Source organism: Chelonia mydas, chromosome 3 (assembly GCF_015237465.2).
Source record: "Chelonia mydas isolate rCheMyd1 chromosome 3, rCheMyd1.pri.v2, whole genome shotgun sequence".
Classification (NCBI taxonomy): domain Eukaryota; kingdom Metazoa; phylum Chordata; order Testudines; family Cheloniidae; genus Chelonia; species Chelonia mydas.
In genome coordinates this window covers 83,648,700-83,720,788 of record NC_057851.1, presented here as the reverse complement: position 1 = coordinate 83,720,788, position 72,089 = coordinate 83,648,700, and the positions used below count along the sequence as shown (strand labels likewise).

Below are 72,089 nucleotides of genomic sequence, written 5' to 3'. Positions count from 1 at the left end.
TCTTCATACTACTCTATGGAAAGCCACCATATTCTTTCTTGCTTCCCTGTTTTTTTTTAATATGAGCCAATCTCAGGGTCCTTCGTTAAGGTCACTCCCGGCCTCTCATAACATCCGGCATGTGTGGACTTCATGACCCCAGGCCAAGCCCCACAATCTAACTTTTCTTTGTCCATCAAACAAATTACATATAATTTGCCACGGCTGGCCATCTCTCTTGTTGTAACGGATGAAGCACCAATTCACTTAGGACGCAGTTCCTCTGCATAAAGCTACTTCTCTACACAATATCTGGAGTGTTCTGCTGTAAAACTACAGTAAACACTACACAGTACCAACTTGTCAGTCAACTGAGATAATCAATATAGCTGTTGTTGTCTGAGTACCATTAAAGATGGTGGCTCAATTATAAATGAAAGGACCACTATATAAGAATGCAAAGGGTTTCTTCTTTACTAATGGACTGCTAGAGCCCCCCAATCTCCCACTGAATAACGCTGTATGTTGGTATGAGGTCAGAGGAGGGCAAAGGTATCTGATCACTTTTATTTTATTTCCTCACAAATCTGTAACTGACTCCTGGGCTAGAGTGGAATCATCACAGGCAATCAGAATTTTTTGTTAAAATTGGTTAAAATGAACAAAAATTGTAGTCGAGGTCAAATAGTTCTTTTGGGCCTGTAAGCAGAAAAGATTCCAAAGCCATGGAGTCTCCATGGCCAGTAATAATAAGGAGACTGGTTCCAAATTATCTATGTTGTAGGGAGTAAGTTAGCTAAGAATTTTTATCCAAGGAAAAGAGGCAAGAGGGATGTTGATCTGTTCTGTATTAAATGTCAGACCAAACCCACATTTTCCTTAACACAGTCAAAGGTGAGTATTTGGAATTGACCCTTCTCTAAAGTGTTACAAGGAGTAGATCCAAGTGGGCAAAGACATTGTGAACTGGCTGTATTGAATCAGCTATTGTTCAAAAGGATAATTAATTGATCACTGCACAGAAATAACTTGAGGAACATTGTTTCATTTCCACAGACTGAGCACCTCCCTGATTATCTAGTTTGGCCAGTACTTTAAACCAAAATATAATGCATGAAATAGGTCCAGATTAAGAAAATTAGCATCTTCCCAGCCACAACCAACGAAACATAACACTACCTGTCCTCTGTCCTATCCATATTTGAATGATTCTGTTACCTTAATGAATCCTGTGGCCATGGCCTATGAGATTTGAAATTTGGAATAAAACCTTTCAGACTTCTAAATAGGTGCACTAGATACAGACTCTAGCTATTCTCAATCATTACAGTAATGGCACTGCCAGTTTTACTATATATGAAAGCCAATAGACTTGATTGGTGGTAGTCTAATACCTCAGGAGTCATTATCTGGGTCAAGCTCAGTAACCATCAGTTGCTGTATGATCTCCTTTAACATGCATGCAATGGCAACATACAAGATTCTTCAGAATCAGGCACAAAGCTGAGCCCATGATGTATGAGGAAGGGCTGCTGTTGCCAAATGACTTCCAACCTCATGGCTGTTAACTGTTTGGTGCACTTAATCTGTACTTGTTAAACAGCTGTGGTAAATCCTGTTCTGAAAGAGAGACAAGTATCTAGACAAACTCGAGAGCAGCTTCCATATGGCTGCCTTATCCCGTATGTTTTGTGTGAGTGTCAGGGCTTTTGGTCCCAGTAACATCTGGTTCTGGTTATATGCATCCTGCACGTTCTCACTTAACTGAGACCACATGAGTTCACGGTGTATAAAGCCCTACTGGTGAAATGCTGGCCCAGCTGAAGTCAATGGCAAAACATAAGTGCAAAGGTATTACTTCTAGGTCCCATGAAGCTGATGCAAAATGAGTGTGGGGTTTTAATTAATTTCTGAGCTGACTGGTAAAAGTTAAAGCACAATGGCAATACACTAACAATACTTAAAGGGATAGAGCTTCAATTAGAATAAATCAGAAAATCTTCAATGGATCCATACTGATTCACTCCAGCTGAGTCTCTGGCCCCAGATGTCCAGTACTCTTTGTTACCACTGTCTCATTCATATCTGCAATTTCTAACACTTCAGATACCCTCTAGCCCTCCACAAATCATTCATATATAAGAAAAAATGCCAGGATCAAGAAAGGCATTAGTGGTCGTGGCATTGAGTCCAATAGCTGTAACTACCAATACTGTGTCAGAAATCACATGAGCACAGAGCGGGCTGTTTGATTTCAGCAAACACAGCCCACCAGATGCATATGTCTGCTCTCTTGTTCCACTCCCTCAAGCTGGATCAATCTAAACACTGATATACCTAACACAACCCCTTATTCATATGTGATCTTAAATTAGTGAATTAACTTCAAAATAGCCTTCCTGCTCCAAGTAACAAACTTCTTATTTACAACTAAAAAATAAAGAGGAGGAGGAGTATTCTCAAAATAATTATTGAAATCCAGGCAAAAGACCACATGCTACCCTGACTTAACCCTTGAAAACGTGATTTCAAAGTGATTCTAAGAGGTGAAAGGCAGGGCATAATTTGGCTCAAAAGGTTTTAGGGGAAGGTTTTTTTGTGTATTGTCTTCAGTGTTTACTTTGCATTTGCTTTGGGCCGGATTCTAATCCCTTTAGTATTACGTAGTCTATAAGTGGTCAGATTGAAGTCAATGGACCTGATCCTCAGTTAAACAAAGACTGTTTTGCGCTACTCTGGCAGCGTAAGAGGATTTTCCTTACATTTATGCCCACTTTCAGGCCCCTTTACACTGCCAGAGAAGTACAAAGTAACCTTAAGGTAAATGAAAATCAGGCCCAATAGGACTGCTTGTAGAGTAACGCATGACTCAAATCGGTAAGGTTATCAGAATCTGGTACTTTGTATAAAATCTAAATGTATTTAGGATGGAGCCAATCAATTTCTCTGTCAAAGGAGTTAAGAAACAAAAACTGATTTTGTTACTTGCATTTTTTTTCTTAATGGTTAGGTTAATTAAATAAAAGGTTTTACATCATGTGTGATCATTAAAAATGTAAATCTTCATTCATAAAAAGAAAGCTTAAAGTTTTCACTTAGCCATGGGGTGACATTTAATTAACCCTTAAACCATAGCAGAGCTGGGCACAACCTAGGGGTCCTGAAAGTTAGTCCTGTGCCTTAACTACTTGATCATGCTGGGTACCATGATATGCTTAAGATTTAGCAGTACATAAGCAAGTACACACTGAACTATTTCATTATTACATGGCCATTCAAATACTGCAAAAGGTTGTGGTCTTGGTTCACACCAGCCATTGAAAGATGATGGATTATATTTTAAAATGGTGAATTCTATTCATTTTTATATTTTCAAAACTATTGAATATATTTGAATAGTAATGTAGTCTTTAATAGAGCACAAATTTACTTGTTTATTATGTTATTTTTATTGTTTATTATTGTTTATTTATGTTAATCCCTTGTGTATGTTTCTTGCAAAATAGACAAAACAAATGTTTTGCTGTGTGACTAAAAGACTAAAATGGTGATGAAAATGGGTTTCATTCTTTTCATTCTTGACTACTATACCCAGGCATTGGTCATTCCCAGGCCTGGAATTATGGAGCAGTCTGGGCAAGAAAAGGAGAGATTCCATTCTTATTTGAAGAAAAAGGCAAAGAAGCAACCTCTGAAGAAATCTGCCTAATGAACGAGATCCTAGTGCTGCTCCCCACACAGTGGGCTAGTGGTCTGGTATATGCCATATGCCTTGATTACTGCCTGTGGAACAGCTGCAGGGGTTGGTTGACAGGCTATTCATATGCTGCCTTTCTACTCTGCTCATTTTCTACCAAACCTGCCAACATGGGAAGGACCGTTCCATCCAAGAATAATTTCTGTGCTATGTGAAGGAATGAAGAACAGAAAATGAAATCTGAAAACAAACAATAATAATAATGGGCCAGATCCTCTGGGATAAATCTCTTTAGCTCTGTCAAAGTCAATTGAATGATGCAGATTTACACCTGCTCAGAATCTGGCCCAATATTTTTAATTCGTTTACAGAACTGGATATTTCCTTCCCCTTACATTTTTCTTGTTAAGCAGTTCAAAATAATGTCATCACGTAAGCTATTTATTTATATTTTATCATTATTCTGCATCTACATTTTCCCTGTTATAGTAACAAAAGGGTTTTGTCATCAAAAAGATACTAAGTCCAGGATGCAAACTTTCATATCACCAACCGCCGCCTCTTCAAAATCCACATGGGTACACAGTTTGATGCTCAGTATGACTGTAAAGGATTTCTGTCTGCTAAAATTAGACTTTTTAAAAATACTCTGGTGCATTTCCTACAGTGGAAAATATAATCTACACTACAATCAGCTCTTAAATACAATATTTCAATAAATGTATCCTCAGCAAGATGTTTCACAATCCATATAAAACAATTCAAAACACACAATAAATATACAGGTATATCTGGAGAGAGGGAAAGGATACAAGAAAGATAATTAAACCCAAGGTGAAATGTGGTGGATATGATACTGAGAAAGCAATAACCATAAGACAGAGGCAGATTGGATCCATCTAGGGAAATCAAATATACCCTGTGTCTCTTTATAATGAAATGATAGGCGTCGACGATAGCCAAGTTTAGCACTGTGTCTCATACTTTAATAAAAACCCATATGGCATGATGCTCTGCAGTTTAAGTTACCTGCAATCATGCTTTATAGAGGTGGTTTATGTACTGACTGAAAAGACTTGCATTTACAGCATCTGACAAATCACCTCCAAGTCTAGAGAGTGTTTGCAGCAATTTGCTGTCGGTCAGTGCTTTGGTCTTACACTATTCAGTTCAGTACAGCATAAACAATATAGTTTAACAAGCCATGTTTCTTATTGCTTTTCTTAAACGTGTGCCTGTTTTGCCTGTTAAACATGAAAAAGCCTCGTACTTAAGTATTTTGGAAAACCTGCTGGTTAAACCAAGGTCAGTGCCCTGAGCCAGCGCTCCCAGGTTGTGTGGCAGTGAATATGCATTACCATGAGATTACTTACCTCTCTTTTGTCTAGCAAGCTCATAGCATTCTGAGGATGCAGCCAATCAGAAGTCACAGTTCAGCAACCTGTCAGCCCCAACTTCAAACTGAGATTAAACGCAGATAAAACAAATAGACTTTTTAAGGAAATGGAAATACCAAGTAATGGAATTTTGTGGTTATATACAGCTGGATTCATTTCAAACCCCATACACATGGCTAAAATGAGATCACGTTCCCAATGGGGAAACGCTGGGTGGGGGAGAGAATACAGACTTATATTCCCTGTTGTACAGCCTGTTCATGACCACTCAGGCCCCAATCCCGCAAAAGTTTAGGGACTTGTGTAAGCAGCTCTGGGGAGTTGAATGCAACTACTCACATGCATGGCCCTTACTCATGTTCATAAGGACTTGCAGAATTGAGGCCTTAGACTTAGACTGTCTTTGAACTATATGGATTCTGTGGCCTTCTCACTGTCAATACTCCTCTCACCAGTAATGCTGCATGACTTCTCTTCATTATGAAAACAAATATTGAACATTACTACAGTTATCAAAACAAGATGTACTGCCCTCTGTGGCACTTATTTGAATAGTGTCAAACCCTGCAACTTCAGCTTCAGTTTGGTGCTGCTATTTAATAAAAATGAGCCACAGAACGGATAGCGAAGTTTAAATCCTGGCCAAACTTTAGAACCTCTCTTTTTTTTTTTTTGAGAGTGAGAGAGGTTTTTTCCATTTCTATTTCTATGATGCTGTTGTGCATTCACACAGACAAAAGCCAGGAAAACAAACCCAAAGACTTTAGCAAAGAAAGTAATGGGCCAAGAAGAAAGGAGACAGTCAGTATACCTGGGAATGGAGGGCTAAATCATAGAATCATAGGACTGGAAGGCAGCTTGAGAGGTCATCTAGTCCAGTCCCCTGCACTCATGACAGGACTAAGTATTATCTAGACCATCCCTGACAGGTGTTTGTCTAACCTGCTTTTCAAAATCTTCAACGATGGAGATTCCACAACCTCCCTAGGCACTTTATACCAGTGCTTATCCACCCTGATAGTTAGGAAGGTTTTCCTATGTCCAACCTAAAACTCCCTTGTTTCAAATTAAGCCCATTGCTTCTTGTCCTATCCTTAAAGGTTAATAAGAACAATTTTTCTCCCTCCTCCTTGCAACAACCTTTTATGTACTTGAAAACTGTTCTCATGTCCCCCATCTGTCTTCTTTTTTCCAGACTAAACAAACCCAATTTTTTCAATCTTCCCTCATAGGTCATGTTTTCTAGACCTTTAATCATTTTTGTTGCTCTTCTCTGGACTTTCTCCAATTTATCCACATCTTTCCTGAAATGTGGCGCTCAGGACTGGACACAATACTCCAGCTGAGGCCGTTATCAGAGCGGAGTAGAGCAGAAGAATTACTTCTCATATCTTGCTTACAACACTCCTGCTAATACATCCCAGAATGATGTTTGCTTTTTTTGCAACAGTGTTATATTTGTGGTCCACTATGACCCCCGGGTCCCTTTTGAAATGCTATGGTCAAAATAAGATAATAAACTAGTTACAATCTCTATTCTGTTTACTGGAAGGTCTGTGCTAGCCTAGCAAAAAGTTGCCAGAAACATGTCAAAGATAATAAATAAGAATGATAGATTTAAAGTAATGCAAAGAGATGGTGAATCCCTCATCTGGGGTAAACAACCCTAGTATATAAGTGAAGCATTGGTTTTGAGACAGTTCACCAGACACGCTGATGCCTCCCAAATGGGTTGGTAATGTATTGGCCTTCCTTTCTGCATTATGTTGCATTAATCTTTTAGCAAGAATAATGGATTAATGAAAATGATTAAGGGCTTGTCTACACTACCACTTAAGTTGATGAAAGTTACGTTTCTCAGGCGTGTGAAAAAACCACCCCGCGCAACGTAAGTTACCTTGACTTAAAGCGGTGTCTACACCGTGCTATGTTGACATGAGACAGTCTCCCACTGACATATCTTCCACCTCTCACTGAGATGGAGTAATTACGTCGACAGAAGAGTGCTCTCCTGTCGACATAGCGTGTCTTCACCAGATGTGCTCCAGTGGTGCAGCTGCATCAACGCAGCTGTGCTGATGTAGCATGGTAGTGAAGACAAGCTCTGTGCTTAGCTATTTGACATATCTTGTTACTGAATGTAATTGAACCTGTAACAATTGCTAACACCTAAAGTTAAGGCTCCCCAGTACTTTTCATTATAAAACTCTGTTTTTAATTGCTTATAAGTTTGCTAAGCTTAAACCATTTGGGTTGAATTTTAAATCAATGTGTCTGCCTCAGGCTGAATTCTTTGGGAAGTTTCGGCTAAAATAGTTCAGCTACTTTTGAGAACAAGATAAGGGGAAAATATGTAGTTTTGCCCAAAATGTCTTGCAGCCAGTTCATTGAGAAGCTCTGCTCTATCACCCCTATGCTTTGGAACACAGACTAAATTTTGCAAAGGGGTCACACAGGTGTCAGAGATGTGCTTTTTGCAATTCCTGCGAGAAGTAAGCCGAAAATGGACAAGTAAGAGTCTTCTGAAAAATCTCAGGTGGCCCGTGCTCAGTTGAGACTTTTTAGAGTTTGCCAGCTCGAGCATCTGAAGGTTCCATCATTACTGGACATGCCGCAGTACAGGGCTGCAGTAGCGAAGTGGTACTTTCATGCAATTGCTCCTTCCAGGTGCTGGGGGCCACTGTGGCACCCTGCACAGGAACTGAAAACAGGAAGATTGTCTCCCCTTTGCTCTCACTGCTCCCCTTACTGGTACTCAGACAGTTTGGAGGAGAAGAAAGAAGCTTCCCGGTTGGAATGCAGAGGGGTGTGAAGTGGGAGACAGCGGCAGGGAAGAGACACAGGATGGGGGAAGGGGATCAGAGCTCAGGAGTAAAAGGGGTAGGAGCCTGGGGGAGAGGGAGAAGAGCTGAAGGGAGAAAAGGACAGGAGCCATGGAGGAGGAGGAAGAAAAGGAGAATGGGCTGGAGCTGGGGACAAGGGAAGGAGCCAGACAGTGGGGAGGGGAGCAGACAGGACTGTTGGAAGGACAGGAGCAGAAGAATACAAGGAGAGGCTGACAGTGGAAGTGTGGGCGGGGAACAGGATCTGGGGGTTACAGTGCAACACAAATTGAACTGGCTAATGTCATTTAGGGATGTGTTAATTCTTCAAATTGAAAACGGCTGATATAAATCAGGGGTGTGTTAACAAGAGTGTCATGTACACGGCACAGGAGGCAATTGTCCCGCTCTCCTTCACGCTGGCGAAGCCTCCGATGGAATATTGTGTCTTCTTGCCCCCATCTGTACAGGAGGAAGCAAGATCATCTGGAAAACGAAGAGATCTCCACTGAGACTTTGGGAGGGGCTGGAGCTAACTGGAAGGCATTCCAGTTAGCATGAACTGCTGTGACGTTTTGGGTGAGAGAAATCCTCTTGCTTTTAGAATTATTAGCCTGGTAAAGTTTAGGATTTAGATTCTGGTTTTGCTATTTTATTTCCTTTTGTAACCAATTCTGATCTTCTAGGCCAATACCACTTCATCACTTAAAGTCTATCTTTCCCTAGTTAATAAATTTATTTTGATGTTTAATTTAACCAGTGAGGTTTGTCTGAAGTGCTTGGGCGATCTGCCCAGATTACAGAGGCTGGGGCATGTCCACCACCCTTTGAAGAAATGGCAAACTAATTACTGAGCTTGCATCAATCAAGACGGTCTTGAGTAGTGTAAAACACACATTTCTGGGGTGCAGGGCTGGGGCTGGGGGAATTTGCTGGTATCTCCCTGTATGTAGTTCACAGGTGGCATAGGAGAATATTCATATAACTTTGCTGGGTGTGTCTCTGCATGCTGATGGCTGAGTGAATGGAGCCTGGAGGGGTTTGCTGTTCACTAGCATAGTGTAAGGAGACAGCCTGGGCAGGAGAGTTAAAGGAGCTTCAGGGTTTCCACTGTCCAGATTGCACCCCGGGGCAAGTCACACTGGTTGGACAAACACCTGTCAGGAATCGTCTTGGTTTACTTGGTCCTGCCTCAGCACAGAGGGATGGACTTGATGACTTCTCGAGGTCTCTTTCAGCCCTACATTTCTGTGATTCTGTGATCTCGGCCTTGCTGATTATCCATGCTGGGGTGGGGTGAGGTTGTATGGCTCCACATAGCTGAATTTTTGTTTTTCCAATTAAGTTTTTTAAAATGTCAAAAATCTATATTAAAAAATATTTACCTATCAGTTGGGAAATGCCAGAAATAATGTTGCCAGTGCAATGCTAATTCAGCTGTACTGTGCCTTTGTAGGACTATAATTACATGATCACATACTATATTTTGAGCAGGACCCCTGTCTTATTCAGTGCACAGGGTGATGCATGCTCTGGGTATGAATCAGGGTTGTATAGTGAATAAGGCTGTTGGTCTAGGACCTTCTCCCTCATTTGTGCAGAACGTGGCATGTGTGTAGTGAACGAGACTGTAGCTGCACAATGAGAGAAGATGGTCTTATGATTAAGGCAGTCAAATATCACTCTAGAGAATTGGATTCAATCCCTGCCTCTACCATAGAGTCCCTATGTGATGCTGGGTAGATCATGTAAACCAAAATTTTCAAAGGAGGGCCACTAATTATGTATTTCTCATTTTCTGGGTTTTCAATTTGAGACGCGTAGGCTTTGATTTGCAGAAGTGCTAAGCACCCACACTCTGTAACTAAAGCCAATGCAACCTGTGCCCTGGACATACACAGTGTTATAAAATGCTAAGTGATCTGCAAAATCAGGCCCCAGGCATCTGAAATTGGGTCCCCAAAATTAGTTGACACATGAGAATTTTGGCTTTAATCTTTGTGCCTCAATTCCCTGTGTGTAAAATAGGGATAATAACCCCCACTCACACGCACCCAATAGGGGTGTTGTGAAGATAAATTCATTACTATTTGTAAAGCACTCATCTGCTACAGTGACAGCACCAGAGAAAAACCCATGCAGAAATTAATAATTCTGCATTCTGGATTGGATGGTGCATGTTAAATAGTGCATGGGGCCACACATGGAATGATTAGCTACCCATTCAGTGAGCAGCTTCAGCATTCTTTTACTGCAGCTTTTGGGGGATGTAAGTATTTACATATTTCCTAACTGCATGCTAATCACTTTACAGGTATAAAATAATAAAACTTTTCAGTATGAATGAACAATATGCAAAGGAACAGTAGAAGAAAGCAACACATTCTCCCTCTCTCTCACTCACACACCTACACAGATAACCTATGATATAATAAAAATATAAAAATGCAATATATAAAGTTATTTTGTTGATTTTCATATGCACACATAAGGAAAGCCAATAGAATCAATTACAATATATTAATTTTATGTTGCTTTCTTCTCCCCCTATTTTGTATATTTTCATATTTACATTGTGAATAAAAGGGGGGAAAGTAAGTGCGTGTGTTTGTGTGTGTGTGTGTGTGTTTCTACAGATATATAACCAAAACACAAAGAATAATTTCTATACAAATAGAAGTGAAACAAAAAAAAACTTTGTACGTTCATAATTTGGCAGAGAACATAGTTAACATTTGTGGACCAATCCTAATATATATGTATAAACAAATGTATATATATTATCATTGTCTCCTTTTTCCAATGATAAGGTTGGGTAGGACCAACTTCTATAGGTAACTTGGTTTAAGTGCCACTTACCTTAGTTTAGACGTATTTTAGAGATGGGGAACTAAGCTCAGAAAGGCTAAGTGGAAGTCTGTGACTGAGTAGGGACTTTACCATAGTTTCCCCCCATCTCCTAGGCTAGTTCCCTAACCCCAGCCATCCTTCCTCTCATATATATATATGTGTGTGTGTGTGTGTGTGTGTGTGTGTGTGTGTATATACACACACCCCACCAGTATATATTAACTATTAATACAAACACTAACTACAGCACTATAATATTTACTTTATCATTTTATTATTACTGAATGCATAAGTATTTATACTTTTTAAAGCCCCCTGTTGATTGCCTCCATGTTTCTCTACAGGTCTCAACAATTTTAACCTTTAACTCCCACCTACCAGTATATTCAGTTGCTGCCCACCTGCTAACCAACCTACTCTGAATATTGTGCTTCACTGCTCTATGCCAGCCCCATCATTTTTGTAGTAGAGAGTGAACAATCCTTAGTTTGACAGTCTCCCATCTCATCCAGTACCAGTAGCCACCCATTGACGGAATGGTTTCCTTTCCATTTGTCCTGACAGTCCTTGGTTTCTTGAAGTTGAGCTCAGACACTCCACTCAGAAACCCATTTGGAATTTCAATAGGACTTCAGAGAGGTTCGACGAAAACTGCCTTGACTTTCATAGGCAAGTTAATCCTTGAATACTTCTGACAACAGAAAATGCAGAGAACTTCTAAGACAGAGAAGAATGAGCAGTTATTTATTGAAGAAAAGTGCATTATACATTCCCATTTCAAATACATTTTACTGTAAATTGAAATGTCCAGCTGTGGGGAGATTTGGAAGGAGTGGGGGAAAATCCTCTTTTCACACAGCTTTAAAGAAAATCTGGCCTGTTAGTTTACAAAGCCATAGACTGTAGTTTGATTAATCAGATGGATGCTGTATACATAATATAGGGTATAAGGTCATAGCAAGAAGAGGACATCGGTAATAAAATGCAGTGATTACTTTTTTCATATCACAAAAGGATACTATTTTTGCTGCAATATGTGAATGTGCCAATGAAAAAAGTGGGAAGAAAAATATATTGTCTGGCACTGGTTGCCATGGCAGCAAGCTGAAGTTCAAGGAGAAGTGGAGAATCTGAATTCTGTGGCAGGGTAATGAATTTAGCATCTACAGGAACAGAAATGGATTTTCTGTCACAGCCTGTAAATCAACGACAGGGAACTAACATAGTGCAGATATTTTGGAATGGTTTAGATCCGCTTCTGATGTATGAAAAGTGTATCAAAAATTATCGCTTGGGGCCCTGTCCTCCCTCTCTCCCTCTTCAAGCCAGCACACTTAAAAAGATATTAATGAAGCAGGTACATGCTGCTGATAGGAAAAGTCTTTGCCAAACACAGACCAGAAATCACGAGGCACCACTCTAGTCTGGGGAGAATAGACGAATAATATAACCTTTTGACAGTTCACAATGTGCCACTTTCAAAGTTGAGCGTATGCCATTGCACACATATTTGCAAGCACCTTATTTTTTCATGCAGATACCTGATGTGTGTAAATAAATCAAGTAGCTGTGAATGCATGTGGCCAGTCAGGGACCCAGCCCACCATAAGAGCACGCAAAGATCCAACTGACATCAGCATATTGATTATGTGCACGTGCAACACAGGTGCATGCAAAGGTAAACCCACATTTGCAGGCAATTACTCTTGACTATCTGGGCAGGTAGAGTCTTTTATAGAAAGGGTGTTTCATGGGATCACTTATCTCATCTGTTCCTCAAAAGAATTAAAGTGTTTCTCTGAAACTTCTGATCATGATCATTGGATGCCTGGATATAGTATGGGTGGATGGATTGTGGATTCCATCTCTTCTGGGTGTTTCAAAGACCAATCAGCTGCTAGGAATTGCCTGTTCTGGATTGGTGTCTAGAAAATCCATACAAAATTGCATTGAACAAGTTCAGTATTCATCCCTGTGTGTCTGCAGTCTCTTTCTCCTGGCTATCAACCTCTGGTATTATGTGAGTTTCATAGCTTTGCCACAGTACTATGCCACAGAGTTCCAGACACTACCAATGGAGAGTGAGCAAAGGGAACTCAGATGAATGGGAAATATATTGAAAAAACATCTCAGAACATGTCGATGCTCCCCATACTCTATGTGCTATAAAAATTGCTTCCTCTGTCTCTCAGTTGCTGGAGCAGAAGGGGCACAGTGTGGGTATTCACATGTTAAGAATGACAGAAAAAAAATCTCCATTCACTAAATAAAAAAGAACTATAGTATCTTTATTTGTTACTTATCTGAATATATAGTGCCTGAATCTCCTTTCAGTTACATTCATGTAAAGCAGACACAACTCTATTGAAGTATGTGGAGTTACAACAGTATAAAACCAGTGTGAGTGGAGAATGAGGCCCAATATGTGGCGTAAGACAGTAAAATAAGAAAAGAAATAATTAAGTTATTAGAAAATAGTTGCTTAACAATAGTCATCTTTTTAAAGGGAGGCCCTCTAAAATTCACATGGGATGGCAATATAAGTGTGTGCGTGTGTGTGTGTAATATTTGTAAATAACAGCACTGGCAGTTTGTTATTGCTTGTGCTCTCAGTTGAGTAGATACCTGATTTTGAAACACCAAGATGTCTGTGCCCAGGAGTTCATTAGATTAGGCCATATTTTAACCTCTGCTCCTAGTTTCTTTGCGATAAATAATTACCCATAATTCATCTGATCTGGCAAGCAGATAACATTGCCAGAGCTCCAAGAATTTCTGCATCCTCCTTGTAACATTGTCATTAGGAAACAGGCATTAAATAGAGACCTTGTTATTGTGAGGATGATTTCAGTGAAGTATAATTGTACAGCGTGTCAACAAACAGCCGGGAAACCTCTGCTCAGAATGAAGCATTGGCATTATGCAGCCTCTGAAGGAAACAGAGCAAGTCAAGTAGCAAGTGGATTGTTTACATCTAATTATTAGACCATTAAATTAGGTGAGAAAAAAGGCAGTAGAATGCACTATGTCTCAACTTCACCCCCGACCTGAAAGGCAAAAGAACACAGATGTAAGAGTAGAAATTCATTGAGTCCCTATAGGAGCTCTGCTTGCCTATTGCTTTATAGACTAATGGACTACATATGTTACCATATTTTAGTAGAGTACTGTATGTAGATCAGAGAATATGTATATTCCCAGCAAGACAGATGTTTTGTGCAGTCAGTGGAAAATTCAGTCAAATAAATTGCAATTGCAAAAGTAATTAAAGTTCATTAGTTTCAGTAAATATACCTACCAAAGTTAGAACACTTAAAGGAGAAAGTGACATTTCTCTTTTATTCATGGTGAAGACAAAATAATTTTGGAAGGATTAGATCATTAGAGGACTACCTATGAACTGGGATTAGCAGGAAGAGGAGGAACTAATCATAAAAAATTATTTGAGTTATTTATAGCATCTGTATACGTAAAGGGAGAAAACTAAACACAAGAGACTACGGCTGACCCATGTGAGAAGAGAAGAGAGCAAAGATTGTGTACAAGTAAATGGAACAGACACTGTGCCATGACTTGTACCCCGTGTAACCTCATTACCTTAGATGGCCCTGTGTATGCAGCACTACTTTGAACATTAGAATCTCTTTTACTGAGAGGAGCAGAGCTGAACGGCACACAGGGTAGTCCTCTACTGTTCTCAGGAGGAGATGATGGAAAAGACAAGGCATGTTCTTTGGTTCACATTCAGTACTTTGCAGGTAGATCACTTCTGCTGCTGTGGGTTTTTTTTTTTTTGCACTGGGGGCCAAGGTTGCTTTAACTCCTTCCTCATGCTGAGCTTTTATTTCCCTTTTTCTACACCCACTCTTCTTGAGTCTCCCTTTTCCAATTCCAACACAACTGCTGACTTGAAAGTATGCCACTCCCTCCTCTGCATAACTGTGGGTCAGATTCCCCGCCGTGAGGTAAGAGGGGGGGCCCTTTAGACACTAGCCACCTGGACAGCACAGGCCTCTGTGCCAAAAGTAGCAGCATTTTTGGTAAAGCTTATTCTACTTTGCAGCTATTGCTAAGTAGGGTGTGGCTTCCGGTGCTGCCCAGGCAGGTTCAATTAAAATCAAACCTTGAAAGACAGGAACCCCGCCCCCACCTGTCCCCCCTGCAACTTCACGGATTAAAATATCATTTTGATTCTACTGTATTTACACAGTTGGTACATGGCTGTTAGCAATGCACCATGTGCAATTATAAAAACAGAATAAACTGATGTATATTCTCACTTAGAAAACAACGTTGTGTTTGCTGTAATGAAATTTTGTAAATGGGTTTTATTAACCACAAACAACAAAAGATATACAGCACTGATGCCGATATTGGAAACACTTCTGGACAACCAGCTGCTACAATATTGGAAGCCAGAAAGAGCAAATTTCTATCCACAGTGGCACACGCACAACTCCCATTGAATGGTGGCTGCACGTGTTTAATAGTAGAACTTGGTTCAAACTTTGGATGGGCTATTACCAGCAGGAGAGTGAGTTTGTGTGGGGGGGGGCGGAGGGTGAGAAAACCTGGATTTGTGCTGGAAATGGCCCAACTTGATGATCACTTTAGATAAGCTATTACCAGCAGGAGAGTGGGGTGGGAGGAGGTATTGTTTCATGGTCTCTGTGTATATAATGTCTTCTGCAGTTTCCACAGTATGCATCCGATGAGGTGAGCTGTAGCTCACGAAAGCTCATGCTCAAATAAATTGGTTAGTCTCTAAGGTGCCACAAGTACTCCTTTTCTTTTTGCAAATACAGACTAACACGGCTGTTACTCTGAAACCTATGAGGCAACTGTAGCAACTGTCCCTCTGTAGCGAGAGAAGGACCCTGCCTGTCCTGTAACAGGTATAGTTCCAGAGCACCCGCACAGTGTGGAAGATGTGTACACTCAATCATGCAGGCGTAAAGAGAGAAAATGGGGCAAGTCTGATGGATCTATTGGCCGTTGGATGCTACAGAGCAGAGGTGCAAATGCTGCATATGCAGTTGCTATCCTGGGGCTGCAGTAGAGGCCTCAAAGCAGCTCTATTATGACTCACAGACCCGGTTTATATTGCGCCCCTCTTCTGAAACACATTCTTAAACCAAGCCCAGCTCTTTTCAATTAGTGTAGGAGTTGGGGAGGCTCTTCCGCAAATGAAGAGTCATTGGGGCCAGGGAGAGAGTAAGAGAGAGACAGTACAAGCATGAGAACAACTGTAGCCCTATGGATAGAGCACTCACCTAGGAAGAGGAAAGCCCAGGGTCCAGCCCCTGTCTTCCAGTGACTCTAATTGCTTTCCCAGACCGTATTATCTTCAACAGGAGAGACAGAGAAAGCCTCCATATCACATTATCCCATAGCCCAGGGGTTAGAGTATTTACCTGATACCTGGCAGAGCCCTGTTCAAACCCTTCTCCTCCTCAGGCAAGGTGGGCTTGAACTGGGGTCTTCTACTTCCTGGATGAGTACCTTAACCCTGGGGTTAAAAGTTATGAGGGAAGTCTTCCTCCTTTTCACTAAAACAGAGTAGGCAACATGGGCAGTGGATATAATAGGCCAGGGGAGGCTATGCCTCCCCTAAACCAAGCCTTGGCCCCACCCATACTCTGCACCCCCCCAAGCTGGTGCCCAAGCTGGTGGGACTGGGAGCTCAGCTCTGCTGCCAGCCAGATGCTAGCAGGCCTGGGCAGACAACAGCCCGGTGCTGGGGCTGGTGCTGGGGGCAGCTAGGCAGCCCAGTGCTGGGGCCCAGCAACCCAGTGCTGAGGGCTGGCGGTGGGGCAGGTGCTGAGGCCAGCTGGCAGCCTGACACTGGCAGCCTGGCCCTGGGGCCAGTATTGAGGCCAGTCAGTGGCCCAGCACTGGGGATGGCCCAGCAGCCCAGCTCTGGAGGTGGCCCAGTGCAGTTTGACCAGGGCTCCTCTGGCCATGGGGGGTGGGCGGACTCAGTGCTCTGGTAAACAGGGCGGGGGTGGGTGCTCAGGGCTCCAGTGGACAAGGGGGCGCTCAGGACTCTGGTGGATGAGGGGCGGGGCCTTGGGCAGAAGGGGCGGGGCCTTGTGGCTAGGCTCCCCAAAGTGGGGGCTCACGCACCACCCATGGTAGGTACCTAATGCCAAGAGAGGGTTTCCAGTTGAGAATCCCAAGCAGAAATAGGCACCTATCTCCAAGACTGGGGCAGGTTTAGCACATATCCCTGTCATCAGCATGTCCCATTGGCTAGCTTAGGCAGCTCCCTGCGTAGCATGCTGGCTTTTGTAAATGGCAGTAGGCACCTCTTTCTCCCTATTCATTATAAACGGAGTCTAAATCAGGCTTTGTGAATTACAGTGATTTTCTAAGCACCTAACCGTTAGGCGTTGTGACACTCAGCATCACATACAGGACCAGGTTTTTAAAGGTTTTTGGGTACGTAACTCCCATTGATTGAATACCTTTAAAAACCTGGCCCTAAGAATATTAAAAAAGAAATGCTAAAGACTGATATAAGTCACATGCAATTGTAACATTCCATCTTTGTGACTTAATCTGCGCTGCTGAGCCTGGAATATTGTCACTAGCCTATCTCTGCCACATGTCATAAAAAAACCAAACAAGATGGTTGATTCTAGTATCATGACACTAACTGATCGTATGTTCTTAATCTACTGGTATTATCAAAATATACTTTATTTTACTGACAACAGTGCAAGAGTGTAAAAACAAATATAACTTTTAAAGAGGAAAAAGCCCTAAAATGATCAATATTCTGTAAAATAACATGATTTGGAGACACATTCTGTGCCTGTTCACAATTTATAACTGGAAATGCTAATGTCAGCACTGGAATAGCAGTTGGAATACTGCCCGGATTCTCCACAAGGATCAGAGTCAAGAGTTCAGTGACACTCCTGGATTAACAACAAGCGGATTTGTGCATCAGTCATTAAATTAGCAAAAGAGGGTGTTTATATTTACAGTATTTGTCAGCTCTGTTGCTTGGCAGGCTTAGAGAAAACAATTAAGGATGAGCTAATCGGTCTAGAAGAATCCAAACCAGCCCCAAACCTACAGTAAGGGGAGATCTGTTTCCGTGGATGTCCCTACCTTCCAAACCCTCTCTCTCCAGATCCTGGAGTTCCTTTGAGCCCCAATATCTGCAAGCTCAGGGAATCTTCCACTGTAAAAGAAAAAGGATATTCTTGATGGAGACAAGTGGTTAAAACACTGGACCTCTTGGATGAATGAATAGCCAAGAAAATATTAAATAAAAGCATGAGTCATATATTATCTCTTTGTTTGACAGATATTTCAGGTTTCTATAAAGGCACACACTCCTTATACCTCACTCTGCATTATTTTTGGAACTGATCCCTTTCTGTGTTTAGTAGTGCGGTGACCAATTAGTGGTCTCTTGAGCACAAAGGAAAAGGGAATGATAATACATTCAAGCTGGCTCATCTACAATTTTTCTAAGTAAAGAACTGCTCAGAAGTACATGTTCTAGTAATTGAATCCTGTGTTTCTAATTGTGATAGCTGCATGTTGGAAAATGCTCAGAGTCAATGGAGTAGAGCACCATGGTGACAATGATGGAGGGGTAACGCAAAACCTGTTTGCTCAGCATGGAGAACAGAATGGTGCAGAGGGAGATATTGAAGTTCTGTTTGTATCCAAAGATTGCCAGTGGTTTTGGCTACAAATACACTGTGGTCATAACTCTGTACAGCAATGAAGAATAAGCACTGTGTGAAAACATGTCCATTTGTGATCAATCGGATCATTTCTGGCTCTATGCTCAGGGACATATAGGTACTGTAAAAAGAAAAGGAGGACTTGTGGCACCTTAGAGACTAATAAATTTATTTGAGCATAAGCTTTCGTGAGCTACAGCTCACTTCATCAGATGCACTGAACTGTACTGTAACAACTGTAATACTGTAATACTGTAATAACTCAGTGGAACTGTACATGAGAAGGATGCTGAATGCTAGAAGGAATCATTTACTTTAGTACTGAGTCTGCAGAATAAAATAGAGGGCAGGTTGTAAACACACCATGGCTATGAGAGGGTAGTTCAGTCTCGCTATTTATTTAATCCTAGGTCTCTGTGCTGAGATTGCCGACAGGTGGGTAAATTGTGGTGATGCAGACATTGAGATCAGCGAACTTATTTCACAAAGACTACTAAAGAGCCCCTCGGACACCAATAACATTCAGACACTACCCCCTGGGCTGGATTGGAATCAGCAATGATGAGAGGAAAAGCTCCACACCCTCATCCAATTCCTCTCTCTGTTTTCTCAACACCCACGTAGAAGCCTGAAAATCGAAATGTCGCCCTTTAGTGTTTTGAAAACAAGGAGTTTTCCCCCGTCTTTTGGATGGGGGATGAAAAGAACATACTGAGGCAGATTTTGTTTGACACCAACTTCAGCTCACATAATGCTCCATCCTGACAAAAATTCTTTGTGCACTGGCACACTCAGTAATATGAGCATGTCCTGGAGAATGGTGTCGCACAGTTAAAAGCTGCTCCAGAGTTGGCAAAAGGAGCACAGAGCTGCCAGGGGTGCTGAAACAATTTGTATAGTGGGAGTGCTGAGACCACTGAACCAAACTGTAAACCCTGGATATGATGGAAACTACTTCAAGCCAGGGTGTGCGGCAGAACCCCCGCATCCCTAGTTACCACAGCTATGAGGGCTGCAAAGGAGGCAGTAACACAGATGCTCTGAGGGGAACACAGCACTAAGTGCTGAAGTCACAGAATCTCTGCCCTTTCCTCAGCCCATCTGCACTTTCCTCCTTTCCTCTAACAGTGCCTTTAGGAGTCAGACTCCCACTAGCCAATTCCTTCTGCCGCTTCTGAGAGAGATACTGTTTGCTTGGACTCTCATCTTCATCCGCTCTCTGAATATCCATAGTGAAAGCAGAGGAACACCTCTTACAATGCAGCTGCTCCCCACCTCCACATCTGGCTCCAACCTGAAATGCCCATGGAGAGCCCCATCAGTTGGAGCTGGTATGAAGGGGCTTCCACCAAACCTTAAGGAGAGGGGAACATGCCATGGCTTCAGCAGCTCTCTCTCTTCCATGCTCCAGGAGAACATGCTGAGGGGTCAGCCGCTCTCTCTCTCTTCCATGCTCCGGGAGACTCTTCTGATGGAGGGCACCAAATTCACTGAGCATTGGCTTTGTTTGTTTGTTTGCTTGCTTGCTTGCTACTAATAATGAAAAGGAATCTCAGCTCAGAAAAGCACTTCAAAAAAGTTTTTTAACAACCCCAAAAACTATTGTAGAAAAAGGAGGGAGAGAGATAGCAAAGGTAACACTTTTTAAAATTTTTCTCCACTGATTTTATTAATAACAACAAGGTATAGAATACCTATAGAGCTTTTCATCGATCAATCTCCAAGCACTTTATGAATTAAGCAAATATCAAGATTCCAATCTCCACAGAAAGTGACACTGAGGCACATAAAGTGGATGTGGCTTCCCCAGTTCTCAGTAGTTGGGCTAGGACCCAGGTGATTCCCACTCCAGTGGCCTATCCACTGGGATCATCTCACTTAAGTTAACTGGGCATTAAGTACCGAAAAGACCTCTCCAGGCCCCTTATCAGGCCTTTGGAACTACCATAGTGGAGACTTCCCCCAAATAATCCATCCTAGATTTTATACAAGACCTAATTCATGTTGGCACAAGTCTCAGAGAGTTTTAGTTCCATACAGATTTTCAGCCAGACAGGATGTGATCAAATAGTGTTCAGAGTACTTTACGGTACTGAGTTTTACTGTATTAAAACCAGGCTCTCGGTAATCTGGGACACACAAGGAGCCTGGCAGACTTGGATGCTCTTCTTTATTTAGAAAGAAATTTATCAAGCTGCTTGCCAGATTAATATTTCACAGGTTTGCCCAGCTCAGACAAGAATCAATTAATTGCAAGGAGGTTTTTTGGAAAGCAGAGGTCAGAAACCAGAAAAGAAGCAGTGTGATAGGGGTACTGCCACCTTGTGTAGCTTCTGGCCATAGCAAGTTTGTCATAGGATGCCTTCCTTTTAGGCAACACTATTGAATAACATAAGTTATTAACTGATCACGTACCTCAAATGGCCACATTTTGGCGTGATAGAAAGGAAACTATTATGCTGGTTCTCTTGCAGGGTCTCCTTTCACATGAAATGTCTACAGGATCTGAAATATCTTAAGATCTAAATTATCTCTGGATTTTGATATCATACAGTCACCACTTTCAGCTATAATCATAATCTCTTGTAGAAATTGAGTAGATGATAAACACCATACAGAAAGATGAAGAGAGGAGGCACTTTAAGGAGTGAAGTGTTGCACAGGAGGAAAACAAGTGATTCAGAAAGCAACAGAAAGTTAAGGTGACTGGGCTGGAGTGTTTACCCCACACTTGCCCTGAAATTGTTAATGTGGATTGAGAAGGGGGCTAATTAACCTGACAGGCCACAGCTGAGAGGAATTAGGTAGCTAAGCAATCCCCTGACTCAGGGAGGGAGCCTAGCTGGGAGGAAGGAACTAGGCTGGATGGAAATTGGAGGCAGAGGGGGCTGCTGGTAAAGTCTGCAGTCACTCCCTAGGAGGAGGGAGTGGTGAAACTGGGGGAGTGCCAGATGGTAAGGAAAGGTCCCAGGGAAAGTCAGGAAGGTCCAGGAGGGAACAGACATTGAATGCTGGCTAGAGGGTCCCTGAGTCGGAACCCGGAGTGCAGGGCAGGCCTAGGTTCCCCTGCCAGCCACTGATGAAGTGGTGCAGTCAAAGGGAAGACTTCCTAAGACTGAGGAGGAAAGACTTTGATACCCTGAAAGGGGAAAATGTGAATAGTGACCTGGGTGGAGAGCTGAGTCATGAAGAAGGAGCAGCATCTCATGCAGACAGAGAGAGAAGGACGGAGGGATGGCGTGCAACCACAGGAAGGGGCATTGACCTCGTGAAGTTAATCCCCCAGGAGGAGGTGCCAAGAGTTGAGCACCCTGTTTCAGTGACCAATAAGGATCAAAAGGACAACAACACGAACAGACAGATATTGAATGCAGATAAATGTTAAAAAAGTTCACTACTACCTAAGTACTGATCAAATAAACAGATCACAAAAATTTATAAGATCATGTAAACTTACGTATCTCATATTCCTCCACTTAGGTGTCTACTTTCAAAAATATTTTCTGCAGTTTAGCATTCCCTCTTCACTCTTTCAACATTTAAACTTAGAGATGATGAAAACAGAAAACAGTTGATCTTCCAGACTTATGTTATAAAGAGTTATTATTATTGTTTACATACAGACAGCTGAACTTCCATGTTCATTTCTGTGGAGCAACAGTGACATCTGATGAAGGAAACAATACTTTCTATGCAGAGCTCACTTTCAGAAGTAACCCACAAAAACACAAGTGAACATAGATGTACATTCATAGGGCAAAGTTCAACCCTGCATAAGCAGATATAAATATAGGAATTTACATATTACAATTTACATATTATAACATCCCAGAGGTCCAGCATCCTGTCTCTGACAGCGGCCAATACCAAGAAACCCTGCAGTTGGCAGATGTGGGCTAATCTGCCTCCCATTAAGGTCTCATTCAAATCTCTACTAGTTCGCGATTGATTTAAGACTCGTTGATTAACAGAGTTGTGTCTTCCTAGATAAAGACTGAATCTGGGCCATAAAATTCAAGATAATTCCAATCTTATAGTGAAAAACAGAAAAGTTTGTTTTTTTAGATATTTTTGCTATAATGGCAAATACTGACTTTGAATAGAAATAGTGATATTAGAGCTGTTCTGTTAGTTCAATGAATGAACCAATAGATACCAATTCTACGGAACCCGATTTGGCTCAGAACTCCTCAGTTTTCATGCCAGCTGGGATTGGAACCATCACAAAGGTGCTAGTCTCATCCTCCAGGGAAAGTTACACACCCATAGCTGCCTTTTCCTAGCCCTGTCTCTAGCAGCTGATCAAGGTCACGTGTAGCAGTTTTGGCAGAAGTTGCCTGCTCTCCCACCTGCAAACTAAGTGCAACATTCACAATGACTGTTAGAGAGAAGAAGATATAGAAAGAAAGAATGAGTGAAGATTTGAGGTACACACACACAATTTAATTCTAAATTACTAACCTCCTTGCGTCATGAAAAGATCTATATTACCATGGATGTAACTTTTAAAATCTCATTTAGAGTTACAACTTCAAGCTTCTGAGTTTTCTTCATTGAATTGAACCCTTTCCCATTTCTCATTTGGTATTTTTTCTTTTACTGCATCCAATGTAATAACTGTCCATGTCATTTCAGTTTTGATGGGCTCGTATTTTGAGGTCACAGTTCACAATTTCATTTAGATAAAGTTATCAGTGTAAGTTTGTCAATGTAATGTACACAGACCAGCTAAACTATTGGATAGTATAACACAGTCTTGCAAAAACTTACTTTTTCTGTAGCTTGCTACAGGAAGTATGAGAAATATTTCATCAGATAGTGCTTGGAAAGTAAAGACCTTGGTGGCTAGCAAAGAACTGAGACGTGTTAAACATTGATAAGGAAGAGACTTGGGCAGTACTCAATCTATTTTGTCTGTCCTCTTCCCCTGTTGCCTTATTATATTCCTGGTTTAGTAGAATGATACCATTAAAAAAATGCTCTGTGCAATGTATGTAAACTCACGCTTCAAACATAGGCAGAAGCAAATTTGCTGGGTGTAACATGAAAATAAAATTACACTATAAAGGATCTGGAGTGCCTGAATAATAACTTCTTAATAATTTCCTTATTTATACAGTGTTATTAAACATGTAGATTTATAGTTCATAATTGATTTTTCAGTCTCTTGTCAGTGTGCTCTGCATGTAAATTCTCTACAGAACTCCCACTTACATAAAATGTGGTTGCATCAATGCAGTGGATTAAGCAAAAGAGATTTCCCTGATGCTAATTCCAATTGTCTAAAGAAGTGACTTCAACTTCAAGACATCAACTGAGATTAGGTCTTCAGAGCCAAGCCAAATCACATCACACATCTGGCAGGCTTTTTATTGTTGGCTATAATAGGAAATAGATGAAGATAGTAATGTAATCTCAAAACTGCTGAACTTCTTTCATTTTTGAAAAATTAAAGGAGTTAGCTTATTTTTTTCAGTCCTTTTTATCTTAAAAATCAAGTGTATGGTGAGAAACATCATCATGTGCCTCTAAGCCAAGTACCTTTCCATAAGTTGCTGGGGAGACAGGAAACATTCTGATGTTATCACAATTTCCATATATAAACACTTTTGCTGTTAGAAGAAACGAAACATAAAAATGCAGGGAGCTTTGCAAACACTGAAAGCGGTTCAGTGTATCAGACACAACTGGTAGAACCATCGTAATCATAAGAAACAAGTGGTTAGGTACAAGTCTCCACAGCTGAAGTCAGAGCATCTTTTCTTTGTATTAAAGGGACGCTATCATGTCACCTTTGTACAATGAAGTGCCATATGTAGGCCAGTGTAACTGTCACAATCTTCCTTCCATGCCTCGATGCCATATATTCATCCATGGAACAAAAACTGATTCAGGGAGAAGTAAAATGCATCTGTTAATTTTAGAGTGCAGCATTTGTTTTACTCCTTCATCTATGCAATACCAACAGACATGCACCTTCAGTGCTTCCTAGTTAACTTAAAACCCCATTAAGATGAACACTTGCCATGGCTATATCCTCAGACAATGGCATGGTGGTTTATAACCCTCTACTGAACTTACCTTGTTATCAGCAATCTGAATGCTGTGACATAATGAACTCCTCTGAGGACAGGGTTCTAAAGGATACATTCTCAGTGCAGTTGCCTAGGATTAAGGTCTACAACTTCCATAAAGAATAACTCAAACTCTAGGTCTAATTCCTAGGCAGAGTGTGCTGTAAATATTGTCCTGCAATGGAAGGGTCAGCAGCTGCTATAATGAGTGCTAAATCCAGAGACTGGAGTGGAGAATCTGTGGCGATACAGGCTAAGTAGTGGCAACCGTGGAACTCACTTCTTTGCTGTCTCAGTTCCAACCCAAGCAGCACAGTGATGTGGCGGAACTACCATTAAGTGGATACATAATTGGTTAAACAACTACAAACAAAGAGTAACTATTAATGGAATGATGTCAGAATGGAGGGAGCTCTCAAGTGGGGTTCCACAGTGATCTGTTCTGAGTCTGGTGTTGTTTAACATCTTTATGAATGACCTGGATGTAGGAGGAAAGAGCGTACCAATCAAATTTGCAGATAACACAAAGCTGGGGGTGGGGGGGTTGCAAACACTTTGAAGAATACAGCTAAAATTCGGAGAGATCTTGATAAATTGGAGAACTGAGCTGTAGGCAACAAAATGAAATTCAACAAAGACAAATGTAAGGTGCTACACTTAGGGAAGAAAAACCAAATACACAAATACAGAATGGGGGTGGGGGGGGGAACTGGCTTGGAAGCAGTACTGCTGAGAAGGATCTGGGAGTTGTGAAGGATCACAACCCCAGTATAAGTCAGCAATGTGATGCTGTTGCAAAAAAATCAAATGCAATTTTAGGTTGCATTAACAGAGGCGTAGCATGCAAGTCATGGGAGGTGATAGTACCGCTCTACTCAGTGCTGGTTAGGCCTCAGCTGGAGTGCTGTGTCCAATTTTGGTCACCAGTGTCTAAAAAGGATGTACAGAAACTGGAAAGGATCCAGAGGCAAGCAACAAAATTGATCAAAGGGATGGAATGCAAGCCATATGAGCAAAGGCTGATGGAACTGGGTGTGTTTAGTTTGGAAAAGAAGAGATGAAGGGGGGATATGCTAGCGATCTTCAAATATTTGAAAGGCTGCCATAAAAGAGATGGAGAAAAATTGTTCTCTTGCCACAGAGGGCAGGACAAGAGGCAATGGGTTCAAATTACAGCACAGCAGATTTAGATTAAATCTCAGCAAAAACTTCCCAACTGTAAGAACAGTAGGACAATGAAACAGACTGCCGAGGGAGGTCGTGGAAGCTCCTTCACTGGAGGTTTTCAAAAGGAGGCTGGATAGACATCTGTCTTGGATGGTTTAGACACAACAAATCCTGCATCTTAGCAGGGGGTTAGACTAGATTGACCCTTTCAGTCCCCTCGAACTGTATGGTTCTGTGTAGTATTGGACAAAGGCTGGGTTATCTGTGCAAGTAACTAGGCAATGTTCCTGGGGTTGACCGTAGGGTTTGAACTTGTGACATACAGAACTAAAAGCATGAGCCACTACTGTCTGATCTAAAGAACTTCGTCCTCTTGCTGGCAGCTATAGCAAAAACTCATCAGTCTCAACCACTGACTGCCCGAGAAGGACAACTACTCAGTCTCCTAGTACATGTTACACCTGCACACACTGAGCAGCGTTTTACTGTATGGTGCAAGGTATAATATTAAAAAAGGGCTTCAGTAGGTCATAGGCTTATATAGCAGCTCTACCTGGATTCTATTGTGAATGTTTCCCAGTTTCTCAGCACTGTCATGGAGATTTTAAAGTGGGCCACTTCATATGACACACCATTTCCCACCAATGGTATGTGCATATACATGGGGGGAATTTGCCACAGAGTTATGCCGCATAGGGAGATGCCCACGTTCTCGGTGAGCATAGCATTGTTTTTTCCTCCTGTCTGTAGTTGACACACACACACGACTGGTGGTGTCTGCACACACAGAGGGTAGGACCTACTAATTTGTGCAATTTATGCTCTTGGAAGGGGTGGAAGGATGATGGCACATCTGTACATATGTTACGCCTCTTGTAGCTGAATCATGTAAACGACAGGACAATTAGGCCAGCAATGTATGTCACCTCTAAATTACCCCGGGCACAAGAAAACAGCAGTACCGGATGTGAGAGAGAGGTCTGCAACTGGCATATTAATGTCCTAACAGGCCCACTGTACCCACAACATGGGCATTGTTAATCCCAAATTAGTTCATATTGAAAATCCAACATTCCTTGGTCTGGAAATGAGTATCTATTTTCTTTTGTGGCTGCTATAGTTTAAAACTATGATACAAATTATACAATTAGTTATATGGCCTAAACCTCCTAATGTGTTTGCTATATACGTGCTGTACAATGCAGTACAAGCGAGGGAAAATGACAAATCCAAATTAGAAAATCATCAGGCAGGTGCATTACACACATCTGGAAAGGAGACAGAACGAATTCCCCTTAAGGCAGTGCTAATGAAGTTCAGATTCTGCCATTCACGTTTTGTTGTCTGCTATCATTAGTAGCACAATCTTTCTGCATAGAATTACAATGTTTTAACTTCTTTTGACTTTTTTACCCTGATCTTCACCTTCTTTGCCATCTTACGGCGAACTAGAATTTGGAGTCAGTATAACCCCCCGAGATGAGCGAGAGAGAAAAAAGGAAGACATGAAAGCTGTTTCCAGAACTGTGCTAGCTGTGAGATTGTCAAGCATGGCTTTGGCACAATGGTGACTGCCAATCACTTCTGAACAATGTTTAGAGAACATGGCTTTTTTCAGTTTCAGTGTCCTGAATGGACAGCAAATAAAATATAATAAATCTCCCTAGCAGGTTGTAACACAGTTTCTGAACATGGTTTATGATCATATTCAGGTGGATGCAGGTTCTTATGGCCATTTTTTTAAATTATGGTTCCACAAGCCTCATGTGGTCAGAGTGAGCAAGGGAAAGAAAGAAAGACTGAACTTTGCATGGCTGTGTCACAGTGTGCTTTCTTCCCAATACTTACATGAATTTTTAGTGCAATTCATGGACACAACCTATTTTGGCCACTTTTAAAATATGTTAGATATAAATCTCCCTTATTTCCCACTACATAAGCAGAGTGAAAAATATCCTTCTGAACAGTATAGTTCCTGAAATGTTTATATTGCATTTGTAAAGAACTGTAGCCACAGACACAGAGATGTAAAGTGTCATCAGCTGAGATCAAATGTGGATGTTTATCACCAAAAACACAACCCCCTGCTACTTCAGCTTAAGGAGTAACTGCATTATCTGTATAAATGGCATCTATTCATGGTGGATATATCCAGAAAACCTTCTGCTCAGTGTCTGAATATCAACATTTGAGTGGTTACCCAATAGTGTGTTTAGTTTGAGTAAGTCTTTTCTAGGAGGAATATATACTGACTGTAGCTGTGAACAGATAGGTGCCTGATCTCAGACAAAGTCCACACATATAGTGCAGAATCATAAACTCACTTTCTGCCTGGAGTTTGGCTTTCTTAACTCATGAAGTTTAGCTCAAATATTCTTCCCAGGCATGGTTGCTCCTAGGGTTCCTGCTTTAGGACTCCCCAGCCCACACCCTAGGTCCCCAAACCCCTTTAATGCTATCTTAGCAGGATCAACATCTGCTATTAAAATTTCACCTAATCACTCCTCTCCTGCAGTCAAAACTTCCCAGTGAGACCACAAGATGACTGTCAATGTTTTGGGGGAAAATTTCAATTTGAAATATGGGAGACTTGCTATCACTTTTTTTCCTTAAACTGGGAGAGATTTTTGTATGTCTCTTAATTCTGTTCTTCAGGTCAGGGAGTAATCTTAGCTGCTTTAAAATGGATACCAGGTAGAATTAGGTATTTCTAGACAATATTTTATTAGGCATAAGAGAGCATATATAGCGGTGAGTCAGAGTTTGAGGGTGTTACAGGGGATTTCTCTAGGGTCTAACAATACACAAATAGATATAACAGTTCACATTTTGCATAATCTGAGTACAAAGGAACTCTCTCTAGTTTTGTGATGAATTTCATCCTTATCAGACAGTGCAGAAGTAGTTTGCATTGGAAAAGAAAGTATGGTGGGTATCTTAACTGAAAAAGACTCTTTCTTCAAATCTCTCAGACCTCAAGATTCCATGACCTCTCAGACCTCAAGACCACAAAGTCCATGTCTGTATTTATGCATAATTGCATTGTCCAACCAAGTGCATCATACTGCTTGGTAATTCCCAGTGAGTTTAGTACAACTGACCAAGACTGAGGGCAACTCAGTCAAAAAGAAATTCAGTGCTGTCAAAGAGGGATAGAGATTTTACAATAAAAAAACAAAGACTTTTTTAAACTATATGTTAATGGTATTTCTCAGGTTCTTGTTATGAAGGGAATATATTGTCCATACCTTTCTAAATTACCTTTTCATAGCAGTAATGAGATCAAAGATTAAATGAATTTTGGCTTAATGGCTGTGTATATTAATTGCCAAATGTATTCGACTTTTGGATTTCTCCTGATAATAAAATGCTTTATGGTTGCGTGAGTATAGACTGATTACTTTTCCTTTTGTTGCTAAGTTCACTAATGCATACAAGGAACACAGTTCTTTTTTGGAGAAATTTGAAAAGGAATCACTACTATTTTCTTTTGCAGGTCTTTTTCTTTCTCTGATTTAAATTATATTCAAAGATATGTAAATTGTGCGGTTCCTGTTGTATGCCTGAAGTTAGTCCACAGCTGTGTTATAAAGTTCATGATGAAATCAAAGCTCTGATTACTATGCACATACATTCTTATGATGGCCTGGGCAGTAGAATTATGACAAGTGGAAGGTTAGAACAGATCAAATATTATCAATACAGGATTTGTTTTTCCATATCTGTAAATAATATTCCCATAATTCTTTTATTGCAGAATAACAAATGCAAAGAAATTCAAAAACCAACTTATCCTTAGATAGTGAGGACATTTTCCCAAGGTGTTGGGCTGTTATTCAAGATGTTCCCAAACCAATGGAAAAGAAAGGCATAGAACTAACTGAGAAATTTGAGAGTGATAAAAATAGATCTTGATGCTTGATGAATGAACCCTTTGTTAAAGAGGCCCTAGTTCAACAAAGCATGTAAGCACATGCTTAAGTCCATCCCTATCCAGCAAAGCACTTCAGCACGTGCTTAAAGTTAGACATGTGCTTAAGTGCTTTGATGAACAAGGATGGATTTAAGTCCCATTGAAATCAATAGGACTTGAGCACATGCTTCTGGTAAGGCATTTGCCAAAGTGTTTGTTGAATACGAATGGGCTCATGAATTGAAGCCCAAGATCAGAGCTTTTAAGAGATGTTCCCGGGCATCCAAGATGCAAGGAATTCAGATCCATGCAAGCTGAATATGAAGAAAGTGTATCCAATAACAGTTCACAGTTCACATGGTTGGAAAATCTCTAGTTACCTTTGCTCTTTTTTTTATTCAATTAACAAAAATCACAGATATAGTGGCACAGATTTGTGACATTTTATAAACACAGTTTGTGTTCAGTGCCTCAAAGAGTGTACAGTGTAACACTATAGAAAAGAACAACAGCTCTAGTCCAACATATTTTAGCTGACATCTACCCCCAGAAGCACATTTTTATGTGAACTAGCCAAGTGGGACAGAAGGAGTAAGAGGAAAGAACAGCAATTCTGACCCGCCAGCTGTAGATATTGCTGATGGGTGACAAAAGATGTGGAAAGGTGTTACTTCTCTTTTTCTTAACTCCTGGAGCACTCCTTAGATTGATTTTGCAGACTAAAATGTGTGCTACTTTTCTCATGAAGGGTGAAGGGGAGTTATCATATGGACTGGTGTTTGTAAAATACCATTGCCTGCAGTCGTTATATTGGAACTGGCATATATGTTTCTATGATCTAGATGAACCACGCTATGTTGTAGATACTATAAACACTTCAGTTCTATATGCGTGTGCGCGTATATATGTATGTTTTATATTAGGAGATAAAATATATGTGGAAATAAAACACCCAAGTCAGGCTAAAGTTGTTTAACATAAAAATACTAATAAGGGGAAGTGTGATGCCACAGCTGGTTGAACTGAAAATTCAATGAATTTAGTCTTTTTTCAAGTCATTAGACATTTATGAATTATTCCTAATTTCTGCAGATAGATTCATCATCATTAGTGGAATAAGTAATCACCATTAGTATGGCTGAATGTTATATTATTCATGGTATGTGACTGGTCACATGATATATTTTCTGATCCCAAAGGAATGACTGAAACTTTACCAGAAGAATGATGGATGACAAATAAACAGTGAACGATAAACTACATCCTCCAGCACAACTTTATGAAACTTTGAGAACATTTTCATGAAAGCCTGTTCTGCCTGTCTTATAGCACAAGAACAAGGGGATTGGATAATTATATGGATATCAAGAATAGCCAATTATCACAATTAACTATAGGTTTTGGAAGGGTTATTAAACCTTGTGCTTCAGGGCTTAAGCCAATCTTTTTAACAATTAGAGACCAATGTGGGAGGTTGATTATCCCACATCTACTTACTGCAAGGTTCTTACACCTTCCACTGGCCACTGTCAGAGCCAGGACCGTGAACTAAATGGACCTATGGTCTGATCCAGGATGTCTATTTCTATGTTGCTAAGAACAGCAGTGGAACAAATTCAAGTCCTTTATTTGTGAATATATTTCTGATCATTGTTTTCCTTACAAAACCAGTCCTAATGACAATGCAAAGGTCAGAAAACTAATAGACGAGAGAAAATAATGCTTCATACTAGATTCCACAAGGGGTAATGCTACCAGCTAAACATGAGCACTAGGTACATTTCACTCTGCTACTAGGAAAACCTTTTTGCCAGTGAAACTTCTTGACTAATGAAGTAGTTATGGCACGCTCACTAGTCAGTTTTCAGGAAAGGTTACATAGGTGTATGGATATAGTATTATAGGGCCCTTCTGAGTCAATGTTAGAGGCTGGTTCAGATGATCCACGAGGTACCTTGTTCTTTCCACTTGTGTCATCAGTGATTCTGTGATTAAAAATATTTCCTTTCAAAGGAACTAGGAGTGTTGAAAGTAGAGAAAAGGAAGGCCAGCTTTATAAACAGTGGGAACTACCGAGACCAAGCCATTATTGTCTAAGAAGCTTCCATGAGCCAGGAGATATTTATAATCTGGTATATTTCAGGATAAGCATGTTATCTCACTGAAAACAGCATGTCTGATAGAATTCTAGTGAGACATATTAAACAGACGTTTCATATGAATGGCTGAAATGTCAGGGGAGGTTTGTGACAAGCTGCAGTTGATATGCTCAGGCTGTTCAGGAATACACTAGAGAAAAAGACCAAACCTCTGTCTTGATTGAATCACTCCCTGCAACCAAATTAAATAAACAAAAAAATGAGAACATTAATGCCAAGAATTACATGAGTACGGGTGTGTGTGTTTGCCATAACAAAATCAAGTGAGTTACTACATGGCAGTGCAGTTGTTCTCTTTAACTTTAATTTGGTTAGGATCACATAACGAATGGTCTTTTTGGAAGGATGTAAAGCAGGGGTCTCAAACTCCTGGCCCAATGTGGCCCACGGGGCTCCAGCAATTTGGGGGCCAGTCCTCTCCCTTGGCTCCGCCTGTCACCCCCGGGTGCTCCCCCCGCACATCCCCCAGGTGATTTACAATGGCCCGGGGCCCCCTCCCACCACGGCAGCACAGTGGAACTGAGCTGCTTCTGCCTGCTCGCTCCATGTATCTGCCGGCCTCTCCCTGCGGCCCCGGGGTGGGGCGGGGCTGTGCCTCTGTGGTCTGCCCCTGCCCCGAGCGCCCCTGTGCCCAGTGAGAAGCTGCAGGGTGGTGCCTGGGGGCAGCAGTGCGCAAAGGCCCCCGGGCCTGCCCCACCTTGGAGCCACAGGTAAGCACTTCATCCCACCCCCCAACCCCTCCCAGAGTCTGTACTCTCTTCCCACACACCCCCAGCCCCCAAACTTCCTCCCAGATCCCACACCCCCTCCCCCTTCCTACACATTCCGCCAGCCCCCAAACTCCCTCCCAGAGCCTGCACCCCCTTCCCACACACCCCATCCCAGGGCCTGCAACCCCAACCCCTCCTCCTGCACCCCTGCCCCAGCCCAGAGCCTGCACCCCAGACCCTCTCCCCCACCCAAACTCCCTCCCAGAGCCCAACCTCTCACCCCTTCTTCACCCAAACTCCCTCCCAGAGCCTTAGGCAGGTGGGTGGCGGAGTTGGGGGGGGGTGGAGTTTTGGGTGGCGGCATGGGTGACATTATTGGCCCACTAGGAGGATTTGAGGACTGGCACTGGCCCTAAGGTAAATTGCGTTTGAGACCCTGATGTAAAGGGTTCTTGGAGAGGCTTTTTTTCCTATAATACTCAAACTTCTCTTTGGGTTTTCCACATACCATATCACAACTCTGCTATGGGTAAAAATGACACACTATGCACAGCAGAAAAGAATCTGATCATTTCCAATACTGTACATAGAAATATAGCCACTGTAATAAAGGGGTTTTTCTCTCTCTCTCCCCTTTTCCCCTTGCTTTTGCATGACGTTATTTATGTGGAGGGCTTTTGTTTTTAAAGCTATTTTTATATTTCCTCCAAGTAAACAAATGTGAAATAATGCCATGTTGCAAGAAACATTATAATTAGCTATACTGCAATATGAGAGCCTGAGGTGATGTGGTGATAGATTAGGGCATACACAGTCCCACCCCAAGCACTTTTCAGCAATCAGCTGAGGAAATCATGAGGTTCGCAATTGGATCAGCTGATTGAATAAAATACCCCTTCACAGATCTGTCATTGCAACTGGGACTCCATGTGTTTCACTGTACAGCAATGCAGTATTTCATTGCTGCTATGGTTGAAATAAATCGTTCATTGAGGCAGCAGTTAAAGATTCCTTCTGTGTATTTTTCTGTTTAGTTAAAGCACTTCAGCACCCTCAGTGGTTCAGCAGACACTGAAAAACAGCCAAGGCAGTGTGCAAAATTCTAATGTACCATGTATACCCCTGAGGGTTAAAAGCAACAGACCTAAATCAATAAATGTTTCTCTGTTGGTCAGCAAAAAAACAGATGAAGACAGTGAAGCAACAGACTCAAATGGCATAGTTAAAGCAACCTTGAAGCACTAAACACAGAATATAGAGCTCAGCAATATGAGATATCAGATGCCAGAGGTGCTTCTTCATTTAGCTTCTATAGTGAATAGGAGTAGCACCTCTATGATGTTTTAATGGTCTGTTAACAATCAGTTTACTGGAAACAGGCTAATGTTTTTTCTTCTTCTCTGGTCTAAACAGTTCTCTCTTCTGACAAATCAGCATTTGATCCGACAGACTGTCCAGCAGTGATAAGTGCTCAGCTTTGCCAGAGAGGGCATAGACTTTGGGTAGACTTTTGTCTAACAAAACTGATGGGAACATTCCACAGGCTGGAGATTATAAGATTAAGGGTAGTGAATTTCTTAGGTTCAAGACCACAGTCTCGTTATAATAGCTTTATCCATGCCACTCAAGGCCACTGAGTAGCTGTTTTTCTGTTAAGCCTACCAGTTCATGCACAGAACTACCTTAAATGAAAGCTGAGCCTGATAATGACAATCACAACAGTCAATGCGGTGGTGTGTAGGAGAAACACAAGCTGCTGTTAATAGAGAGAGGTAAGGGTTTTACAATATGGATTTTGCAGTATGTTGAAAGGATAAACTTCAACATATTATTCAGTTTCTAAGGACAAATCCTGTCCCGCTCCTCAATAGCTGGAGAGGAACCTAACCCAGTGGAACCAGTGTAGTTACACAAGAGAGAAAAGGGCACAGGAACTGTGACTCCTTGCACCAGGAGTCTCCCGCACCGTGGAGTTCTGCTACATGGGGGGTCCCTACACCACAGCAAGCCAGGGATTGGGGGGCAGGGAGGGAAAAAATGAACCTTAAAAAAGAGATAAAGCTGAGCCAGTGCTACATTCAGACATTTATTCCTTCCTCCATATATACTGTTCTCTCCTATGAAGGACTTCCTTTAAGTAGAGTTCTCTAAATTCCTACATATGACCCTGTCCATCAGCATATGATCATAAAAACTCTGAAAAAGATCTGGGGTCATGGTGGATAATCAGCTGAACATGAGCTCCCAGTGTGATGCTGTGTACAAAAGATCTAATGCAATCATTGAATGCATAAACAGGGAAATCTTGAGTAGGAGTAGAAAGGTTATTTTACTCTGTATTTTACTCTGGTGTGACTGCTGTTGGAATACTGTGTCCAGTTCTGGTGCCTTCAATTCAAGAAGGATGTTGATAAATTGAAGAGGGGTCAGAGAAGAGCCACAAGAATGATTAAAGGATTAGAAAACATGCCTTACTGAGATAGACTCTGAGAGCTTAATCTATTTAGTTTAACAAAGATAAGCTTAAGGGATGACCTGATCACAGTCAAAAAATAAGTAAAAAAAAAATAAGTCTCTATAAAGTAACTGTATAGAGAAAGGCAGGAAATGCTTTGCCAGGAACATTTTTACTGAAGGACCTAGCATGTTCTAGATGAACGTGCGCCTGGCTGGCAATGTTGTAAATTACATCTCTCAGATTTTTCTCTTGATTAGCTCTTATGAAATCTTCTTGCGAAACTCCATGCAACATACAAATGTCCATAGGAAGAAAGACCTTTTGTCTTTTACTATGATAAGGAGTTGCTCTTAAACAGGTGACAATGCCTTGTGCTTTCCCAATGTGACTGGCTGCATGGTCGGCATGGATATATGGGGAACAAATATTTAATAACGGGCTCCTCAACTGAGCAGAGAAAGGTGTAACACAATCCAATGGCTGGAAGTTGAAGCTAGACAAATTCAGACTGGAAACATAGTGTAAATTTTTAACAGTGAGAATAATTAACCATTGAACAATTTACCAAGACTCGTGGTGAATTCTTGAGCACTGACCATTTTAAAATCAAGATTGGATGTTTTTCTAAAATATATGCCCTAGGAATTATTTCGGGGAAGTTTTAAGGCCTGTGTTAAAAGTGAGGTAAGACTAGATGATCACAATGGTCCCTTCTGGCCTTGGAATCTATGAATATTTAAGTACCCCATACTGGGAAGCTCTCTATCCTAATAAGTAGGGGGGAGACTATCAGCCATCCTCCCCCAACAAAGGGGAACACACTTGACATAGGGAGCATCTGGCAGTCTTGAAGCTATAAAACAGCTAAGGAATGGCTTTGCTACACATCTATGGCCTGGGGAGAAGGATTCCTTCTCCTCGCCCTGTGGAGATCCCCATTGCACAGCCCAGCTGCTTAGCTCTGTATTTTTGTTCCAGAATCTGGCCCTTAGAAATACAGACTATGCAAATGGAACGTTGTCCCCAAATGTAAAGAACAGAAAACAAATAAATGCAATTCTTTTGTAAAATGAATGAGCAAGAGTCAACAAGACTGCAGCAAAACTATGGGAGTTTCAGGCACAGAGAGCTTGCAAGGAGGAAGTGGTTAAATTACGGGCCTAGGAGTTAGATCTGGTTTCAATTCCAAGATTAGCCACAGACTTCAGGCATGATGTTCAGATCCAATTCAACTGCACTTGGCACAGGACCCATGGGGGAAGAATGGCAAAGTTTTTTGCAGTGCCCCAATTCCTGAAAATAATAAAAATATGAGGTGACCCTAGAACATTTTTTGCATTTTTAAATCCATTGGAAACAGATGTTCCCCCCTCTTTGCCAGTAATGAGAATATTTTTCATGTGTTTATATATGTGTGAAGTGTTCCATATTAAATAAAGAAAATAATCTCTCAGGCTGAAAAGTTCTTGCTCCAAAGGTAAGCTACACACTAACTGGTAATTTTGTTTCCTTTGTCTCTCAGTTGTTGATCAAATCTCATTTCGCTGTAAGCATGATTTTTGTTATAATATTGGATGCTGTGAGTGCAAGGGAGGATCTGTCTTCTTATGAGAATAAGCTGGGCTCATTGCAAAGATAACTCATTCAGAGCAAAATCATATCTTTACCAAGAATATAAGTGTCAGGAGAAAAGCAAATCTGACCACACATGCAGCACAAAACCCACCCTGTAGATGCATTACAGGATGGCTCTGGGAAGGACATAGCATCCAAGAAGTGTAAGACTGGAAGGGACCTCGAGAGGTCATCAGTCCAGTCCCCTGCACTCAAGGCACGACTAAGTAATAACTAGACCATCCCTGACAGGTGTTTGTCTAACCTGTTCTTAAAAATCTCCAATAATGGAGATTCCACACCCTCTCTAGACAATTTGTTCCAGTGCTTAACTAACCTGACAGGAAGTTTTTCCTAATGTCCAACCTAAACTGCCCTTGCTGCAATTTAAGCCCAAGGCTTCTTGTCCTATCCTCAGAGGCTAACAAGAACAATTTTTCACCCTTCTCCTTATAATACTCTGTTATGTACCTGAAAACCCGTATCATGTCCCTTTCCATTCCCTGTTTATTGCTTACCTCTTCCCTTTCCATTCTCAATCATACAGAACAATTTTCCCTTCCATTTGCAACTGTGTTGACCATCTCCTTTCCCATAAGTGATCAAATAACATCTCTCTGGTAACTACAGCAATTACTTACACAGAAAAGTAACATTAGGAAAATATTAATGTATTTTAACTTATAATCGAGCAGCTGGAAACAATGAAGGGAGCCCAAACTGTGCTTGCAGCCAACAGCAAGTGCTCCACAGAGCACAGTTGTAGGAACCATTGGAATATTTCCGCCAGCTACGGGGCTGCCCTGGAAAAGATTACAATCCCTGACTTTCTAAACAGAGAACAGTACTAGTTGGTGCCAAAGAAAAAAGAAAAATAGGAAGGAGCTGACTAAATTACATTTATGGCTTAAATCTGGACCAAACATCTAGGGAACAAACAAAAGATGTACTGATAATGGAGCCAAAGGGACAGCAAATCAGATCTGGAAAGTCTGGATAGTTCTGTCATGCTCAGAAAAGTTGGAACTCTTATCTACTGTACTCAAAAAAGTGTTTGTTTAATTTGGATTTTTGGAAGTATGACACACGAATAACTTACATAGGATCCCTATAAACAATAACTAAAAAGTGTTTGAATTTGTAAATTTACAACTAGTAGAACTGGAACTAAAATGTACTAATACCGTCATACCAGAGACATCTTATAAATACTAGCAGTGTTAAAAGCTGGAGACACAAATGAGAGGAGAGACAGTGTACCAGATGCTAAGTACTAGAAATAGCAAAATATCATTCCTATCCAATTAAAAAGCTGGCTTATGTCTCTTTTTGGACATAGAACTATCTATGTTAAAAAGCATTATATGCCTATGGATGTGAAATTTAGAAAGGTTCTGATTTTCATTCCTTTGTTTAGACTGACATCAAAATGGTAGCCAAGAACGGAAAAGATGATTTTGGTGAATTACTGTTTTCTTCGCCTTATCTTTTTTTTACAAAAAAGGATTGCAGAATACTCAGATCCCATAACAGTAATTTTGACCAGATGTTTTTCACAGATCCTCAGTAAGACAAAAATGCTCTTTAATAGACATATATGCCCCTACTGAGCAACTCACGGTATCTGCAAAATTAAATGCATTTTTGTGAGATTTTAACATCAGCCAACCATCAATGGATGAGATCTATAAAAGTGTCATCACTCATAATTGCTGCCAGTGATGATGGATAATATATGCAGGTTATACTGTTCCACTGATTGTTGCAAGAAGAAAAGGAGAAAGTGATCAGTGCTTTCATTCCACCAATGATAGATTGCCTGTATTTTTTAATAGTATTTGTGTTTACTACAAGGAGTTGGCATCTTGGATCATAAAATGGATCAGAGATATACCTTAGCTTTGTTTGGGTTCTTTTAAGAAGCACAGTTTGTCATCCATACAGAGCCAAACTAAATAGCTGAGACTACACACTGAAGTCCTTACCCAGTCATTGACTTTTCTGAGAGTTTTACCTAAGTTAAGACTTCAGGATACAGTTTATTTTGAACACAAGGGCATGGTTGACATCCACAAATTTCTTACTTTTTTCCGGACAGAGTTGAACTGTCCACACTGGATTCCTGTGGAGCTTTTAAGACCGTTACAGATGGACCCATCTACCCCAAACTAGCCACCCACTGTGCCCCACAAGTGGCTCTGTCCTTCCCACTCCTCCCTACCTAAAAAACCATGATCCCTATGGTATATGGCTATCTCCCACTTCCCCCAGACTGGACCCATCCTCTGGCCATGTAGATTTTATGACAAGGTCTGCATTAGGGGCCATGCTGACTTAGGGGACCTGATTCTTGTGACATAAAAACCCTCTCATACCACTTTAGCAGAATAAAGTGAGTGAAACTGGCACCCACCCGACCGAGAATATCCCCTGTGCAGAGACCTGCCCGGGTTGTGCAGAGCCAGTTTCTTGAATGCCTCTGAGCTCTGAAGGGGGCAGAATGAAGGATGTGTGGCTGTCTGGTGTGTGAGGCATTGCATGAACTCTGCATTTACTGTTTGTGTTCTTTTTTGTTCTATGTCGGGGTGGCCAAACTGTGGCTCGCAAGCCACATGTGGCTCTTTTACTATTAAAGTGCGGCTCATGGAGTTCTTCCCTCCTCCCCACCCCCCATTCTCCACCTACCAGACTGGGAGTGGGGGGAGCTCAGGACCTCTGCCTTGCAGCAGGATGGTGGGGTAGGGGTCTCAGCCCAGCAGGGAGGAGGGTCTCTGGGCTTCAGCCCCACAGGGCGCACCTGCCGGGGCTCAGGGCTTCAGCAGGAGCAGGACTAAACCCCCAAGCCATATCAGGCACCACCCACAGGGCTGAAACCCTGGCAGGTGCAGCCTGGCTCTCAAACTTCTGAAGAATGTTGATGTAGCTTGGTGGGTGTGTAAGTTTGGCCACCCCTGTTCTATGTATTTCCTGCTTCTTGGGGGTTTCAGTTTTCAGCTGCCAACTTCCACATTCTGGAAAGGCATGGGGCACTGCTTAACGCTGCAGTAATGACTTTTTGGGTACCAAATTCAGTGACTTATAGCAAAGCACATTATGTAAAAAGCAATCTAAATAAATAATAAGATATTTTCTTTTCATTTGGGGTGTCGTATTTTTGAAAAATTGAAACAGTTCAGGAATCCCAAAGTGCTTGTGGCTTTTTTTTTTAAATAAATAGTTTTTCAAGTTTGGGGCTGAAGCGACTTGGTTTCATCAGCTCCTAGTAGTCACACACACACACACAAAAATCAGAACATTTATTTTTGACACTCATAAATGTCAAAGAAAACATACACTGATTGTTCATTTATCATACAGAGATAGAACAAACATATGATTGGAAGCAGAATGTGTTGCAATAATTTCTGAATATGTTCCATATTTTTACACTCCATTGTAGTCTGTGTTTTGCAATTTACATTTGCTATGCTAGAGGTGGAATTTATTAAGGTAAATTAGGGGCAAGACAGGGATTCATATTTCAGATTTTTATCCCATTCTCCCATGTGAACGCAGAAAATAAATGTCTCCTTGATGCTGATTATTCCCACCACCACTGTCTGCAGTTTCACTGCTTTCCCAATCCAGCTGAGAAAATATTTTACTGTTAAACATCTGGTTAAGGAATGTTGGGAGTCCAGAAAGGTCTGGTGCATCCTCTGAAGTGGACTTGTTTCAGCAGAGTAACATGGAGTTTTAAACCATTCCAAGGGACTGAAAAATATCTAGCAAAAACTCATCAGAGATCATCCAAGATCCTCTCAGTGTGTTGCCCTGGCACATGTAGATGTAATTGAGACTATGAACATATTTTGGGCATAAAAATGCATCTCCTGCAGAAAAACTGTGAGGAAAAATACATCAGAGCTAAGAAGGCACTGTAAAAAAAAGCTATGGAAAATGTCAAAAGTAAACTATGTGGGTTTTGTCCAGGTTGCAGTTTCACTCTTGTAAAGGTTTTGCTGAGAAGCTAATAGGCTAACCATTTCTGCTGTTGCTGGAGACGAGAGAGAACAGAAAACTGTCAGAGAAACACCAAGTCTTCCAATCACTGCACCTCTAATTGTGCTCAATTTGAAAAAAAACAGTAATAGAAAATGGGGAATTTCAGAAAATAATGTGCTTGGTATTTATTTCATTCATTTGAGTCTTGGGTGCAATCCACCAAATGCTCACTCACATAATTAGCTCCCTAGTAAGCAAGGTACTTAAGCAGGTGCTGAACTTTAACATTTGAGTTAGTCTCAGAGGCTCCCATGGCACTCTTCATGTTAGTAAAGTTAGGCACGTGCTTCAGGACCTGGCTGAGCCTTAGCCCTTCTGTGAGTTGTCATACTAAACTCAGCAGGACTGCTCATGTGACTGAGGGTTTTCAGTCTTTCCTCAGACACAGCTCCCATTAAATATGCACTAAGGAAGGATTGCAAGATTTGACCCTTCAAAAGTAATATTAAATTATGGCATAGAGGAACTATCACAAAGAAAAGTAAAATCTGTTGCCTACTGCAGAATCGGAAGATAAATTGCTCAGACTAAAGCTAAGTCATTGCAATATCTTTTTCAATCAGTTCATACATTATTCAGAACAAAGTTTCTCCATTCAATGCCTTTTCTGAGTGTTTTGTTTTTGTGGTTCATTTTTATATAGTAAAGGAGAATGCTGAACACTTCACTCCCACATTAGGAAATTCCCCATATTTTGGCAAGACAGGGCCAACTACAACCCCACTATGATAACAGTAGTAACCTTTTTGCCTTGAGAACTGTTAGACTGGGTTAGCTTATAAATTCTATTGGGCAGTGTATTTGTCTTTGGTGTGGTTCATATGGTGCTCTTTAGATAATAATTTGAGATGACCCCCACCCCCTGAAAAACCAGATCCAAATTTTGCAGCTCAAACCCAACATATTAAAGATAATTTCAATTTTTGTTGCTGGAACACACAGGATGTGTTGTTGTTTAACCACTGATATGACAAAGCATCATAGGGATGGCTAGTAAGTCCATTTCCTATTTTATTTCTAACTCCAACTCCTGAATCCAATTTTCCCTGGTGAAACCCAGCACTCAGCACATGTGTATACATTTTTTCACTATGCATCATGTTCAATGAATGAACATTCTTCTAGCCCAGTGGATTTACAGCACGATATATGATCTATTGATGAAACATTGCCAGAAACAGCAAAACTCAACAACCTGCCACACTGGAATTCCCACCAAGGGAAGCGTTAATACTATGAGGATGGGTTATCATCTACTTTTAACATATGTTTTCCTTTCCTGAAGTAGGTCATTGCCTCAGCTAAATAAATGTCTTTAGTGTTTATGACTGTTGCCTATCAGCTCATGGTAAGGTGTACAAAACCCACACTGATCCAGGGAAGGAAGAGGTTAATGGTCTGTCTTAGAGGAAAGGACTTATATTGGCCCTTTCCCACAACCCTTGCCAGGACTGACAAATCTAGAGGAAGCCTGCTGCAGTTAGAGCCTCTTACAGCAAACAGCAAGGAGGAACAGGGACTAAAGGGCAAGATGAGAGATACTTCAGAAGGAAAGCAGAGATTTCTGCCATTTATACTAGTTTAATATAGGGTCCTACCAAATTCATGGCCATGAAAAACACATCACAGACCGTAAAATCTTGTCTACCCCCCGTGAAATTTGGTCTTTTGTGTGCTTCTGGTCTTTTGTGTGCTTTTACCCTATACTATACCAATTTCAGAAGGGAGACCAGCGTTTCGCAAATTGGGGTCCTGACCCAAAAGGGAATTGCAGGGGGGTCACAAGGTTATTTTCGGGGGGGGTCATGGTATTGCCACCCTTCTGTGCTGACTTCAGAGCTGGACGGCCAGCGAGAGGCGGCTGTAGCCAGGCACCCAGCTCTGAAGGCAGCGCCCCACCAGCAGCCGTGCAGAAGTAGGGGTGGCAATGCCACACCAGGCCACCCTTACTTCTGCGCTGCTGCCGTCAGAGCTCAGTGGCCAGAGGGCCGCGGCTGCTGACTGAGGGCCCAGCTCTGCAGGCAGCAGCGCAGAAGTAAGGGCGATAATACCACACCATGCCATCCTTACTTCTGCACTGCTGCTGGCGGCGGCTCTGCCTACAGAGCTCGGCTCCCAGCCAGCAGCCGCCGCTCTTCAGCTGCCCAGCTCTGACGGTAGCGCCGCCACCAGCAGCAGCACAGAAATAAGGGTGGCAGTACCACAACCCCCCCACACACACACACACACTACTCCTTTTGGGGTCAGGGCCCTACAATTACAACACCATGAAATTTCAGATTTAAATAGCTGAAATCACGAAATTTCCCATTTTTAAAATCCTATGACTTGAAATTGACCAATATGGACCGTGAATTTGGGAGGGCCCTAGTTATATAGAAAATACTCAGAGATATACACCCCAAATAGATTACCTAATATGCCTGTGTAGTATTATCTTGGTGGTACAATAATGGTAACATTGATCTGCAATTATTGATATAGCTTACTCTTTGTTACTGGATCTTAGAAATTTTTTAGCTCATTCAATAAAAGGTTTTTTAAATTGTCTCTAGGGAATTTTCTCTTGTGAGGAATCTCTAGCACTATGTATGGCAAATCTCTTCCTTCAGCCAGTTTATTTCATTGTCAGACATTTATTAATATGGAGCCTGATTCTGCACCAGTTTAAGTAATTGGAACCACTGCCACTATCTCAATGAGATCCTACAAGTGCTTAGGTCCAGGCCCAGACACTCAAAGATACCTAACTCCCATTGGGACATATGTGCCTTTGAGGATCTGGGCCTTAGTGCTTTGTTCAGCACCTTGTAAGACGGAGTCATTAAGGAGTCTGTTTGTATATAGTTATAGATATAGATATTTCACGGTGGAGTGGAGGGAGTCTCAGGAGGAATTATTTGCTTATTATTCCGTTATTATTGCCTTCTCAAGAAAATGCTCCATTACACAGGATTCATACATACATATTATGAACCAATTTCAGTTTTCATCAGACATTCACTGAACTTCAGTAACCTTTGAGTAAGAAAACATTCTTAAAGGGGGGCAAAAAATATAAGACAAGAGTAACACCCAGACCTTACAAACGGTTTGTTATACAGTGTTTTTTCAAAGACTAAAGGAAATGAAAGAAGGTCCTTTTTATTCCAGGAGATTATATTCCTGCTTGTCATGGTCAAATTTGAGGTGACTGGTTCTAAGAAAACATCTGAAACTCATGTGAGCTTGTAATGAAAAAAAAAATCAGATGGATTCATTTATGCACTACAGAGCAAGAGAACTACACTCTGGGTAAAGATTACAGGTTTGGATTAGAGTCTGAACTTGAAACTATCAGTTTTCATACTGCAAATATTCCCTTTTGAAAATTAAGGGTTTTTTTTCCAGTGTATTCTTTCAAATCAATGTAGTTCTGGTGAAAGGTGCTAGATTTACAACAGGGGAAACTGAAATCTATGTTTATAAGCAGTGTGGGAAGCTGAAGGTATTATGGGTAGCAATAGTGCAATGTAAAACTGAGTTGTTGTGACTGATGCTCTGGGACACACCCTGACTGTCTATTCTGCCCTGGGCTTCTTGGGCTGTGTCTACACTACACTGCCACTTTCAGCCCTAAAAATTTAGTCGTTCAGGTGTGTGAAAAAACACTCCCCTGAGCGACAAAAGTTTTAGCACTGAAAAGTGCCAGTATAGACTGAGCTTTATCACCGGGAGCCACGCTCCTGGTGAGAAAGCTACCATCTTTCATTGAGGGTGGTTATTTTTTATCACCAGGAGAGCTCTCCCCCGGCAATAGTGTGTGACTACACTGTCCACCTCGCAGCGTGGCCATGGCCGCACTGTAACATGGGCAGTGTAGACATACCCTTGGAGACTTAGGGGGCCAGTTAGAAAATGCCTATTTTTAAAGATTTATCTGAGAAGTCACACTCAGATGAAGGAGAAATACCAGCCTTTCTCCCAGAGAACACAATTTTTATAGCAAAAACCAAAAATTTACCTCAAGTAATAACCCATTGCTCTTTCCTATAACTTTCCATTGAATGGAAATTAGTGACAACAGCCTCATGAGACAAACCTGCTCCACCCTTTAGCAGTCCCCTTGTGAACAAGAGAGTGTGTGTTTTTGTTGCTGCTGCTGTTATTGTTTCCTCACCAGTTGCATCGGTAATGACAAAATATCCCTGCAGCTTTAATTGGCATCGGTCTTCATTAAAGTCCAGCAGTGTAGCACTCAAAAGCAGACCCATCTGTATTGACCAGTTTAAACACACATGCAAAATACTTCATGGGAGTGTACGAATTCTAGGAATATGGATGATCTTATTCACTTTCATTCTAAGCCACCATGTTCAGCTTCCTAAACCTTCTGAACAAATTACTCTTCACTATGAAAACTCCTATTTTTACAGGTTTCGCTGAGAAGTCAGATTTGGAAAAAGTGAAAGAGAGCTCAGATAATTTAAAAATGATTGCTAATTAAAGTGCCCTGGAGCTGCTGTCTTTTGGACTATTGCCCCTACCATGAGAAAACATCGTTTTCAAACAAATGAAGATGAGCTATAGAAAAGCTTGGGATAGGCAAGGGAAGAAAACACATTTCTGTGGCCTTTTTAGAGTGTTCACAGGTGCACCTTTTTTTTCTCTCTTCATAATAACACAGGACCGAAGGCTGGAACTTCTACTGTATGCAACCCTGTCATATAATCCAGTTCACAAAACTCATCAAGCTCCATCTTAAAATTAGTTAGGTTGTTTGCCCCCATGACTCCTACTGGGAGGCTGTTCCAGAACCTCACTCCTCTGATGGTTAGAAACCTTCCTCTAACTTCCTGCCTAAATTATTCGTGGCCAGTTTTTACCCATTTCTCCTGGTGCTGTTGTTCTTTAGCTTAAATGGCACTTCTCCTTCCCTCATGTTTAACCATCTCCCCTCTACCCCCCAACTCCAATGTATTTAGAGAGTGAAATCACATCTCCTCTGAGCCTTCATTTTGCTCGGCTAAACAAGCCAAGCTCTTTCAGGCTATGTCTAAACTACGAGCTAGAGGTGTGATTACCCTGCTCATGCACACACACACACACTCACACGAACTGGCATGAGTATAAATAACAGTGTAGACACGGTAGCATGGGGAGTGGCAGCAGAGTCATGCCTGACTGAGCCATGCTGAGTACATACCCACTGTCCAGGCAGATTTATACTCATCAGGACTCAGCCATGCCTCTACTACTGCTACCCACGCTGCACTGCTATTTATACTTCTGCTGTCTCAGTGAGAGTTAGCTCATAGTGTAGACACAGCCTTGGGCTCTGACAATCTCCACACACTTCGCACTGTTGTCATGATATTTATTTAAAAGGTGTAATGTAATTATATCATTGGAAAACTAATAACTCTCTTATCATTACTATTCTTGAATGATGTATGTATGATTAACCTACAAAGAATTATACAGATGTGCTGGATATTGTAACTAAAATGTGTTTAAACCTGGAATGTCAGGGGCAGCTGGTGAACAGATTTTTCCAGACAAAGGAAAGGGACGAGCCCCCTAAGCCAAGTGTGTCCCCAAACAGGGGGTATGCATTTGCATTGGAGATTTCAGGACAATCATTTGCATTGTAAAAATTATAAGCAGGGGAGAAGCCAACATGGCATCTACATCAGACAGCATGGCGTCTACACCCAGCAGAGGAAAGGAACTTTATCTGGGGCTACACTTCAGAAGAACATTTCAAAGGATCACTGGACTATAAAGAGAGGGGGAGAGAACGCCTAAGGTATCCTTACCTGAGGAGACAAAGAAACCCAGCGCTTTTGGCTCTGCATGTTGGATCCTGGCTAAGGACTGGGCAGCTTGCTGGAAAAAAGACTGTGGTGAGAAAACAACTTTGAATGAAAGACGCTAGTTGATTTTAGTCTGATAAGTGAATTTTTACTTTTGTTTGTAAGCATTTCTCTCCCAAGTCCTTCTACATGGTATCACTTAAATGTCTGTTCTTTGTTACTAAACTTACTCTCGTTTTATTACCCAGCCATCTCAGAGCAGTGGTTCAAAGTGGAGAGTGAAATGCTCAATCAAATTAACAAGCTGGTGCTGTGTATAGTCTTTTAAATGAGCAGAGAACTTGATAAGGTTTTGAGTGTTCCAGCAAGAGGGACTAGACACTGCTGGGGCGAGGTTTTCAGGGAAACCTGGGGCTCGAAGGGTTGTTGGTGTCACCCTGCAAGAAATAGCCAAGCTGGTGGAAGCCAGGGTGAAACTGGGAGCAGGCTGCTAGTATCAGGGCTCTGAGCCAAAGCATCAACACCACTGCCTTGTACAGCTGGAAGGACTGTGTGCACTAGAATTCAGTTGTGTAAACACATTTGTTTCTTCCGTCCGTGATGACAGAACCACCCAAGGCAAGTAGCTTGAATGAGATCAGTTTTGATCACACGCCATTTTGATGACTGGGAACCAGTGCTCTGGGGACATGCAGGGTTATACCTTTTAGTACAAGTTTTCTATGCTAAATTAAAGTTTTCTACTTATGATTTTTTTTAAACTTAGAATAATATTCTTCCCTCTGTTTCCCACGCCAAATCAATCTTACAATTTAAACTCAGGCTGAGGAAAGCAGAAACCCAAAAAGTTCTAGAGGCTTTTACATTTAAAAATGTGTCTTATGAGTTGTGACCCACATCACTGTATCTGCACATGAATATATCCTCAACTCGTCTATGAGGTATGGAAATATCATCCCCACGTTTACAGACTGGGAACCAAACCAGAGAGAATGTAAATGATTTTCCCACGGTGTCCCAGGTCGTCTGTGGCAGAGCTGAAAAATGAAACCTGCTACATCCCCATCCAGCACCAGCCACAAAACACCTCCCTCCAGCCATTCTTTAAAATATACAAAACAACAAGAGAGAGAATAACTCGCCTAGCAGTTCTGGTTTCCCAGAGATATCACCTGGCGGGATTTTCACTCCTGAGTCTTAAACCTTTACTGTAAGATTGGCAGGACCCCTTCCAATTTAAGGTTTTATGAACCTTGAGTAGAGGTAGTGTGTTCTGTAAAGACACAGAAGGAGGATCCTGCATAGAGAATTATAAAATATACTTCTGGTGATATGAGAATTTAGCACACTATTCCAAAGCCTTGTACCCCCTGACACCACTGCTGCCATACTAGCTGGGTCACAATTTTGGCAAGAGTTTGTATTTGTTTATAAACTGCGCTTACCTAGGGCCTAGGAGAGTAGCACTGTATGAATAAAAATAAATCGATATTTTTTTAAAGTACAGGATTAACATAGAGTTTACACACTGCTGTGGTTATATTCTAATTTTTCTTAGTTTTCCTACCTTTTATGTTCTAATAGAATAGTGAGGTTTCTACAATAAGAGCTCTCTCAGCAAGTGATAGACCATATTGTAACTGAAGCTGTCTTTGTTAGGATTCTAAATTAGAAAGGTTAATACCCCCCTGCAGAAGTTATATACCTACTTATATGCTTTTGCTCCTTCCTGTGTTGTCATCTGCCTCCCCATCTCCATAAATGATGTCAACCTCCATCACCCTTTATCCACTTATCCTTATTATACAAGTAGCTTTGTATTTTTCCTTCATGTCACCTTTAATACATGGTATACCCTCCCCAAACAGGTCTGTAAAGCCACTTCACGTCTCTCATCAAGATCCACTTCTGCCATAATGACAATGAGAAACTGCATCTGAAAATAGCTAGGTACTATAGATGGCCAATGGGGACTTCTGGGGTGAAATCCTGCCCTTTGAAATCAATGTCAAAACATTAATTGACTTCAGTAGGGCCAGAATTTCACCCCAGATATTTCTCTTATTTGGTCTTTGTAAATAAGTGTTCTTCTTACTGTTTTCTTAGTCCGTTCTCCTGCACTTTGATTGTTCATTGCATCTATTTTTTGCATATTGTCTTAAGACTAGATCCTGCTAATGGATCTACTGGGACAAATGCCTGGACCTGCATGGAGTCCTGCTGGAATCAGGAATGCACCCAGAAAGATGCATTTGCAGGATCCAATCCTTAGACTGTAAGCTCTTCAGAACAGGAACCATCTTTCAGTGAGTGTTTGTACATCGCCTACCGCAAGAGGTGCCAATTCTGAATGGGTATCTTGGCACTTATACTAATACAAATAACTAATAAAAATTACTATAAATAATAAAACCCAACATAAAACATAATCAAGTCCATTAATTCCAGATACTGAACAAACAGACATGATAGAGTTATTTTTAGCAATAGAAAAACACTACACTTGTTACAATGAGTGACCTGAACATTTTCCTTGTGCTCTCCAGTCATGAAAATGCTCCAAGGGCTACAGTGGGTCTACTCCCTCCAATGTGGTGAACAGGATTTTGCCTCAGAGTTGTAAAACAGACTTCAAGTGACAGCCCATTTCTGTATTTGCTTTCGGTCTTAATGAAAGCTAAATGTGACTTTAATGAGATCACAGTGGGGCAGGTCCATCGGGACTGGTGTGCAGACATCGAGTATTGCTTACCCGTCAGATTATTTGCCTTTAGATATCTCAGTTACCCATCCTACATGATACAGATCAATACTGAATAGGTGCTCTGCATGTATTCCCACAATGGAAGAACTCTAGCTTTTAAAATCAAGGGCGGTTGACATATACACATCCCTCTACTAAGCATTTCATACTGCTGTTATGTTGCCCTACCCTATTGCATTTGGAGGCTGAAATAAGCTAACTTGAGATGTTTTTTTTTTCCAGCTCTTGGGCATGATGTAATAGGTGAAATTAAGCCATTACTACTAGAAGGTCAAGGCATTTTCAGTGAACTATCAAGAGAGCAGAGGACTGCCACAGGAAAGGGGCAATCTCTCTGAAAACTGTCAGAACGGAACATGAGAATAGATACAAAGCTGGAGTCTGTACCGACAGTGCACTGATGCAGGGTAATTTGCTGTGGATCCCTTTTGAAAGGGCTCCTACATAATATCATGTTTGAGACTAACAAATGACCCAATTATCAAAAACAAGGCTTTAGGAAACCATCTGGCTCAGTTTAGTGATGCTGTGGTATCTGAGCCCGTGCGTGTAACAAATTAACTGCCTTTTACTGAGCTGCTGAAAAGCTGCATGGCACTGACTCTCCACATCGCCACACTCAGAGATAAGCTCCTGACTCAGTTTCACAATCACAACAGCCTTTAGGCTCACCTTGCGTACGTAGCTACTACCACCCTCAAATATGGCAATGGCACGATCCTCCCCTGTGTGTCACAGCTGCTCAACATTGCACCTGCAGTGTCCATCCTCTCACTTATACAACAAGACAAGGCCTATGACAGGACTGGAAAAGGTTCAGAAGGCCCTAAAGCTAACGAGGGAGTTTCAAGTCTGGCACAAACAGACTTACTAGTCACTGATGTGACTGCTTGCCCACAGCCTTGCTCCATTGTCTGTCCCTGTTTGCCTGAGGAAGTTGTGTAGGTGCAAGCTCTTCCCACCTGCTGTGGCAAATGCACAGCATAGAAACTGTGCTGCAAAGAGGATGGGATGGAGGGATTTTCTCAGTTCCGGTCGATTCCCATTCCCGAATGGTAACTTCCTCCTCTCTTGTTTCCTGGGCATCCTCCTTATCCCCTTCCACTCCAGAGTGCCTTCCCACTGTGTTATACTGAAACAGTCTTTTGTCTTTATTCGTAGCCAGGGTGATCTCCTGCCTGCTATAATGTTCCTTTTCACCTCTAAGTGGTTTTGATCATTTGCAATTTTCGTTGATGGTTTTCCATTGACCGTTCTGGAATGTGGCAAGGGAACACAATAGAACCTTGCATTACCAGACCAGCTGACTAGGGAGGGGTGGCAGCTCCCTCTTACTTGAATGGGCCATCACTGAGGCCTGGTCTACACTAAAAAGTTAGGTCGACCCAGCTTGTCACTCAGACGTGTGAAAAATCCTTAGAGGTGTAGTTAAGCCAACCTAACCCCAGTGTAGACAGAACTAGGTGAACAGAAGAACTCTCCCGTCAACCTGGCTACTGCCTCCCAGGGAGGTGGATTTACTACACCAGTTGGAAAACCCCTCCTGTCAGCATAGTGTCTACACTGAAGCACTACAGTGTCACAGCTGAGGCAGTGCAACAGTGCCACTGTAGCATTTCAGGTGTAGACAAGCCCTAAAACACATTATCTCCTGGTGACTAATTTCTACTCCAAGTCCATAAAACATAGTTTCAACATAAAAATATTATTCCCTAACTATTACCTATACATATATTTTGCAATGATTATGAATCTTGACAAATTATGAGCTTTCTGTAGATACTTTACGTTTTACCCTTATGGATAAATATCCTGTAAGACGTGTTTGGTGTAGTGAGTTTGTGAGGTCTGAGCTGAGAGCTGTTTGCAAAGAACAGGGGACCATTTGCAAAGGGGGTCTCTATGTCGAAACATCTGCACAGCAGCTGGGAGCATGCTTCCCAGTGCACACAGACAGATGAGAGCTAGCTCTGCTCAAGCTAACATGCTAAAAATAGCAGTGTGGCCAGGGGTGCATGAGTGGCAGTTTGGGCTAGTAATGGGTACTCCTGGGTACATATGCAGGTGGCTAGCCCAAGCGGCTATGGCCACACTGCTCTTTTTAGTTCACTAGCTCAAGCATGTGTCTACCGGTGCTGGGAAGCACACTTGCTATGTAAATGTACCCTCAGGGAGCATTCCCTACCTTCTGTGTTTGATTGGAGCCTTAGATTTTAAGTTGCTCCCACTATTTTTAGGTGGGGACTTGATTACTCTCTCTTTATCCCTCACCCTAGTATCTGTTGCCTCAGACACTCCAGCCCCTCTTGGATCCTGGACTATTCCCAAAAGAGATGATATAAGAGTGAGCTAGCAAAAAGAGAACCTTGCTTTCCTTCTAGGACCCTGCACAGGAGCCCTCCTTTTATAGGCTGACCCATCAGAGTAATACTCAGCACTGGGGACACCATTCTTGTTGATGCCTTATTGGTCTATTTGCTGTCTAAGGCATTTCCCCTTCCATGGCAGTAAGCAAGCTCCACAGCCTGCCTCCGCCTCTCTCCCTCTCCCGCACTTTCCAGCAGAGCCAAAACTGAGTGAGTAGCATGGAGACCTGGTGCACGAGGGTACTCCTGGTCATGGCAGCAAAAACAAAAAAAACCTTTCAAAGAGATGTCTGTCACTAGGCCGAGTCCGAGAAACTGCTACTGTGTTACTTGACAACATGGTTTCTCTAATTAGCTGTGACTCTCTGCTATAACTCAAAAACTCTGATCAAGGGTCAGCTGCACCTTTACCAGCCAATAACCAGTTGCACCTGTATGGCTGGTCTTTTCAGTTAAGCAATTCCCTTAATAGGCAGATTTTGCCTTTGAAATCCATGAAGCTTGCACCTGTGGGCTCCTTGTAACTCTGAATCAGAGTGGTAGTGTTTTACATCTACTTAGTACTGGGGCAAGGCAGCAGAGAATCACACCTGGGGTAGTCACAGAGTGCCCAGGGAATATCTTCTGAAATTTAAGTTGAAGATATCTGGAGTGCTTGTGTTTTACTTACTTTTAACAGAGCTAATGCACATAACAACAGCATGCTTACAATGCATCCGATGAAGTGAGCCGTAGCTCACGAAAGCTTATGCTCGAATAAATTTATTAGTCTCTCAGGTGCCACAAGTCCTCCTTTCTTTTTAAATTATTCTGTCCATTATCAGCGGCATCTACAACTCTACCATCACTCTTAAATTCCCTCATGAACCAAATACTGATGCACCGATAACAAGAATTTCAAGTGCTGGCCCAGAAATCATAAGTTCTGTTTGCCTCCTTCTTTTTCTTTCTGTACTGCATTTTGATTTAATTTCCTTTGAAATTTCCAGCTAATCTTCCTGCCTCTACCTGAAAGGAATATCAAGTTACAAATACCAGAAGATGATCTCTACAACTGCCTCATTACAGACACATCCAATAGCGTGTGCACACTGTTAGCAACAGCGTCAGCAGAACACTGCTTTATCTGCCTGATTCATTAGCAGTGAGATCTCGCCAATATCAGTCTCTCTTTTTTAAAAAAATGTTCTGTGAAGCCTAGCAAATTGCTACAACAGCCAATGCAGCATATTTATTAGTAATAATAACTCAGGTTAAAAATATATACATAGCCATAGTGATGCATTCTAGTAAATTAAGTTCAGCATAGCATATATTGAGATTTGGAATGCTTCTATGAATAAATCTCTATACTTGTCTCCACAACTTAGCTGCCTTTTTAAAAATGAAAACATGAGTTAATGATCTTTTCCATGAAGCTCTGTACATGTCATTCCCAGTGCTCAGTTTGGCGGGGCGGGGAAGGCAGGAGAGCATCCTTTTCTTATAGAGGGATGTGATCACTAATTTATGTATCTTTTGGAAAACTTCAGATTGAAAGAATGAAATATATCATATACATTCAAAGGGGGAGCATCTGTGAATTGTCCGGAGAGCCAAGTGCTGAGGATATCAAACTGGGAAGTTTGCTTCTGTTTAGATCTGTTTAGAAAGTTCCAATTTAGATACAATCTTTCCCAAATGGGGTGGAGAGGGGGGCAAAATCTGGGATTGTGGTTTGGCCCCATTGCAATGTTTGGATCAGGATCTAAATTTCCACCAAGTTCAAAGGCGTCTGGCTCCCAGGTTTTGGTTTGGGCTCATGTCTGTTTATTATACATTTCTATTCGTTACATTTGTATTCATAAATTACACTTTGATCTGAATGCCATGAAAACCACACATAACAGCAAAGACATTCTGGCATGTTAAGAATTGATGATTTAGTTGACATGTCATTGTGATTTGATCACGACTGCAGACTTCAGCACAAAGATGTCTCTGGTAAAATTAAAGGAATAGGGATTGATTCACCCCTATGTGAGTAGGAGAAGCTTCTTTCACAAGAGAGTAGCACTTCCCTGAAGAGTTAACTGGCAACATCAGCTTTTCTGAGTGAAGTGTATCTCCGGTGCCCCGAATGTTGGATCTCCCAGATGATTCCCAACTGTTGATACTTGACATGCTGCAACCCCTCTCCATGCAGGCTGCCTACAGCCCAGCTTCTGCTGGTGGAAACCTAGAAATGAATCAAGCCTATAGCCCGTAACAAGAATGATGCCTTGGTATTCCACACTGTGCATATATGCAGTTACTCCTGCCATGACATCTCTGTCAAATCAGCACAGTTCTCCAGTTCAAATGATCTGTAATAGCTCTCAGTATCAGGAAGCCAGCTTCACACACAGGAAAACTCAGATGTCTTTCAGGGTTTACACCTCGCTAGTTACTAAGGATTAAAATGCTTATTAGCAGGAACATGACAACAATCAAAGCAGCTCAATTAAAGGGATTGAAAAAGGACTACTCAGTCTGAACTAGACGCTTTCTCAGGGGGTAGGAGTGGTAACTTGGGGTATTTTTCTGTAATTATGAAGAATAATTCACTGCCTTCAACCAAAACAGTTCAAGTTAGTTTTAGAGGTGATATGACTTTTTTATTTGTTTTTTTGTTTGCTTTCACTAACTAAAGATTGAGATGGATTGTCAGCTGGTCATATGCTATAAGCAGGTCAGGCACTGCTGTTGTGTTAAATAATCCTAGGAGATATGGCTACAGAGGAGCTCAGGTCTGCTCCCTGCACCTGTCATGCTCTTCTCCCCATTGTAGAACCTACCACAGAACTGTGAGCCTGAGACAAAATCAGCTGCACAGAACTGAGACTCTCTGAGGGACACACAGAGCCACAACCACACAACATATAACCTAGCCGAGACCTCGGGACTTCTCAAAATTTCCAGTCACCGCTTCAAAGTGTGGTGGCCTAGCAGGTTCAAATTTTCTACTCCACCCACTAGTCCCTTTAGAGTGTAGTGTAATCCAACCTTAAGGAATTCTAACTTTTCTGTTACTTTAGTTTCTAAGAAGGGCTCAATTGTGCTATTCTTTAGGATCAATCCTGCAGTAGGGGCAAAGCAGTCATCCCATCTTAAGGGGAACTCTGGGAAGAATTGTATCTCAAGTAGCTAGAATCCTCACAGAATTCCTCAGTATGCAGGGGAAGCACTGCTATTACTTCACTCCATCGGGGTGCCATTCTGTGCACACCACTAGCTCTGCTGGCCAGTGTCTCGTGAATGGGCAAGGAGTGCAAGGACTGCAGTTGTGCCTGGCTGCCACAAAGAGTCTGAAAATGGAGTGGAGTGGGGGGTGAGGGTGATGCATCTTGTTCCCTATCTGTCCCTACCATCCTACCTTGCCATCCATGGGACACTTGGACACCATCTGGTCCTATTTTTGGGTGCTCAACTTGAGACACATTAAAGGGGCCTGATTTTCAGGTGATGGGTGCCCAGCACTTTCTAAAAAGTGAGGCATCTCAAGTTGGCCACTCAAAAAATGAAGCGCCCAAAATAAATAGTCACTCTTGGAAGCCTTGGACCTTGTAGCTACTGGTACTTCCCAGAATTTCCTTCATCCGGTGCTCAAGGAGAGAGAATAGGTGCAAGTAGTTCTTTGGCTGAAACAAACATTAAGGAAGCATCCTTTAAAGAGGCACTGCTGAGTTTAAAATTCTCTTTTGATAAAGAATTTCACTTACCAGTCTTTATCACTAGAGTTGAATGAAATTCATAATGAATAACTTGTTTGACAAAGTTTGTTCTCTTTCTCTTCACATGGCATCTCTGAACAATCATTATTTTCTTAGATATATTCATTAGTTCAAATTATTTACTCTGTGGCTTGCTACCTGATACCCTATATTAGCAATCTGAGCTGCACTGTTAAGATTGTCCTCAAAGTACTATTTCTGTTCTCTGGTTCCATTAACATAATTTTTATAATTAAGTTTCCGAAATGAAGACTTTCAAAAAGCAAATTTAAAATCCACTTTCCACAACAATTTGAGCTTGTGAACTTAAAAATTGTTTTCCATAATCATTCATATTAGTAAAATTCAGTCCCACAAATGTTTGAAGGAAGCAAACACAAAAAGAATGAGAACATGGCCATTGCAAATTCCTATTTAAATTCAAACAAATATTCATGGAAATGTTTTTTGTGTTGTTCTCTCAATACTATTTTAAAAAAAATTCTTAAAATCATTTCAATAAAGTCTAGTTTAATTTTGACCATTCATGCTGCTTGTTTATTTTATTTTTCTCGGCTTGGACAATGAAAATAATTTCATTGTCTTGTGTTCATGTGCTAGCATACAATTGCAGTGTTTGTGTTGCAAATGCTGGAGGGAAAACTTTAAATTCAAACCAAAAATTTCGTTTATTGGAGTTAATAAAAAAAATCACAACATTTTGATTGACCATAGGTTTGGGCCTAAACTGAGATGATATTGTATTTTTTAACAGAGGCAGATTTTGTTAATTCTCAGTTATGTATGTCCTGGAGGTTTCCTATTGCTGCTGAATTGCTTTTATTGGAAAAAAAGAAGTTTGGCACTCCAACAAAGAACTGCTAAGGCAAAACAAATACTTCACTTATAAAACAACATCACTATTGATTCTTCTTTGTCTTGGCTTGTTGTTATTACTGTCCTGTGTTCAGGCCCAACAACCTATATACATTCGATATATTTATAAAAATTAAAACAACTGGTTTGTCTTGTTATTTGATTTCTTTGCTTCACATTAAATGATCAATGACAACCTCTTCCCTGCTCCATATATATCTGAGGCAATAACCAATCACGCCCTGCCTCTCAGCTCCATGACCTAGAAACCAGGGATAAGGCTTGTAAAATCAGACACTGAAGAGCAACATCAGGGACAACTTCCCAAAGGCAATAATAAATCATTTGATAAGGTCATAAGATTTAAGTGGTTTTGAAATAAAGAAATAATTCTTTTTTTTTTTTTAACAAAATCTCCAACTGTTACTTTATCAATCATTTCTGGCCATTCAAGTGTCCCTAAAGATGCTTTCCTGACCTTAACTGTGAGTGTCCGTGCAGTATTAGGTGTTTTTGATCCCCAATTCCCATAGCAACAAAGGAGAATTTGCATGGCGAAAACACATGAGAACAAGGTTTCTGGGTATGCCCCTAGGAAGGAATAATGAGAATTCTGAATGCAATGTCAAGAGTGGGTGAGTGAGTATGATAGGCCAGTCATAATTCATCACCAAAGGCATAGGCCAAGGCCTTTGAACAAATCAACCCAATTACTGTGGGTATTTATGCTTCACGCAGAGCTGTGCAAACCCTTCCAGTTGGGGTTGCAAAAGCAATTCACAAATTTTGTCAGATCTTGTTCACATAAATTCACTGGCCCTGAAGTTTGGAAAGTTTCACAGTACTATACAACAAAACAGGTTTCCCCGGGTTGAATCTTGTTGCAAAACCATAGGTGAGGCTTTTGGCTGATGGCCATTTGCACTAGTTGATTAGCTCACCGCAAAGAAAAGCAGGGTTTAGTCTCAGTGCTGATGCAACTACAGAATTCTACTCAGGGAGACATGTCTTCCATCCAACATAGGGCATTAATAACTGTGATTCAAGATATCATACATTGTTAAGGAGGCAGTTCTCAATAACTGAGGGATTTAAATATGATGATAAATAATGTACTAGGCATCCGCCTGCTAGAGTCAGATGCAGGGAGTAGAAGAAAATAAATCATTCTGACTTCTCCAGCTGAGTCAGAGAGTTCAGATAAGATGCTCCCTCTCTATCTGAGAAACTGGCTTAAGTCTGCTGAGTTGGGCCAGTCAGGGACACAACATAAATACCATGTGACTTACCCCAGCAAACTAGGCTTGAACTTGAACTACACTATAAACAGGAAACTGATAACATTCATTAATAATCCAGAAAGAGCAAGGATTCACAACAGGGCTTCTACAGATTGAAAAAAAAATCTGATCACACCACTGTTGCTTTCTGATGCAATTAAAACTTTAGCCAAGGCTGATTTCAAGTGTGTGTGTGTGTGTGTGTGTGTGAGAGAGAGAGAGAGACAAAGTGGTTTTAAATGTTTATGCAATTATCAACCTTAGTTCAGCAAGGTACTTAAATGTGTACTCAATTTTAAGCATGTGAGTAGTGTCCATACTCAGTGAAACTATCTTTGTGTATAAGTTAGGCATGTGCTTAAGTACCTTGCTGCATCAGGGCCCTACTCTCAAGGTTACATCTCTTCTTTACTTTTTTTCTTCTTTCTTTCTCTTTCTTTTTTAACAAACTCCCCTTTGGGAAAAAGCAACAGCCTTCACATGGTGCTTCTGTTAAGTGTTGGTGTTTTTCATGCTCTGTATTTTGTGCAAATTCACTAACATACCAATGTCGTCCATTGACCACTGGATGTCATATTACCGACCTCCCAGTGAAAGTAGCAATGATTATACTATACTCCCTTTTGAATATTGTCAGTCTTCATATTGCTTGACTTTTCACCTTTTGAGAAAGTCTGAAGAATGAAATATGCTGTTTCTTGTGAATTGGGCCTGTGCCTTTTCTCATTCTGGTAATGGGGTATACTGGCCCTTTAAGGAAAAGATGTATCTGATGGGGGTGGGAATGGGATCCTGGTTACAAACAGTCTCAACCAAATGAAGACCCTGAGGACAGCAGGGGCAGATGTAGGGAGAGAGGAATAGTCCCAGGGGAAGACCAAGTCTCAGAGAGTCTTTCCTTTAAAGACCTGGGGCTAGGAGCCTTGAAGTGTAGGGTGGGGCAAAGCCCCCCTCTCTCCCAATCAATCAATTAATCAATCAATCAATAATCCAACCAATCAAGACAAAACTGAGGTGGGGCCTGGGGCAGGGGGATGGCAGAGAAAGAGCACAGAAAGCTCCCTGCCCTCTCTCTGAGAGGATAACTCACTAGCAGGGGAAAGACTGCTTGTCTCTCCTAGTCCTGGGGAGAAAGGACTGAGATGTTGAGACCTATCCTCCAAGTTGTAGTGGAAGGGTGGAAGGCTACACCCTAGCAGAGATGCCTGGGAGGAAAAGACTTTTGCTATCAAAGCTTTGTGTTTCTTTGTTTGAGGTTATTTTATCTTGAAAACCTTTTGCAGCGAGCCCAAGTGGAGCTGGACTAGGGAAATTTAAAGGGTCTCTGTAGTGTATAGAACACTGTATTTATATTGCAAGCTATTGCTTTAAGTGTAAGGGGTTTCCTTGCCTTGCTTGCAGCTTAGGGTGTTCAGCGCCTGGTGCCTTCAGAGCCTGATGCCAAGTGGAAGTAAGACTGTGTTGAGTGTCTTCCACTTACATCATGCACAAGCAGGCAGAGAGCTGAACATAGTTCTCAATAGTCAGTGAATAAAGCATGATTCATACCTGGACTATCTAGGCGTCACATTGACTAGAACCCTCACGTATTGTGACCACCTTACAAAGACAGCGACTAAGGTCAAAATGTGCAACAACCTGCTCGGAAAACTGACCAGACTGACATGGGACGCCAATGCCCAAACATTAGGCACTTCAGCCTTGGCACTCTGTTATTCAGCGGCTGAGTATTGCGCTCCAGGATGGGCTCGCTTATCTCACACAAAGATGATAGACATACAACTAAATTCCATCAGACACACTTAAATCTACTCCTCTACTATGGGTACCAGTTCTCTGCAATATTGCTCCACCCAGTGTTTGCAGAGAGGAAAGCATAGAAAGGATCATGACAAAATTGCATCATATGACCCATCTACAATTAAAGACTTATTTAATCCACCACATAGTCATTTGCCCTCATGGTGTCCATCATGGATAAATTTACTGGATGAGGGATTTACAGTAGAGGATGCATGGCGAGCTTCACGTATAGTGGTAAAAGATCGGTTTTTGTTCCCACTACTGAGACCCCCACTGATGGTCCCAGTGATGAGGATGTTTTGTGTGATGTAGATACCTGTGCTGTAGAAAGTGGAATTGAGACATTATTAGATGCCAAACTGTCATTAGACTGTAATTTTGGGGATCTCTTAAAGTCTGGTTTGAGAAGAGTGGCACAATGACTTATATCAATGAAGTTTGATCAGGATGGGCCTAATCCAGTGCCAATTAAATTCAATGGATATGTTTCTTTTGACTTCATTGGACATTGGGTCAGGCTTTATCTATCTTAGGTACATATGTGGCCCCCATAACTGTAGCATCCGAGGCCTTACACTGTTTGGTGTATTTATCCTCCCATTATCTCTGTGAGGTTGGGAATTGTTGCTGTCCCCAGGTTACAGCTGGGGACCTGAGGCTCAGAGAGGGCAAATGAATGCCCAAGGTCACACAGGAAAGCTGAGGCACAGCAGGGAATTGAACCCATATGTCCAAGTCCTAACTGCTGGACCATTTTTCCTTCCATAACTTTCTCTTAATAAAACTAGACAGTGCCAATCCCATAAACATCACAGGAGCCACTCAGTTACACAGTGGGACTCTTTCAGGAAGAAATCCACCAAGAAAACACAACTCTCTTTTAAAAGATTAGACAAAGCAGACCTTTCCTGTTTTACAATACCTTGGTCTTCTTACCCATATAGGGGGACCCAGCTGAATTGCTCACAGCCTTCAGAGGAATCATTCGGCAACATCCCATTGTCTGACCACACTGAAAGAAAGGCAGGAGGCAATGGATGTGGATGCAACTTTATTCACTTAAAATATCTGGGAATACCTGCAATAAATTGTGCAGTACAGGTCACCATGCTTTCCTTAATCATTTCCACATAATCCCCAACCTGGTCCCAGCCACCCCGTTACTGAGACCCCTCTGCCCTCTCGTCTTATGAGGTGAAAGGGGGCTAGGAAAAGGAGGGGCATCAGATCTCCACTGTTTGAGACCCTCTTTCTTCAAGCTCCCTTAAGGGATGCTTTGTTTCAAATCATTTTCCACTCCATTTTATCTGACCACTGTATCTCTTCCATAATAAGTACCTGCACTGGATATCTGCCATAAAAAGGTGCCAGCAATTATGCTTGGTTGTCAGCCTGATCCCTCTAAAACAGGTCTTCTCTGGGACCACAAGGAGTATAAATACTCACACACACACACTCTTCCAGAGAACAGGAAGGGCAGTGCCCTTGTCCTGACTTGGCCCCAACTGCTTCCTGCCTTTCCTGTCCATCCCAGTGAACTTCCCCCTCCTCCACCACCTCTTCACCTATTGTAGGGGGGGGCCTTAAAGGGGCCCTTTTCTAGCCACCAGGCAAGAACCCCCCGCATGGAGGCTATGGTGAGCACATTCTATCATGTATTTTAAAATATAAATAATATTTCTTTTTATTTGCCAAAGAAAATAAAAGTACAAGCAAATTAACCGCTATGGTTATGTGACTTTAGATTTAATAATTAATGTAAATTAACATGGAAATTAGGTGCAGACCTTAGGCTTCTGACAAACTATAAATATACCCTTCAGTGTCCCCAAGCTATGATAGACTTACCTTGAAGTTAAGTAGAGGTTAACACAGTTTATAAATATTTTTTTACATGTCTTATTTTTTGTTTGTTTCCTACACAGCAGAAGACTTCACACCACAGGAGGTAAGTAGATGAAAGTCTCCATTGTGTTACTGTCTATAACCTATAGCTGTCCTAGGGGGCTCAATTTCCTCGCCACATCATCTTCATCTGGCAGGCTGTCAACAATAAATTTACAGAGGAACTCATCTCCATCCCCTGCCATGTTACCTTCATGATTCACACACTCCTCTGGCTGATGGTTGAGCAGTTTACTGGGACTTTTAATTTCCCATAGAGTGGGAAGGGGGGGGAGTATTGCAAATTTAATTTGTGCCTTTCCTAGGTCATGTCCAATGTCACTGGTGGGAAAGGTGTAAAAATGAAAAGAAGCAGCTAACAGATATACACCTACACAGACTCTAGTGCTTGTCTGTGTAAGTGTTCCGGTATAAGCTTTGCAATGTAGGCTGCCTCTCATCAGGTCCCCAAATATTATTGAACACCCAACCAACAATCGATGCTGGGAGTAGGGGTGCTGGGTGTGCTGCCTCATCCCCTGGCTTGAAGTGGTTTCCATCATATCCAGGGTTTACAGTTTGGTTCAATGGCTCTCAGGTCCCCCACTATACAAATTGTTCCAGCACCCCTGCAACCAACCCAAAAGAAAAACAGAAGAACCCCCAGTGCAAGGGAGATGAGGGGGAAGAAGAGGTGGTCAGAGTGGAGGAGAAGGAGAGAAGCAGCTGCACTCCCTTAGTAGACTGGGTACAGCAAAGGGAGAGAGCTGCGCTCCACTGTCTGGGGGGCCTCTCTTTTTGGCTGCAGGGAAACGAGATTTGGCTTCCTTGAATCACTGTGAGAGAGTGGGGTTCACATATTAGCAGAGGGCAGGAGACAAGGGCTTTATGAAGCCACCTGTGGAGATGGCACCCAGAGGGATGGGAGCATGCTACTAGAGCCTTAGGAAGCTGCCAGTCCTGTTCCTCCACCACCTGTATTGAAAAGTCCAACCACGGAGCTGCAGTGTTCAAAAATAAAAATACCATCCCCAAATCCCTATTCCCTCCCACCAAAGGTGTGACGGGAGGGCGAGAGCAAGGCCTGACAGCCCTACAAGAAACTCCAATAGCAGATGATCAGATTTACAGTAAGATCAGCCCAGAACTTCCATGTATCAAGAAGTCCAGTAAGGGAGCTGCAAATGGTAGTGGTCAAACACCAGCCCCAAATCATTCCCTCTCCCCAAAGAGTGGAGTGGAGGGGGAATATGGCTCAGAAGCCCTATAGGGAATTCCACAAGCAGAAGGCTAGTCACTCAAGGTATCCCAGACTAGTCTCAAGCCCCATCTCAGAGCAGTAGTTCACTCTCTGTGACAAATGAGCCAATCATACCCTCTCACACCCAGTCATGGAACACTATATGACATTGTGACAAAACCCAGTCACCCAAACGTACGTTACAGAATGACAGTTTTGGTGACATTTAAAAAAAATTGAAATTTTTCTAATTGAATCTTTGTTGAAAAACTGGAAATCATAACAAAACTTTGAAACAGCATTTTTGAGGATTTTTTTTAACTTTTATTTCAAAAACTTCAGCCATCATTATTTAAAAGTACATCTCTAATGCTGTATATTTAGTGTGAGTATAGAAGGTCTTTATATTTTGCTTGTATATGTACTAGAAACTATATACTAACATCGTATTTACACCCTTGGATTGCCAAATACAATCCAATTGGCTGAGACAGGGTCATAGGAGCAACAGTAATTTTGAACTATGCTTTCTCAGCTGCTATTTGAATGAATGAACACAGCTACATTTTAACAATACATCTTTCTTTCCAGTGCTCTACTCTGAAAAACACTCCTAGCTTTCAGCTAAGTCCTATAATACTCTCCAATAGTTGTGCCCTGACCTGACCAGTGCTGGGCCCAAGAGAGAAAATTAGGGCAAATGCAATATGAGAAAAGGCCTGTAACTGTCTTTTAGATGCTATCATTGACTGAAACTTTTGAGCCTCTCAGATCTTCCTTGGTTGTTGTTTAGAAGTTTAGTGTCCTTTTTGCTCAATTATTGCTATGAGAATATGAGCCACAGTGGGCGTAGATAGATAGATATAATGAACAATATGTGTCAGGGGAAGTGTCTCATTTCGAGTGACAATACTGTTTGTAGGATCTGCTGCAGAACTGTGAGCCTCAGACACTGTTAGTTAAACAGAAATGGAACTTTACTGGAGAATTTATTGCAAACAACTCCTATCCCGGGCTGCTTCCACTTCTTATTCCCTCCCGGAACTTCCTTTTACCCAGACTCCACTCCAAGTTCATTGGCCTGGCAGTTACAAATTTCTACAGTGTAAGCATATAAATTATATGTTCAGAATACAGTTAATCTCATTTTTGGGGGTAGTAGTAAAGCAGTTAATTGGCCAGTTCTCCAGCTGTCTCCGCCTTTGACTTGGCTTCTCCTGGGAAAATATTTTATAAATGTGGAAGGTAAATGTGTACCCTGGAGTCATGTTCTCACCAACTTTCTGCTCTTCCAACATATATTTTATTTTTCTCTCGGTCCGCTCTGAATGGTTATCTCCTGTGCCCTGCTTTGTCAATGCCCATTCCTTTCTAAACTAGTTGTCAGCACCAATACAGAAAAATAATTACAAAGTGGAAGTAATAGGAGTTGTCGATTCTAGAATGGTGAAAGCGTTTTATCTCTAATAGAGAAAAAGCAGTCATAAACAACCTGTTTTTACCAGCAACTAACCAAACAAACTTGCTATTAACTTTTTCTGAAAATGACAATACAACTTTAAAATCCTACCATAAAATGAGGGTGAGTGAAACAGTGTGGATAAATTAGATACTCACCTGAAACTTTGCAAAATACTTACATGTACTGGAACCTATTTTGTTCAAAACAGCTATTTAACATTTTACACATGCACTTTCATTTTTGGTTGCATACTTCTGTAGGCCCTGATGTGAGCTAGCTGCAGACGAATAATTGCTGAAATGGCACAAGAGACTGTTCTCACAGTATTTCAAGCCCAGCAAAACACAAGTGTTAAAAATCTCACAACAAAAAAATTCAAAATTTCCAGCCCCAATAAAGCTCAGATATGTTTCAGGGATGCAAACGCTGAGACTTATCCATCACTATTTCATATTGTTTGAAAATGGAATGACATTTCTGCAGAAAGTTTGCCCCATTTTATCATGGAAATTTTACCCAAACATTTAGTTAAAATTATGAATGTTAAAAAATATTTAACTAATTCGTATTAGACTTCCACAGTATTTTAGAGTTCTACACATTCTAAATCTTATGATCCATACACTGATTGTTAACTACAAATGTGTAGCACCATGATATCATGAAGGAATAATTTCCTGGTCCCAGGGAGAACTTCAGCTCAGTTCCTCTTCCCCCTTACATGGGTTTCAAGGGAAGGGTTATTAGAGGGGCTATTCAAGAGGGCCTTTCTTTAGGAAGGCAGACTTGTGCAGCCAGCACACTAGGACCAAGCTGAACCCTGAGCTTGGAGATTTTTTAATGTCAACTTAATTCTGAAGTCATCTTAAAAGTCCCAGTTCAGGAAAGCATTTAAGCATATGTTTAGGTTCATCCCTGTTCAAGATGGCACAGAAGCATATACTTAACTTTAAAATGTGTGATTAAGGGGTAAAATTTTAAAAGCACCCAAGTCCCATTTTCAGAAGTGACTTAGGCTTTACGAGCTTTCAGAGTTTAAGTTCTACATTCGATAGCTCAGTGGTTTGAGCATTGGCCTGCTAAACCCAGAGTTGTGAGTTCAATCCTTGAGGGGGCCATTTAGGGAAATGGAGCAAAAATTGGGGATTGGTCCTGCTTTGAGCAGGGGGTTGGACTAGATGACCTCCTGAGGTCCCTTCCAACTCTGATATTCTATGAATCTTCTAGGTGCATTCGGAATAACTAATCTTACAATACTCTTACTGCAACATGAACTCAAATGCTGCAGTGTTGGACTGAGCCCTGCACAGAAAGTTTATTAGAGTTTTATTAAAAGCGAAAAAGAAATATTTCATTCAATCTTATAAGAAGCATTTGTAACATGTCTAAAAGGAATAATTGCACTGCCAGTTTAACAGAAAATAGAATATTTTGTTTTAATATATTCACTAAGAGCTTCTTCAAGCTTTCTATATAAAAAATGTTAATTTTAAACTAAATATTAAATTAATGTCCCCAGCATCTGAAGCAGATTTGAAAGCCAGCTTTCAGAATATAATTCCCTGATATATTCAATTTTTTATGGGTTTAAGATGCAATATATAGTTCCATATCCGTCTCCATAAAATGTTACTTTTAGTTACAAAAGAAAGTATTAGAGTTTATAACTCCCCCACTGAATGCTTTTAGATCAGTGGTTTTCAAACTTTTTTCTGGCAACTCAGTTGAAGAAAATTGTTGATGCCCGCAACCCAACGGAGCTGGGGATGAGGAGTTTGGGGTCGGGGGGCTAGGGAAGAGGGTTGGAGTGTGGGGGTGAGGGCTGCGAGGTAGGGCTGGGAATGAGGGGTTCAGGGTATGGGAGGGGGCTCAGGGCTGGGGCAGGGGGTTGGGGTGTGGCAGGGGGTCAGAGCTCTGGATTGGGGGTGCAGGCTCTGGGGTGGGGCTGGGGATGAGAGGTTTGGGGTGCAGGAAGGGGCTCCAGGTTTGGGGGGGCTCAGGGCTGGGTCAGGGGATTTGGGCGTGGGGTTGGGGCATAGGCTTACCTCGGGTGGCTCCTGGTCAGTGGTGTGGGGGGGTGCTTAGGCAGGCTTCCTGCCTGTCCTGGTACTGCAGACCGTACCGTGCCCCAGAAGCGGCCAGCAGCAGGTCCGGCTCTAGGCAGAGGTGCAGCGCAGCTCTTGCCCACGGGCATCATCCCTTACAGCTAAGTGCAGAGCCAGTGCTTGGGGCGGGTGCAGCACGCGGAGCCCTGTGGTCCCCCTGCCTGGGAGCTGGACCTGCTGCTGGCCGCTTCTGGGGCGCACCAGGATGTTGGAACAGGTAGGGACTAGCCTGCCTTAGCCAAGCAGCACCGCCGATGGGACTTTTAATGGCCTGGTCGGTGGTTCTGACCAGAACCACTGTGACCCAATGCCTTACATTCCGCGACCCAGTACTGGGTCACAACCCACAGTCTGAAAACCACTGTTTTAGATGAATAATTCTCTCCATGTAAGAGGCTATATGGTATATACTGACAGAAAATGATGGAAAAGAAAAAAGTGGAAAGTCCTTTTCTTCATTAACTGAAATGTACATGATCACTTGAAAAAACTTCTGCTTGTAGCCTGAGAATTTGTCTGTAACCTCTGAAAATGTCCTGAAATGCAAGTGCACATCATTTTTATTGCAATTTCACTGTGATTATTGGCTTTTTGATATTTTGTAACATCACTAATATGAGTAAAGCCAAGCAAATTGCTCATTTTCCCCTCATTCACTAATACAGAAACACTTCTTGAACAAAGTCTAATGAAGAAGCAGTACAGTGTGGCACATTGTGGACCATGATGGGGTATCTCAGTACTCCACAAGGCAGTGTTAAATTTACAAGCAGGTTTCTAGTGAGGCTGAAAGGAGGTGAAGCAACGTCCTGGTATTTTATTGTTTTGAAATAGAACAGTAGTGGTCTGTCACTTCTAGTCATGCCAACAGTACTACATCACTGAAAATGGTTGGTCCACACCTCTTTTAATCAGCGCTTCCTGTTCTGCCTACAGCATGTAGCCAGAGCAGGGACTCCACTGTGGATCTAAAGAACACTTCCTGTTTTACCTAACACTCTTATTGCCACACTAGTCTCCATTCTGCCGATGTACTTCAAGAAGAAGAGGAACCAGAATGAAAGACACTCAGAACATACACTAATAAGCTGGGTTCAACAGACAGCTAATCATGCTCTGGGAGCACATTCCTAAACCACAGTAAGTAGGGTAATGTCAGCCTTTTCCCTGCAAATGGTCCAGAAAAAATATGCTCTTCGATAGCTCATCTCTGAAGCACTATGAGGAGAAGAGTTCTGGCTGCTGCTTCCAAGTGGATGATAAAAAAGAGCCCACATTCTTCAAGCCCATCCTCAGAAAATAGGGAAGATGTCAGCTAAGAAGAATCTTGTACTTTGGAACTATAATAGTAGAGGTAGTTAATCACTGAAACAACATACTGAGGGATGTGGTGCATTCTCCAACATTTAATCTTTAAGACAAGATTGTGTGTCTTTTCTAAAGGATATGCTCCAGAGCAACTACAAGTAACTGGGGATAATGCAGGAATTACTGGGTAAAATTAAATGGTCTGTGATGTACTGAGGGTCAGGCTACTTGATCACAATGGTCCCTTCTGGCCTTAAGTATGAATTTATGAGCACATGCCAAGATATGATGGAGAATCTTCATCCTGAACAGACCGAGGTGTTGTGGTTTTTAAAGGGCACATTCACTTTTAAATTAGTTGAGGTTTTTTGTTTTGTTTTTAGCAGTTGGCTTACTACCTTTCTTTTTTTTTTTTACTCTCCAGAGATATGGCAGAGAGCTACGGACAGCAGAGGGAGATGATCCATTTCATCAAGAGGAGTGACAGAGATAGAAAAGATGCCTAGAGAGTTCAGAGCTGCAGAAAAAAGAAATCAACCTTATTCCATAAATTTCCTCCCTAGAAGACACTTCTGTTCAAATGTAGAATTGAAGCAGTGAAATATCAGGAAAAGGGTAATGAAATATAGACAATGTCATAAATACAGGGATTTAAAAATCTTGGCAGTATATCATTGTAAAAACAAAGTTCATATCTTGTTAGTGTGTCTGTTATGCCTAACTATGTTACAAATTCTGATTTGCTAAATATACAACTTTGAACTGATTTTTAGGAGTAGGATGGGCCTTTACTGACTGTCTTTGGTAAATAAGGTTCTCAATTAGAAATAATGCAAAACAAGATAGCTGGTGCAATGTGCAAGTATTTAGTCAATGACTGAAATCATGTGATGGATGTAAATGTAATAAAATTCAATCCTCCAATATAATGTTATTTCCTGTAGACAAAGCCATGAAAAGATAGATATTTGAAAAGTAATAATTAATGTTTCAACCAATCAGAGCAAATAGAACTTCCTCCATTTTTTTTTCCTTAAGGAAAACATGTAGGACAACAGAACTGATTTTTCTGGAAAAGTCAAGTACTGATAGAAATTATGATTATATTTTTCAGTGAGCAGTGAAAGTACAGCAATCAGAAACAAGGTTTATGCTTTTTAAAGGCACAGTTTTGATTCTGATCTTTCAAATTTTGACAAAAGGGCTGAATTTGGCACATTGTTTGCTGCGAATAGTTTTTGCAGCTCCAATTCTGAAGCTCAGATTGAACTCAAGGTATTAGTATAGTGGAAAAGGGATATCTGCATCTGCTGCTGTGCTTTGATTTCTGTCCAGCAGTTAACTTAGGGCGTAAAGCAATCACTGAGGTAGGTTAAGTAGAAACTTACCCTGTGGGACAGCTTATTTCATAATCATCCACTATTGGGTTTGCTGAACCTTCCTCTAAAGCATATTGGGCTTTATGTGTTACTCATCTAACCCAGTATGTCATGGCTGATGAGCTGATCCAAGGCCCATTTGAAGTCAGTAGACTCCTGTTAACTTCAATGGATCAGGCTCTGTAGGTTAAACTTAAAATGCTTCTGAATGAAGAAATTTGTAGGTAATACTTTTATACAAAATATTTCTGATGTCACTTGTCACTTATCTTCTTAACCCAGGCTCCCTTAAACCATATTCTTGTGGATATTAATGAAATAGATAGTACACAGTATTCCTTCCATTGTGCACTGATCAGTTCATTGTCCCTGAGGAGGTTGGCTCCACCCCTGGATCTGAGGAGGGTTAGCCCTGGGGTGCTGGGACCATAAAGGGCTTTGGTGGCATTGATGAATTTGTGCATCATAGGTGTTGGTGAGTTGTTGGATCTCCTTCACTTTGTTCTCCCTCCACTTGTTCTTCATTTCATGGGTTTTCCTTTGAACCTCAGCTTTGAGATGATGGTGGACGTGTTGCTTCTGTTTGGAACTGTTTTGATTCTGCCAAGCACAGATGGACTTGCGCTTATGGTCAATCAGGTCTTGGATTTCCTGATCGTTCTTGTCAAACAGACTTTGCCAGTAACATCTACAGGGCATGTATCCCCCAGTGCCATGGAGGAAATAGGGCTGACCAATGGATCCACATAGTCACAGATCTACCACGCTTTTGCAGTGCCTCACCCTGCCTCCAGATCCTCTGAGTCCTGCAGTGACTATTGATCTGTACTCAAGTGGTACACACCCCTTGTACAAGCTTCATGAATTCACACATACACACACACATATCTCAGATTTACTGCATTCTGCAGGATGTCCCACAGTTTAGTTATCCATTGCACTTCAAAGGCAAGAGGGGCTGGTGACTTTTAATAAGAGAAACATTACATGGAGTAAAATTAGGGCAAAAAAATGAGCTCCAGAAGTCTGTGAATTGTGGCAGTCAAAGCTCCCCGTTGTAATTCTACAAGAACCTACTAAGATAATTAAGGACAGATTATGAAATCACAACATTATAGCAGCACAACAATGGACATGAGGGGTCTTCCACCACATTTCAGTCTCCCACAGAGGGGCCTGGCACAATTGCAGTTCCTGATCTCACTGGCTCTTCGCTAATATCCCTTGGGAGGGACAGAAAGGAAGTGGAGACAGGCTCTTCTCAACCCCTCACCACCCAGAGGAGCTGGTTGCGTACCCAGAGGTAGGTGTGCTAAGGGATGGTCCACCAGACATCTTCTCCTGGGAACTCCAGAAAGCACAATCTCTGCCAATATTTCATCTGTCGTTTTGCAGCTCTGTAAACAACCCCTGCCTTAGCCAGTGGCTAAAAATCCCAACTGAGTCCATACTTCTCCAATCATTAGCGTTCTCTATGTGTTGTCCTCCTGACACTCCTACATAGCAATTAAAAACAGCTATACTGACTGCTCTAATACACCAGCTAACCTTTCCTTTTAATATAATCTTTGACTTTCATTTTGAATTACCTATGCTTTCCTACTATCTTAAATTGATTTCTCTGATAAAACCTGATAAGCAAGAGTGAATATCTGAGTTAGCCCATATGTAATAAGCCACTGATTTAATTATTTCCAATATTTTGCGTATCTGACCCTTCCATGATACATTTACATTTCCCTGTGACATATTCTTATGAAATGTCACTGTTTTCAGCATCTTATCACATTGTGAGAGTCATTGTCTTAATGAGGACTGGGATTGCTCAAGCATTGCAGGTCTCAGGTAACAATTCACTATCACACAAAATCATTATGCTTATTTTATCTGAAATTCCGTGGTAACAAGTTTTTAAATTCCAACAGCGAAAAGGTTAACTAATGCAATTTGTCATTTAAAATCTTTCTAACTTTGGGCAGGTGTGGAGTACTTGGGATGGTGGGTATATTCTCAACTCAGCACACTGGACTGCAGCGGCCCCTTCATCAGATTGAGGGGATGAGGCATCTCAGAGCCCTACTCACTGAGCTGAGAACCTCACACCAGAGCTTGCTTAATGCAGCCATTCTCAATTTAAGGAAAAGTACATCAAAGTAAACTGAAGGCAGAAGTTCCAAAACAAGCTCTTCTGAATACTTGCCTGTTAGATATGGGGGGTGCCACAGTGCACACTTTTAATTGCAGTCTCATGAGCAACTTTTACTGCAGTGAAATGTGAGCCCAACACAAACTGTGAATGTCTTTGTATTAAGTTTACATTTCTAAATTTGCGATTATTTTCTCCTTGAATTTTAATGTCCACTGTGCTTCCAGTGTACTGCTAGCTAAGCTTAACAAAAGATTTTCATCAAAACATTTTTTCAACAGAAAAATTTCTTTTCAGCTAAACAGAAATTATTGTGAAAAGTTGTCATTTTCATTTAAAAACATTTTTCGCTGAAACTTTTCACGTAGAAAAAAATCATTTTCTGATGAGCTCTAGATGCTAGTGATACAGTGCAGAACAGGTCCTTGAATCTTCATCCTTAAAAAAAGAATCTCATTAAAAACATTTAATTAACTTTAAACTTATTCCACAGCTGTCCATTTAGGAATAAATGAATGTATTAAAAATAGTGATGAGGATATTAAAAAAACTCTCATGTACTGTTTGATGTAAGGTATATTGAATATACTGGCAAGGCAGTTTAGCCCATTGAAATGTACTAGTCTGAAGTGCCCTTTCTCTGTTAACTATGAAAATTAGAGCCAGAGGAGACAATTATAAAAGAATCCTTTACCCTAGGGCTAGGAATCAAAGATACTTTTGTTTAACTTTAACTGTGTGACACTAGTTCAAGCTTGTTTCATTGTTTCAAAGCACAGCACAATTTACTGTTCATTAGTATTCAAGTGTTGTTTTTAATGTGTATGAATATTTCAGCAGCATTCTCCAAATGCCTGTTATGAATAAAGGTGATTGTGGGAGAAACATCTGTTCCATTTTGACCACCCTTGCTCAAGAGAGATATAGCTGAGATTGGAAAAACTCCAGACACACATGACAAATATAGTTCATAAAGTTGGGATTACTTTAGTCTGGCGAGGAAAAAAGTTAGAGCTGACCTCGTTGTGATGTATACAGTGAAGGGTAAAGGCCCCAAAGTCTAACACCTTTTCCCCTTGTATGGGTGCTTGAAAGTACAATGAAACTACCATGCCTCTGCTGGGCTTTGGAAAGAACATGCAATTAAAATTGAGTGTAATGAGACCCACTGTGGAGCAGTGTCTCACAGCAGCAGGGAGGGAGGTTGGGCAGGCTAGCAGAGGGAAGGGCTGTGATGAGCACTCCCTTCTGCATCTCAGTAGGTCTCCCATTCACAGCCCCTTTACCAGATATTTGTGCAGAAATAGAGGATACTGTGAATCTGGCAGACATCATTATGCAGTTACATAATTGGAGATTA

At 41.4% G+C, this 72,089-nt stretch overlaps 1 protein-coding gene across 1 annotated transcript; it reads right to left on the bottom strand.

The window, feature by feature from the left end:
• Nucleotides 1-35,043: 35,043 nt before the first annotated feature.
• On the bottom strand, nucleotides 35,044-37,079 carry LOC114018915 (NADH dehydrogenase (ubiquinone) complex I, assembly factor 6-like). The gene is made up of 2 exons (XM_037893533.2): nucleotides 37,065-37,079; nucleotides 35,044-35,379 (listed from the first exon to the last, which is right to left on the bottom strand). Exons 1-2 carry the CDS (start codon nucleotides 37,077-37,079, stop codon nucleotides 35,050-35,052), a joined length of 345 nt encoding a protein of 114 aa, XP_037749461.1. The 3' UTR covers nucleotides 35,044-35,049.
• Nucleotides 37,080-72,089: the final 35,010 nt, after the last annotated feature.